This window comes from Saccostrea echinata, unplaced genomic scaffold, assembly GCF_033153115.1.
Source record: "Saccostrea echinata isolate AGI-Se365-2 ecotype Australia unplaced genomic scaffold, CSIRO_AGI_Sech_v1 ptg000013l, whole genome shotgun sequence".
NCBI lineage: Eukaryota > Metazoa > Mollusca > Bivalvia > Ostreida > Ostreidae > Saccostrea > Saccostrea echinata.
Window position 1 is genome coordinate 2,437,813 of NW_026889762.1, and position 72,089 is coordinate 2,509,901.

The following is a 72,089-nucleotide window of genomic DNA, read 5'->3' on the forward strand; positions in this document are numbered from 1 at the left end:
GTGTCAAAATGCTCCAATACAAATGCAATTACTATTATTATAATTATTTCTTTATGTGTTTCTTAAATCTTAGAGTAGAGATAATTCAATATCAATAAGATCTCTATAAATGGAGAATCTTTGACTGGGAAAACAATCAGTCTTTTTTGAGAAGTTTGTTATACAATATAAACTTAATAGAATTCTTTTTCTTCTGTGAAAAAAAGATAAAAACTAGAAAAAGTTCTCAGAATTTTCTTGGGAGAAAGTTGAGACTAAAATATTATGGTTACCAAAGCTTTTCTTGTAGTCTTAGAACATGTCCATTCCCCGCACCTTTTGTGTATTTGTTTAGAGATATGGAGTATGGGCCACTGCAGAACTCTGCCAATCAGAATTCAAACTGACCACTACCCAAAAGAACTCCTGGCAATTAGGGTCCTTTGCAGGCTTTAAAAAAGTAATGCAATGTTGCCTCAATTCATGTTATTCACATGTGTATTGAGTTCTGCATGATGACTGAATATTTCAAATATGCTTTATTTTTGCACTTTCAAAAAGAAGAAATCGGTATCAGAACCCTTAGACGGAGCCATCAGTTGATTCAGTCTGAGGCTGCTTTGCAATATCTGATTGTTTGTGACCACTCTCAAATCATTTGAAATGTATGAATACACTGTAGTGATGTTTATCTATTGAACAGGTATACAGAAAGCAGTGGAGGACAGGTCAAATATCCAACCTAAAACAAATGAATATCAGATAATCTGTCTTAACATATTTTCTAACTTAAAAGCTTGACTGCACAAAGAATATCTTGCTTTATTATATTTTTAAAATCTTCACATTTTAGATTAAAAGAAAATCTTTTAAAGTAAGACACTTATACAAGGAAAACAAGATGTGTTTGAGAAATACAATTGCTTCAGTGTGGCCCCATTATAATGGGTTATATCTGACAGGATGTTGTCTAAATGACCTTGCGTTAGGGACATGAAACAACCTCCCTCTGGTGTGTTTGAGAAACATAACTGTCCTGAGCATGGCCCACTGTAATGACAGAAATTTGCTATTAACCTTGTACAAATGATCTTGTGTCATGATACACTCTCTGATCATAATCCATACCCTTTTTTAGCTTTTAATATTTGTTTATAACAAAGATATGGACTCAGACAAAAATTTCACACTGCCATTTGTATTGACTTTGACTTTGTGAAAATGACATTGGGCCTACATCATGACACATAAACTGATTGTAATATACCTTTGTGTCCACAGTGAGTTTCCAATGTTTGTTTATTACAAAATTATGCCTTCTGACAAAATGTTGATACTTCCATTTGCTGTGACTTTGACCTTTTGAAAATGACTTACTTTGGCCAAAATTATGATACACATTCTGATCATCCTTTGTGTCAGATGGGAAGTCTCCAAGTTGTTTATTTTAAAAGATTGGACCAAGGTATTTGTTCAGACAAACAAAGAGATAGGCTGAAAACACTATATGGACAGATCTAAGAGATTGGGAGCATACACATTAAGTGATGTAAGGAGATATAACACAAGAATCAATTAATAAAAAAAGAACAAAAAAAACATAGAAATGCTATTGAAGGGTACCTTTTATGATCATAGTGTCATGCTCAAAAGTTTCTTAGAGCAGAAGGTCCACAGCAGTCCCTATGCAGTCATAGGTAGATCCTGGGCAGCAGACACACCAGGAATTTTCAATTCCATGCAAACAGATATTGGTACATAGGTTTAAGGTTACAGCCTTCAGCAATAGTCAAGACAGTCATTAGGATTTATTCACTGTCAATGCTGGTGGCCCACATTATAGTCTTCTTTTTCTGTGATATAATGTCAATATTATGGAAAATCAGAAATTCATCAGCACTTGGAGATGAAACCAGTGGTACCTTTATCCACTATGATATTAATTTACATAATCATATCTTTTAGTTATCAATTCAATCAATTTTAAAATATAAACCTATGTATTAAAAATAAAATTACATGCATCTCATTGAAACTTGATTTTGATATAATTTACCTTCAAGTTTGTTGTTTCTTTGTTGGTTGATTGACTGAGTTAATTTACAAAGGAAGAGTAGCCCAGGCTCAGCTTCATACAGTAGAGTATTAGTTAGGAACAAAAAAATCTTCTATGTTGATGACTGTAGAAATAAAACCATTCAATTTTTATTGTGACTTAAATATACTGCATGAAAAAAGGCATACTGGTTAAACAGGATGCAAAAAGAAATGATCATGGAATTTCTTATATGAAATATATGGAGATAACGAACAGTATTCAGACTCAAAAGTCCATCAAATAATACAAAATAGGAGCAGAGCAAACACGGACCTCCAAACATCAGAGGTGGGATCAGGTGCCATGGAGGAGTGACCATCCCCGTGTGCTCCTTGTCATGATCGGGAAATAGCGGAAAAATCCGTCGACAATTCAGTGTGTAAATAATGGCCTAACAATTAGTATGAAAAACGTCAGTCAGCATTTGACTCAATGATATGTTGTATTTGCTGACAAAGTCATTGTATCGACCATAGAACTTACGAAATGATGACTTTAAACGAGACAGCTGATATTCTTGTTTCATCAACTTGTTTGTCAATATTTTACCTCGTTTTAGAAATTGTTCATACGCAGAGCATGCTCTTGCGTATAGAATCAACTGAGAGATATATACACTGTATGCAGGTGATGAATGAAGGTATATTGCTGCATAAGTAAGTGAAGTTGACGATTGAAAAGTTAAAGTCATCACGTTTATCATAAAGCTTGGTTGTTAGATTACCATTAACGTCTTTTTCAAGTAAAATATCCAAATATGAAACAGATGTGTCAGACTCTGTGGTATCTTTTACATTAATTATATCTTGTATAATTCTACTGTATAATTGTATCTTTTATATTAATTACTCCAGATGAGAAAAGTACATGTATTATAGGTTATATATGCAAAATTATTTATAATACATAATGCACAAAATATGTTAATTTTATAGATATATCAGTACAAAGTAATGATCAGAGTAGCTCTATTTAAGCAATACATTTTCTTATGAAGAGATATATATATTATAAACCTGTCTGTACAGTGTGCACAAAATAGCATTGCAGTTTCTGAAAAATGATTCATACTTATACCAAAAAAATGAAAGCGAAAATGAAATTATGATGTGATTGCTGAAAATGGCAGAAATTGAAAAGGTTGACAAAATTAAGAATTTTGGATTTAAAAAAGAAATTACATTTAGTTGTACTTCTCTTAATAGACATAGTAGGGTTTTCTGTGTAAATATATGTCATTCCACACATTCAGAATCAAAACAAATGTAAATCGCTAGGTCACATGTAAACAAAAATAAGTCAAACTTACCAGAGATCCGTGTCTATAGCCAGTACAGACCTATCCATTAAATAATCCAGTGAAATAACATCACCACTGATACCGGATTCAGAACTTTCATGAAGGAATACTGTTGAAAATCAGTTTTGGTATTGAAATCCATAGCGCTTGAGCACTTGTATGCACCTGACGTCATGTATATTGTTTTAGCATACATTGAATTATTTATGAGTTTATCTTAGCACAATCCTTACGCTAGTCATTTTGATACCAGATTAGCTCTTAAAATTTGGTTGTTTGTATATACATGGAATCTGCCTGGGTGTAAAAGACAAGGACAGGGCTGGGCTACACTCAGGAATGTACATAGATCTCATTCGGTTTTTTTCCACAAAGGCTAAGAATAGATATTTGTGAAGTTTATACCTTGCCAGGATTAGAATTGGGGCTGTATAACATACCAGAGCCCATGACCAAGGAAGATTTCGACATCTTGACTACTACTTAGGATGGAATTGTAAACAGCTCCCATGTGTTTAGACAGGAGGTCACCAGTGAAATTTGTTTATTACGTGCGAAGATGTCCAGATTAGAGGTTAAAGTGAATTGCATCCAGGACAGAGTGAGAGGAACCTACAAGATGGAGACAGATACAAGAGATCAGAAAAAGAAGACAAGAGAGAGAGAGATCCATGCTTTATATGTAAAGAGTTGGGTCATTGGGCCCCAGACTGTCCCAGAAAAAAAAACAGGATTTGTGATACATTAGTGTGGCAAATTTGGACATTGGGCTAATTAGTGCACAGATGACAGTATGGAATTAGTCAAAGATGTAGAAAAACTGGAGAATAAGGCTCAAGAAAACAAGACCAGCCATCAGGAACACAAGACTATTCACTAAGATAAAAATCTGATTCCGGTTAACAACAAGAGGAACTTCCTACTACCCAGACAGAGAAGAAGCAGGCACTGAAACTCCAGAAGAAAAAGTAATTATGTACATTTTTTTTGCTTTGAATAAATAATTTCAAAAGTTTCAGTGTTATTGTTTTTTGTCGGTTTTCAGAAAATAGAGAGAGAGGCTGGCTGTATGAATGTCACATGACGTCACAATGCATAGGTAGCTGTGATTTGAATCGGTGCCAAGTTTTTGTGTGTGTTGCCTGTGTATACATGTACTGACTCAGGGATTTTCTAGAGCGTACTTAAGACGTATAAACGTAGATCAAACGTCTTGTTTAATACTAGATTCACCTCCAAAGTGCTAGGTTGACCACCCTATCTCCCCCAAATGTACTAGGTTGACCAACCCATATCCCCTAGGGTTCAAAAGTGCACGCAGTTGACCTACCCATCCAGGATCTTGGGGGGACAAAAGTGCACTCAGCTGACCCACCTATCCAGGCTTCTTATACTACTGTAATGTTCCAATATTGCGTGCATATGGTGTTTATGATTCCCAACCCATTTGATACTCAAGAGCATGCTCTGAATACGATCAATTTATGACCCGAGACAAGCTACTGATAAATATGTTGATGTTACAATGATTTCAAGAGCCCCGTTGAGAGGCAGCTTTTTGCAAAGTCTATAGTTGTTAAAATGACAGTTTTTGTAAATACAACCTATCGTTGCAGGGTCGCATTTTCTCTGTTATGTTACATACAATTTGTTAGGTCATTGCGTTTTCACTATAGTCCAGTCAATGAACGACAAGACCCGAAACAAATTGCAAAAGAAGATATCAATGCATTCAAAGTTTCATTTATGTACTGTCATTAATCTTTAAAAATTCGCCATTGTTCAGTTACTGTATAGTAATTTTCTGCGAATTATTTAATTTTTTGTTCAACGAAATTCATTATAACGAAATGAGCCTTCCATACGCAATACGGACGTCATGATAACAACCAACATAACGACGGAAGAAAATGCCAATTAACTGCTAATATTACATAAGTATTCTGACTTAATTCAATGATTCTATCATTTTTATTAAGGTATTATTCCGATTCACTTTATTTTGGTATGCAGCTATTAAGAGTATCAGAGAAAATAACATTCAGTATGTTTCAACGTAATCGTAGCAGAATGCATTTTGTTAAATATATAATGCTCATAATCAATATATCTCTTAGAATCATGGTTTTACAAACAAAATCAAAGCTTAAGAAACGTATTTTGCTCATACATGTATGTCGCTGATTATTATCGGCCGCAGCAACGGCTAATCTATTTGTGGTTGTGTTAAAATGTGCACGTGAGGAAATGAGACGTCTTTTTTTTCATTGCTTTGATGTAATAAATCCTTATTGATAACGTACATAGAAGTTACGAATTTATTTTTAAATGTTATGGTTGTTATAATGTTTCAATTTGTTTTTCAACTCTTGTCAGTTATTTATTAATTTATTCACTTTACAAAAAGTTGTTTCATGAACTGCTCCCCAACATGGACGTGAGTAAAATATGAAAAACAAAACGTATTGAGTTTCCGGATATGGATTACAGTGCCTAAATTAATTGGAATAAGAACGGAATTTTGTTTTCATTACACTGAGTTGCAATTGACACATTGATTTTTTCCCCGCACTTTACATACATATCTATCACAACACTAGTCAGTATTATCACGTGACAGATCCATGGTATCAACACGTGATGTTTGTACGTCCTTTTTGTCAGTATTCAGACATCCATAATCAATTATTTTAGATATTTGTTGCAATTCCTTGAATCAATTAATTTGATGATAATACATTCATATCCTTTATCTCAGTCCGATTGTTATGAGTTTATTTAATTCTTTGGATAAATATTTAACAATTTATCACTAAAAATTAAAATTAAAAAAAATGCACAGAAAAGAAAAAAGTGTAAAAATGTATCATATACTTTTCTACCTGGATTTTTTCCCCTTGGACTCCTTCTTGATGAAATACTTCAAAAATGAAAAATATATTTTTGCGGCCGATTTGATGCTTTGCATCAATTAACTTGTTTACATTTTTATTGATGTGTTTACCTTGACTCTGTCCAAAATAAAAAAAAAATATACGACATCCCAGTACAATCATATTGTTTGATAAATGATCAGAATTCATACAACCGAGCAGTTTCAATAATAGATACATTTTTACTTAACAGTACATCCAATATCTCATCGTGGAATATGAATGGAATATCTGTGGTGAAATTAGCCAGGATATATATGTTAACAAGATAGAGTACTTAAAATTACATGTAATACCAAATTTAATCTGCAAGTTTACTGTAATTTAATTAATTTGATGAGTTTACATCTTTAGCTAAAAGAAACTATATTATTCAGAAAAATAGTAGTACCAAACTTTATTCTATCTTTCCTTTCATTTAGGACCACTGTACATGTAGATGAAAGATTTGAACATGGAACAGATTATTTCAAGTTCATGTGTGTTTTGCTCAAAACCATTTGACAATGGAACAGAACTGACAGTGACAATGAAAAGGGGTGTGATGCAATCAATAAATCTAGTACGATTCTCAATGCAGGTATAATTACACATCCTGGTCAGAAAGTTCATAAGAACTGTGGGCGAGATTTCTGCAGACACAAAGAAATACGTCGCTATGAAAGTGCATTTACAAGTGTCCTTGATGACAAAACATTATCTCTGCGTTCAGAAACAAATGCCCTTTCTGTTAAGGACGATTATCTTTTTATCCTTTTTGTTCACAGCTAGTCAAAACTGACGGAAACAAGCGAAGTCTGGACTGCTTTCCTGTACGTACCTTTTGATTTCCGGCGTACGATAGCATCAATGCTCTGAAAGAGGGGATGATTGGGTCAACGAAGTAAGAAAGCGAATAGAGTTTGGAAGGGATCTCCGAGCTGTCGATGCTGTGTGCCATCAAGTATGCAGTGTTAATTTCAGAACTGGAAAGAAAATTCCTAATCAACTGCAGTCAGAGCCAAATTTGAAAAACCAGAGATTGAGTGTGGAAAGACCAGAAAATCTAAATCAGACGACAGCATTCTTGAAAGTAGTGGAATATTTAGAAAACAATGATGATGAACAAATCACAATATCATACCATGTAATCAAGATGAAGGAATACTGTATTGATGAGCCATATAGTTCCGTTTACATGAAGAAAAAAATGTTGGAGTATTTTGGTAAGTCCATTGTTATAGCAGAAATAAATGGAAAACAGAATTGTGACATTTAGATCAACAGCGTCGGAAATTCTTCATAACTTCTACAGTCAACCAAAGGAGGAAGGCCTTAGGGCGAGACAGATTAGGATCATCAAAACGGCCGGAAAACTTCTTCGCAGTGACATAAAGACTGTTAAAACAAATAGATCTACTTATCCAGATCCACTTTCACTGTCATCAGATGAAGCTTATCTAGAATTTTTACCGGAGTCACTTAAATGTTTTCTGACAACACTACTGGGAGATAGAAAAATCTGCAACAAAGTTTCGTCCATTGGACGGACGATCATGCAAGCAGTAAGACCCTGGGTACTGATGGCACCATTATAGATTGGTTTAGGTGTGCAGCTTCATCATTATTTTGCATCTAAATTTCTGATAGATATACTTAACAATTTTGGCTTTTAAGATTGTTTGGTGTTGGAAAGGACAAGTCTAAAAAAAGCAATGCTCGATTCACATTTTAAAGAATGTGCACATTGTTTTAACATTGCTTCAACGAAAGAGCAGATAAGGGTACTTGGTGAAAAGGCTATCGGGTTCCTTTATGGTGGAATTCCCTATGAAGGATTAGATCTGCTAAGATTCCGCAGATTTTATACAAAAGTTATGTCCAGTTCGACGTTTGTCGAAGTACATACACTACCTCCAACTGCAGATTCTGCGATGTTTCACTCTTTCAGAACATTCTATCAAGCAAAGCAGTGGATGGGAGAGGACGGGCTCGATTTGAGAGATTGGGGCTGGGCAGTAGAAAATGAGGAGTTTGTGCCAGTTACAAGAAATCTCCACCCTGCACCAGAAGAACTTCTGAAAACCATCTACTGCAAATGTAAATCTGCGTGTGATACTAAGCGTTGTACATGCAAAAAGTATGGTTTGGAATGTTCTGTGACCTGTACTGAGTGTCACGGTACAACATGTTGCAACTCTTCTGGACAACAAAGTGAATGTGAAGTTCACTTGCAAGACGATGAGCAAAAACTTTAAAGAAAGCTTGATTATAAAACATTGATTTTTATAGCGATTTACGGATTGTTTACTATGTAAAACTTCTAAATTTCACTGTATTTAGGCGTGTTTAATTTAATGTCATTTTCAACTTGATAATTATGATTGAAGTACTTATGTATCTTATTATGTTGTATTATACTTGTATAACTGTATTAAATAATTTTGAACCTAAAATCACAAGATTTTATTTATGGAGTGCAAAAAGGTCACGAAATATCAATGATCTAAATTATTTAGATTTTAATAAAAATGAAGTTGTAATAAATTTTAATTAATGTCTGTAAGATAGTAAACCTACATCATGTTTTGTTTCATCACATTAGATCAGGTCCAAAAAGCACAACTCATATATGTCCATCATTCATGTGACATTTTCTCACAATCTTGACATCATAGCTAATATTTTAAGATTCATAAAAATCACTTTCCCCTTGATATACAAATGGCGACTTTTTCCCCTGCAATAACCACTTAATATGTTAAATAAATATAGAGTTAAATATTCTTTTGCAGTTTGTTTTGCGTTTTGCGAATTCTGTCGTTCATTGACTGGACTACAGTAAAACTCGGTTATAGCGAAGTTCTGGGGACCTGCGAATTTACTTTGATATATCCGTAATTCGATATATCCGTATAACGAACTCCTTAATGTATATAAATAGCATATTCGCAATATGGATTTTTTCATTCAAGTATGATTACCAAATGTATTTAGGAGAGTATAAAATACAAAATTTACCTTAAGGGTTCAAAAGTTTTTTGGATAATTCAGATTCAAATATAAATACATGTACATACTTAATGTCAGTTCAATATTCTAAAAATTTTGATCTTTCAAAATTCGCTATAAAAGATGTATATTTCGTTATCTTTAACTTCTAGGGGACAAAGAATCAATTCGGTATAACCGTAAATTCGCTATATCTGAGTCCGTTATATCGGTAAAGGTTTACAAGGAATTGTTTAGGATTTCGCCGGGGATTGCAAAAAACTTCGCTATATCCATAAATTCACTTTATCCGTGTTCGTAGTAAACGTGTTTTACTGTACTAGTTTTGACTACTGGGAAATCCGCCTTCATCCTCACAGCGAGTGTGACCCCTCTACAGGCGATGTTTACTTCCCCTAGGCACCTGATCCCACCTATGGTGTTTCCAGGGGTCCGTGGTTTTGCCCTGTTCACGATTTGTTTTGTTACCGGGATTTATGTTATTTATCTTCACTCTACACACATCAATACTTTTCTTTCTTTTGTTACAATAGGTTAGGACAAACCTCTTGAACAGCAAAAATATCATAAATGGATTTTATGACAGAAAGAACTTTAAGTACATGCCCCAAGCAGGTTGTGTACATTAAGCCTTTATATTTTTCTCAATAATTTCAAAATAAGGTTCATTGCAAGGTGTTAGAATTACACTCTCGGTCACAAATATAGGGGAAAAAAACACAGAAATGTATACTGTCACACCTTAAAACGTTGAGAATGTGAGAGTAGAGCAGATGGACTGTAAGTCCTTTGTTTATCAACTACACGAATTTCCGTTTATAATTCTTTAAAACACCTCAAGTTTTACTTGTCGAAAAACTAGTTTTGTTCCGTCTTCCAAATCTCCATATTTCATCCGCCATGTTGACACTTGCATGTGATTTAATACTATCCAGTTAGATAATTGTTTTACAAAAATTGGTCACATTCCCATCCGGATTTATAGTGCTCTAATACATACACAAACACATTTATTCAACATTGTAAAGAGTTGTTTTAAAGAAACTCAAAGTATCCTTGCCTGAAGGTGAGTTAAGTTTGTTCAAGAATGAGTGAAAATTTGATGGCATCTTTCAAAAATATTCTTCTTAGGAAACACTGTTTAAACTTTTGTGAAAGCTTCATTACATAGTGTACATTCAAGATTGTCTAAATCATAACACAAAGGCGATAGGGTGGGACCGCAATAGGCGATTAAAGTTTTACATGGCATTAAGATGGGATACATTCATTAAGAAGATGAAATATGGAAGTAACGAACGGTAATCAAGATCAAAATTCCATTGAAACAATACAAATCGGGAGAAAAGCAAACACAGACCTCTAAAATCATCAGACGTAGGATCAGTGCCCGGAGCCATAAAACTTAGACGAGCCCACTTTTGATCTCAGTCTCACTTTTCCACTATTAATTCCTTTGTTAAAAGTGAGACTGAGATCAAAAGTGAGCTCGTCTAAGTTTTATGGCCCCGGAGTCAGGTGCCATGGAGGAATGAACATCCCCTGTCGACCAGTCACACCCGCCGTGTAATCATTGTCATAATCGTGCAAACTCAAAAAAATCTGTAGACAATTCAATGTTTAAAAAATGGCCTAACAATTAGTATGAAAAACGTCAATCAGCATTGGACTTAATGATAGATTGAATTTACTGACAAGGTCATTGAATCGACCATAGAACTTGCAAAATGATGACTTTAAACGAGTGTTGATAATCTTGTTTCATCAACTTGTTTGTCAATAGCTTGCCTCGTTTTAGAAATTGTTCGTACGTGGAGCATGCTCTTGCATATCGAATCAGCTGGGAGATATAAGCCCAATATGCAGGTGATTAGGGTATATTGCTAAATAAGTAAGGATAGTTGACGATAGAAAAGTTGAAGTCATCACTTTTATCATAAAGTTTTGTTGTTAGGTTACCATTAACTTCCTTTTTCTAGTAAAATATACAAATATAAAGCAGATGTGTCAGACTCTGTGGTATTTTTTCTTCTCAAGTTCACCGGGAAAGATCGAGCCGACATATGAATGGAAATAACTAATATAAATTGATAATATTGATAATACGTCGTCGATACATCGAATGTTGAGTTGAAGGCCACCTTCTTTTCAAGAAGGTTGGCAAGAAAAGTTGCAACATGCGTAAGCTTCATTAAATAGTGTAGAATTAAGATTGTTCTTTCAAAACGCTACGTCACCTAAAGTTTTTATTCGATTTCTGTAAGACATGTGCACATATAGACTATACTAAGATATATAATTCTAATGATCGGTTTTTGATTTCCATGAACATTTTTGGCATGGTTAATAAAAAATGGAAATTTCTGTGAAATTCATTCAAAACGCTTATCCTTCATTTTTCGTTCGATTTCAATACGTAGACAATTTGGCTATATTAGGATATTAATTCTATATGTGTTTTCATTTCTATATGTCAAAGAACGATGTTGCCATAGTTACTAAAAATAGAAATTTCTATGAAATTCAGTAAAAATGCTACCCCTCCAACAGTTTTGATCCGATTTCAGTTGGTACACAAGTACACCATTCTAAGATGCATACGGTTTTTGATTCCAATGAACAGTATTGCCATGGTTACTACAATTGAAAGCATTCTCCTGCAGATTTGGACTGATTTTAACAGATGATGCTGCCATGTTTGCGAAAGTCACAAATTTCTTTTAATTTTTTTCAAAACATTACTCACAAAGATACCTCTTTATTTATTAAAGTACACATCAGTAGAGCTAGTCCCGTTAGAGACTTCTGCTTAATTATATATAAAGTGTTCTATTAGGCAAGTATCCCTGTGGTCATATAACCCCTCTCATTTTATAATTGTTCAAATATCTTCAATATGGTTGAAATTTCAACTCTTATATATATATTCTTTCTGCACATGACACCTTGCACTGAGCGAAAGGTTGCTGAATATTGTTTTCAATCCCCAATTGTCCCCAAGGGAAAGAAAGTAAAAATTCTGAAACCTTTTGTGGCACATCTACACGACACCAGCAATTTTCGTCCAAAAGATGATTTAGTTTTTCCACAAAATGTAAATAGAAACTCGAGAACCAGAGATATCATCCAATAGATGATTTGGCTATTGCATAAATTGTCAGAGGTGTTCTGGGAACAATTTTTTTTTAAATGCTGTTGTTCGACCCCCATTTGGCCCACAGGGAAAAATGAAAATTTCGAAATCTTATTACACATCTAAAGGACACCACGAACCACCTTCCTAAAGATAACTAGGCTACTGCATAAAATGCAAGAGGATTTCAGAGAACCAGGTTTCTGTACGAAAACACTTTTTGGCCCCCGAGGTAAAATTGAGGATCCCAAACCTTTTTACACATCTACAGGACATGACCTATCATATTCAAAAATATCAAGTGGTTACCACTTATAATAAAAGAGTAGTTTGAGGAAGAACATTGTGTGACAGACAGACGGACGGACAAGGGTAACAATAATATACGCGAATTTTCTTTAGAAAATGCACGTATAATAAGTTTTTTGTCTGCAATGAATTCCAAATATCTTCTAAAAACTATGGTGTATTTATTGCATGGGTGTACCATTGATTAAAGCACATTTGTGTGCTTTACTGTATACAAGTCATCATTTTCGGATGCTATGGTCAGGATCGGATGTGTTACAACCACAAAAAAAGGTTATCTTTGAAATATATGATCTGATCTACATTAATCACACCCTGACCACATCTTGCAGAATTTGAAATGTAGGAACAAAAAAAATGTTTCAAACTTTCAATATATTATTATTTAAATATGATTTTAGAGTTTTCATAGGTTTTTTTTTTTTCATAAATTACCTGCCAGTCGCCTGCAAATTCACCTTTACAATTTTTTTAACAGTATAATTGTTTTTGAACTCTAATTCTGTCAGTTGTTACATGTTTTAAAACTCAGTACTTAATTTGCTGGTTTTATGAACTTTTTGAAAAAAATGCACTGTTTAACAGTCAAATAAAAGATGTTCGAACGTTTATAGGCCTCTACTTGTAAATTTACCAAACAAGATTGATTTACTATCAAACCAAACTGACAGGTTTAGTTTCTTCAAGATCCATCTCTCAATCTCCAACCACAGTTCTTTTACACAAAAGCATTGAACAAGAGGAAGATCACTAGTTTCTATAATATAATATCATTTTCATAGAAGGAACATAATTGTGAATCTAGAATTTCAATTTGTGAAGATAACATTTAGGAGGAATTATTTTATGTAAAATTTGAAATTGTAACCATTGGAATTTTGATTCTTGAGTTGATTTAAATGGTAGTGCAATTATTTTATCACAGGATGCCTCATAAAATTGTTCTCCCCATTTTCTTCATTTTTATAACTGGTTATACATATATCACTCTTTTTATTATTAATGAGAAGATTATAGATGTCTTTACATCCCTCTTAAAAGACACGTATGATTTAAAAGACACAGAGATATTGGAGATACGGAGAATGAATTCTGTATCATATTGTAGAAATACTGTAGATAGCTCCGGAAATGCTGTAGATTACTGAGAGATGGAAGTTTCATACGAACAGGGGTTTTGAAAACCAGAAGTGTGAAAACGTTAAAGGTGGAATAAGTAGCGCTCTGAGCGCAATTACATGATTAAAACATATGAATTTGTACATCGATTTTCTCACAAAATTAACAGTTTTACGTCCATTAGATAATTATATTTTTTCTACATTCTCCGAATAACTTCCAATAAACAATGGACGTCAGATACATACCAAAGAGAAGGTCATTTGCTCGTTAAACTCGTTTCAAATACCGGGAAAATGTTAATGATATGTTGACACGTATAAAAAAAAAAGGATAAAAATTGCCGAATTGCTTTTGAAATTGTCAAGACTATTAAAGTTCTTGTATTCTTTCCTAAAAATGGACACGGCAATTTCTCCTGGAAAATATTCAGGTCATGTCTAAAATGCGTCAGTGCGTACTGGCTAAATCAATAAAAAGAGAAATACGTACAAGTATGACTTTGAGAGCTCCTTAACTCAAAAACAGGATGTTGTATCTCTCCTAAAGGCTAATATCTCTAAAAATGGCCCTGTGCAACAAATCAATATATCGTTTAGGTTCTTTGACCAACATATGCATGCTTCATTGTACTTAAGTCAGTAAAGATGTATACTATGAGTCTTGGAGAGGTTCATGTAATGTACATGTATGAGAGATTAAGCGATAAATATATTGTAAGTCGCAATGTACTTACAGTTTTATAGCAGTAATTTTCACATGCATATAAAGTCTTTGCCATAACTAGAAAAAAGAAATCCCTCAAATTCTCTGAAACACTATAATGACTGGTTTTCATGGGAGGGATTAATTCTGGTTGTTTTCGCGTTATAGAAACACCTGCGTATTTACGCCAACTGTGAAAAGTGTGATTTTAAATAGAAATTTCTGTTTGCCAGAAAGCACAGAAAGATTTTTTTTTATCTTTTGATTAGTCATTTTTCCAAATTATTTTAATCCATTCTGATACAAAGGGTTTTGGCTTTCCTCGCTGATATAAACTTAATAAATGAGGTTTTCCGCCTTTCAAATTTTTTTTGAAATTCCTGAAGACATAAATTCCACTCAGCTGACCTGTACGTATTTTTATGATGCATTTTTTTTTTTTTTTTTTTTTTTTTTTTTTTGCGTAGAACCGAGTTATTAATTGTGACAAGATTGCTGGTACTGAAAACAAGATACGAGAATTGAAATGTTTCTTCTGCTGTGATGACCAAGAAATCGGCAATCAGAAGTTAGAAGGTTATTCCCTATTCCCTATTGACTATTCGAATGGCGAACCGGATGCTGCTACCGGTTCCCTATTCAAATTACCGTAAGTGTCCTAATAATTTTTTTTTCAAAAAACTTGAATAACTCATTATAATACATGTTAAAGAAGCAAATCAAAGACATCACTTAAAAAGGGAGAATGAGGACCCCAAACCAATGTAGCTAGCCTGACCAAAATGATGACAATGGATAGAAAAGGTAAACCTTGAACCAGGAGCTGGTTAACACCCTGGATCCCATATTTAGACCTTCATCGTTTTACAGGGGAGGGGTCTGGGAGGGACCCCTTGACTGTCAAAAGGAATTGAGTTTACAAGAGCGGTAACCCATTTAGCTAGCCCGGTCAAAATTGGAAAAATCCCGTATAATACAGTTATAAGAGTCCATAGTTCTAGGGGCTGGCTAACACCCTGGATCCCATATTTAGACCTTCATCTTTTTACAGGGGAGGGGTCTGGGAAGGACCCCTTGACTGTCAAAAGGAATTGAGTTTACAAGAGCGGTAACCCATTTAGCTAGCCCGGTCAAAATTGGAAAAATCCCGTATAATACAGTTATAAGAGTCCATAGTTCTAGGGGCTGGCTAACACCCTGGATCCCATATTTTGACCTTCATCTTTTTACAGGGGAGGGGTCTGGGAAGGACCCCTTGACTGTCAAAAGGAATTGAGTTTACAAGAGCGGTAACCCATTTAGCTAGCCCGGTCAAAATTGGAAAAATCCCGTATAATACAGTTATAAGAGTCCATAGTTCTAGGGGCTGGCTAACACCCTGGATCCCATATTTTGACCTTCATCTTTTTACAGGGGAGGGGTCTGGGAAGGACCCCTTGACTGTCAAAAGGAATTGAGTTTACAAGAGCGGTAACCCATTTAGCTAGCCCGGTCAAAATTGGAAAAATCCCGTATAATACAGTTATAAGAGTCCATAGTTCTAGGGGCTGGCTAACACCCTGGATCCCATATTTTGACCTTCATCTTTTTACAGGGGAGGGGTCTGGGAAGGACCCCTTGACTGTCAAAAGGAATTGAGTTTACAAGAGCGGTAACCCATTTAGCTAGCCCGGTCAAAATTGGAAAAATCCCGTATAATACAGTTATAAGAGTCCATAGTTCTAGGGGCTGGCTAACACCCTGGATCCCATATTTTGACCTTCATCTTTTTACAGGGGAGGGGTCTGGGAAGGACCCCTTGACTGTCAAAAGGAATTGAGTTTACAAGAGCGGTAACCCATTTAGCTAGCCCGGTCAAAATTGGAAAAATCCCGTATAATACAGTTATAAGAGTCCATAGTTCTAGGGGCTGGCTAACACCCTGGATCCCATATTTTGACCTTCATCTTTTTACAGGGGAGGGGTCTGGGAAGGACCCCTTGACTGTCAAAAGGAATTGAGTTTACAAGAGCGGTAACCCATTTAGCTAGCCCGGTCAAAATTGGAAAAATCCCGTATAATACAGTTATAAGAGTCCATAGTTCTAGGGGCTGGCTAACACCCTGGATCCCATATTTTGACCTTCATCTTTTTACAGGGGAGGGGTCTGGGAAGGACCCCTTGACTGTCAAAAGGAATTGAGTTTACAAGAGCGGTAACCCATTTAGCTAGCCCGGTCAAAATTGGAAAAATCCCGTATAATACAGTTATAAGAGTCCATAGTTCTAGGGGCTGGCTAACACCCTGGATCCCATATTTTGACCTTCATCTTTTTACAGGGGAGGGGTCTGGGAAGGACCCCTTGACTGTCAAAAGGAATTGAGTTTACAAGAGCGGTAACCCATTTAGCTAGCCCGGTCAAAATTGGAAAAATCCCGTATAATACTTTCTTAGTTTAAGTTTTTGAATAAACATCGGGTTCGGAAAGACTGAAATCAATATACACGTGGGCATTATAAACAGAAGCCTCCTTGCATCCTTCTAATTACGCTTCATGAATTTTGAATTTGCGATAAATATGCAACCTGTAAATTGTTACAGACGTATTCTCTTTCGTCTATGTATTTAAAGAAACACTGCACAAACAAAGACAATGACAGAAAACAGAAACTTCATTTTTGAGTAGCACTATCTGCGTGGTCAATGAATGAACTCCTGTGACCCCGTCTCAACCGAAAGAACTACGCACGCTAACCCCCGATTTTCGCCTATACTTTACACCCATTTAAATTAATATTAATGACAATTATGTCCTTAAAAAAATTTCCAATGCAAAAATTAATTTAATAGTAATTGATCAATAGATTTAACACCAGTGCCAAATAGTTTATCACTGTTAATGACAGGGCTTTTTAGAGGTTTCTTTTTTTTTTTTGGGGGGGGGGGGTAAACAATGATATCCATTGAGGCTCTAAACCTCACCGGGCTTTTAAATACTCATGGATATGGATAAATGTCCTTTTAATCTTTCCGTGTATTATGTTTAACTCACGTAAAATCAAACATATGAGGTTGATAAAACACCATTTTTAGATGTACACGTTTTTGAAATTGGTGATAACGTGAACAAATTTGCAATAAACATATGTTCCCCGTGAAACAACAAAGAATATGGTATTTTTGTTTTTCGGGAAAGGGGGAATGTCCTTTCAAAATATTTTCCTTTTAATTTCTATGGATTTCTAATGTGAAAAAAAGTTTTACTAAAATTATAAACTTCTTTCTGTATTACATGTAAGTGTCGAAATAAATTGTGATTTGTAAAAATTCATACAAATATTTACGTAAGTATGAAAAATCATTCACGTATGTTTACTTCTGAAAATGGACTTGTAGGTATGCGGCAGAACAATATTTTCGTTCGCAGTTCTTTGAATATTCCCGCAACTTTCTATTTTAAAATAAATTCAGAAGGAAAAAAAATCCGAATTGCCTTGAAGACCTATCCATTTGATGTCCATTAAATGTACGTAATTACAAATTTGGGTTGTATGGGTTATTTAAAGTGAAGATTCCAAATTTAAGGCAAATCCTGCAATTTCCAAAAAAAAGGGGGGGGGGGGCAAAAATATTTTTGAAGCGTAGTAGATCATATCCAATATTTTTTTATTTAAATAGACAAGTGTATTATTCAATACTGTGTATTATTCAATACAAGATGTTCCTTTGATATCTAATATTTTAACTCGACAAAGCTTATAAACCTTTTTAAACGCATGTTTTTTCTTATACGATGACAGATATTTAACATGATCATATTCGAAAAAATGCACAGAACTTCTAGGCCATTAAATTCCCTCCAAGAATTTTCTTACGTCATGCTCTCAAAATCGTTGTGAAATATAATCAAAAAATTAAACAAGTCTAATTATTTTCCAGTTTATTTCTACTTATATTAAGCGACAATGCCTTACTTTAGCGCATCATTGCAGTTTTATTAAATGCGTTATTAATTATAAATTATCTTCATTTCTTAAAAAAGACTTATAACATATATCTATCTGTATCATTTAATCAAGTAGTGTGTAACAAGTAATTAATTTCAATACTTTTATCAATTATTACATTTCAGATAAAGAAAATCATTATTAATAAGTGAAGTCAGTGCATTTTGTTCAAAATTTTAACCAAAAATTCCATTCCAAAAATGCCCATTTCAAAACATTACTATAATAATTCATATAATTATCAAGTCTTGAGGATGGGATGGGGTAGCATGAGGGGTGTATGGTGATTTACTTATAAGATAGACAACGCAGAGTGTAAAATATATTATACTTATTACTTACTTATATGTACTAAGAACATATTGTGATGATGTGTTAAAACGTAAGACGTTATGGGTTGTAAAGGTAAAGAAGGCGTTGATTTATGAGTTTTGCGTGTGTGTGTTTTGGGGGGGGGGGGGTCATAAATCTAGTTGACTTCATTTTGTAACTTCATCTTTTTCCAGAAATCGTTCTCTGCAAGTATTTTAATTGACTGATGTAATCTGATGGCTAGAATCTAACTGTACGTGAAAATTGTAGTCCCCGGCGTAGAAGTCCTCAATATTCCTGAACCCGATGTTTAAAGATTCTCAAGATTTGAGTGGCGGATCTCACAAATTCAAATTCCAAATCACCAATCATGTTGAGCCCGAAGTTTATTGACGCAATATACAAATAAGAGGTCCGTGGGCTAAATCGTTTACCCGAGTTATTTGGTTAGTGAAAAGCAGAAATCAGTTTAGCATTGAAAAGTTTAAATCTAAAAGAGGCCTCACCCAACCCCAAATGGAGAGAGGGATAAGATCTGAACAAATCTACACTAACTGAAGATATTTCCATATTTATATGACTATAATTATGGCTTTAAAAGATTTCTTATAAATTTGTCTTATATATTCCATGTGAAACACTGATCTTTTATTGTGGCCCCGTCCTATCCCCTGGTGTCATCATTTGAAGAAGCTTGAATCTAAACTACCTGAAGATGCTTAAATATTAATATGACCAATCATTCCTTTATTTGTTGTTCTTGAGGAGAAGATATTTAAGGATTTTTCTTGTATATTCCTATTTAAAACTTAGATCGCTTAACATGGCCCCACCCTAGCCCTAAGGGCCATGATTTGAAAAATCTTGAATCTACACTACCTGAGGATGCTTCCTTATAAATATTACTAATCATGGCTTTGCTTTTCTTGACAAAAGAATTTTATCAAGCCTATATGTAATGAGGCTTTCACATATGTTTCTTTTTTTTTGTCCCAGTGGTTTTTGAGAAGAAGAAAAATTTAAATGATGCCATTAAATTTTAACTGTTTCTCCCCTTGAAAGTGAGCGTGACACTTCCTGTGAACAAAATTAAATCCCCTTCAACCAAGAATGCTTTCTGGAAAGTTTGGTTGAAAATAGTTCAATGTTTCTTGAGATGAATTCGAAAATGTCGATATAGCTACACACTAAGACGGACGACGGACACTCTTCGATCAGAAAAAAACTCACTTGAGCCGTCGGCTCAGGTCAGCTTAAAAGTAAGGGGCAAATCGAAAAAGCTACAAATGGTACACTTAACGTTTTTCCCACAGAGTTAGAAGTTGACTACAACGCTATATATTAGGAATGACAATTTGTAACCGGTTACTCGATGGGAACGATGGTAATCGGCTAGAAAATCTGTGATCGGTTAGTCCAAAAAAATGGGAATTTAAGCATAATTTCCTATATTCAATTAAAATTATTTAAAGTTCTGAAATGTAAGCATGTTCACACATCTATTAAAGCTGATTCGGGGATAATTAAGGTTCTCCGAATTGACATCGAGGGGTAATCTGCCAGTTTGTGAGATGTTAACTGTGAACTGATTATAATGAGTATCTTACCACTTCTATCATTTGCAGTTACCTATCAAATTATATTGTAAATTAAGCATTTAGCACCGACTCAGTTCTGATTATCCATATATCATTATTTTTTGTCTGTTAAAATTGAAATAAAATATATAATAACACCCTTTTAGTATTCTTGTTTATTTCAATAGAGTCTGCATGTTAAAATAGAATTTTTGATACGATTAACCGATTAATCGGTCGGGAGTCCAACGTTAACCTATTCGTAATTCTGTATTCCATTGTATGGTGTACAATGGAATATTGTACACCATACAATGGTGTACAATTGTCGACTTGTCAGATGTTATTGTTGTCTTGTCAGATAATTATGTCGACTTGTCAGAGTTTTAGGTCACCTGAGTCACTCAGGTGACCTATTGCTATCAGTTTACGTCCGTCGGCGTGCGTCGTGCGTTAACATTTGAACATTTTTAGCTTCTTCTCTGAAACCGCTTAACCAATTTCAACTAAATTTGGCATATAGCATCTATGGGTGAAGGGGATCAAAAATTGAGAATTTCATGGTCCCTGCGCCCCTGCGGCCTGAGGGGTGAGGCTAAAACCACCAAAATTAATGCGATCTTTAAAAATCTTCTTCTTTACTCCTGGACATCAAGCAGTCAAACTGTTGGCATGATTGTAATAAACATTTAGCCCTCTACCAAAATTTAGAAATTCTTGGCCCCAGGGTCAGGGGTTCTGGTGCTAGGGCGGGGCTTTATAGATCATATAGTGAAAGTGTATTATTCCTTTGAAAATCTTCTTCTCTGCCCCTGGGTATTAGATAAAGTAACTAAGTACAGAGTTATGATGAGCAAGAGTGCCTCTTCCAAAATTGTGAATTTCATGGCCTTAGTCAGGGATTCAGGTGTTAGGGAGGGGCTCTATTGACTATATAGTGAAAAAGCATTAATCCTTTGAAAATCTTTTTCTCTGCTCCTGGGTATTAAATAAACTAACTAAGAACAAAGTTATGATGAGCATGGCTGCCTTTTCAGAAATTTTGAATTTCATGACCCCTGGGTCAGGGGTTCAGGTGTTAGGGCGGGGCTCTATTGATTATATAGTAAAATTGCATTTATTCTTTGAAAATCTTCTCTGCTCCTGGATATTAAATAAACTAGGTACACAGATATGATGAGCATGGTTGCCTCTTCCAAAATTGTGAATTTCATGGCCCCTGGGTCAGGGGTTCTGGTGTTAGGGCAGGGCTCTATTGATTATATGGGGAAAATGCATAAATTCTTTCAAAATCTTCTCTGCTCCTGGGTATTATTCAAATAAAGGAAGTGCATGGTTATGATAAGGAAGAATGCCTCTTCCAAAATTGTGAAATTCATTGCCCCTGGGTCAAGGGTTCTGGTAAAGAGGGGGGGGGTGACTCTATTGATTATATGGTGAAAATGCATGATTTCTTTCAAAATATTTTTTCTACTACTGGTTCTAAAGCAAAGAAACAAGTGTATAGTTATGATGAACAAGGGTGCTTCTTCCAGAATTGTGAGTTCATGACCCCTGGGTCAGATGTTCTGGTGTAAGGGTGGGGCTTTATTTATTTAATAATATACTGGAAATGCATTTCTTTGAAAATCTTCTATGCTTCTGGGCATATTCGAGGCAAACAGAGTAAACGTTTTAACATGCAAAGGTATTTTTACCAGAATATTGAACACCTGAACCATTTAGTCAAGTGTTCTGGACATGGCCAAGGCTCTCTTATCTTGTATTCTGCTAAGCAAAGTTATTCCCCTTTGCCATTCACCTTTGATAATTAATCACTGTAAACAATGTATTTGAAAGGTCAATAAAATACGAGAATTATGCAAGAATATTTATTGTATAATACTAAAAGTACTTTCATAGTTTTAATGATCAGGTAGACTTGGAAGTAATAGATGAATAAAAATGAGACAAAAATAACTTATCTTTTTAAATGTTCTTCAAAGGCCAAGAGAGGCCAATGTGAGAAGTACATGTAATAATATGGGATTAAAAATAGACATTTTGTTAATAGTGTGCATGGTAATAGTGATAAATTGAGAACAGATAGATACTAGACCAATTATGTTGTTGATGCTAATCATACTATTTTTCTTGCTTTTGGGCAACAAAGCTTCATTTATCAGTTTATGGATCCTCTAAATTGTTGTATTGTACTCAGGTGACCGTAAAGGCCCTTCGGCCTCTTGTTTTGTGTACTTGTCACTTATTCACGAGTTCAAAAATTCAACATAAAAAATGTGTCCATGCCCAGATTAGGCCATCAGTTGACAACATATTTTTCTGACAAGTCAACATAAGTCTCTGAAAAGTCAACATAAAGATCTGACAAGTCAATATAAAGATCTGACAAGTCGATATATTATTGACAAGTCAACAAAATTTTCTGACAAGTCGACAACATAATATTCTATAAATCAATATCATTATCTGACAAGTCGACATAACATCTGACAAGCCGACCTGTCAGAAAATTATGTCGACTTGTCAGATAATGATGTCGACTTGTCAGAATATTATGTAGACTTATCAGATATTATATAGACTTGTCAGATATTATGATGAAAAGTAGATGTCAGTTAGTGGCCTTAACATGCTGTAATAACTAGATAAGCTGTCAAACTGTTAGCATGATTGTAATAAGCATTGAGTCCTCTACCTTAATGAAATTCATGGCCCCATGTTAGGAGTCTGGTGCTAGGGTTGGCTATGTTGAATTTAAACGTATAATGAAAATGCTTTTAAAATCTTCTCCTCTGCTCCTGGGTATTAAGCAAACAAACCAAATGCATATTTATGATAAGCAAAGGTGACTCTTCCAAATTTGTGAATTTTATTGCCCTTGGGCCAGGGGTTCTGGTGTAAGGGTGGGGCTCTATTGTTTTATAGTGAAAATGCATTAATTAATTCTGTGAAACTTCTATGCTTCTGGGTATTATGGCGATGTATGCCGATGATCTAAGTACATAGTTATAAAGAACAAGGGTGCTTCTTCCAGAATTGTGAATTTCAAGGGGTCAGAGGTACCTGGGGTTGGTTGGTTAATGATTAATGAATTAATGCTTTGAAATCTGCTCCTTGGTATTAATCAAACATTAATGATGAGCAAGGGTGCCTTTTCATAATTGTGAAATATGTGGCCCCTGCAGGGTCAGAGGTTCCTTTGGGGTGGGACACTACTTTTTATAATACAAATGCATTTTCTCTTTCTTCCTCTGCTCTGCCTCTGGGTATTACGTAATAAAACTAAGCATGTTAAGTGTATAGTTATGATGAGCAATGGTGCCTCTTTCAAAATTGTGAATTTCATGGCCTCTGGTTTAAAACAAGAAACAAATTCCATTGTTTGAAGGTTGATACATGATACTCAGGTGACTTATTAGGTCCCTCCCAGACCCCTCCCCTGTAAAAAGATGAAGGTCAAAATATGGGATCCAGGGTGTTAGCCAGCCCCTAGAACTATGGACTCTTATAACTGTATTATACGGGATTTTTCCAATTTTGACCGGGCTAGCTAAATGGGTTACCGCTCTTGTAAACTCAATTCCTTTTGACAGTCAAGGGGTCCCTCCCAGAACCCTCCCCTGTAAAAAGATGAAGGTCAAAATATGGGATCCAGGGTGTTAACCAGCTCCTGGTTCAAGGTTTACCTTTTCTATCCATTGTCATCATTTTGGTCAGGCTAGCTACATTGGTTTGGGGTCCTCATTCTTCCTTTTTAAGTGATGTCTTTGATTTGCATCTTTAACATGTATTATAATGAGTTATTCAAGTATTTTGAAAAAAAAAATTATTAGGACACTTACGGTAATTTGAATAGGGAACCGGTAGCAGCATCCGGTTCGCCATTCGAATAGTCAATAGGGAATAGGGAATAGCCTTCTAACTTCTGATTGCCCAAGAAATCATGCTTACAGGTGACTATAATGTAGATAGATGTCAAGATGTTCAAATAGTCCCTTAATCTCTTTTTCCTCTGTAATACAAAAATTAGCACAAAATTAATGACCTCTCCTAACAGAATAACTATACCCCACTTACTCCTCGTAATGATAAATTTTATTTCAGACTGATTAAATGTATCAACTTCAGGTATCACAATACCTAGATCTGATCTCAGCCTGTGTAATCTGCTCAAATTTTTCGGAATGCAGCTAAGGTAGAGGAAATATACTTACATGTAAATACTTCTATATGTGTGAAACTGTGACTTATGGAACTTCAGTAATGCAGGAGAACTTCATTGATATTGAGAAAACACAACATGTGTATCTACATGTACACAACTTGTGCTATCCAGATTTTTTATTTAACTTGCTTCCAAAAATAATGTATTTCTATTCTTACATTTGTCCAAATTTGCTCATATCAATACATTTCAGATAAAGATATACGTCTAATATTGAATATTTATTACATATTTTTATACATTTTTAATAGATTTTATAAAGAGAGCCTTGGCTTTTACAGACTCAAACCAAATCAGACCACTCTGTAAATAACTGAAGACAATTTCGAATACAAAGATAGTTCCTCGTTTTGTAATAACGTTCAGTCAGATGCCGCTAAGACATGAAATAGAAGAAAAAAAACTATGTGGAATGGGAATATGTGATAAAAAAGGCTATTGACACAATATTTAGGAATCTCTGTCCTCAGTCTTTAAGTGGATAAACAATTCGCAAACTTGGTCTGCGTAAAGACAAAAAGACATTGGCGAGCATTTTATACACCTTTTTACTGGACATTCGGACAATAGCAAGTTTATTGTCCACAAAGACATCAATTATTTCCCTCGGCTGCGCCTAGTTGATGTCTTTAGGGACAATAAATTTCCTATTGTCCGAATAGTCATTAAATAGGTGTTTTATTATACCTAAGCAGACGTTGCTTGTTTCACGTCATGATTCGAAAAAAAACCATAAGTGTTCCAAAGTGGAATGCGAGGGAAATGGGATGCTGCGGAGAATAGTTCGATGACTATTTCAATATGGGTAAATAGCATAAAAACTATTCCACGGTAGGGGCTGTTTAGAAAAAATAGCAAGTTTATTCGTCATATCTTTATATAGAAGAAAATACAGAGGTATAATAATAGCGGATATCCAATCAAAAACCTATTATGATCAGGTTAAGGTCCCCTTACTTAATATAAATCATAATATCTATTAATTTTTTTCTGGAAAAGGGGGCAAATATCATCATATCCTTCGAAAAAATTATTAGTAAACGACCATTGAATTACATTTGTCTATACCTTTAAGTATCACAATTATGAGACAAGATAAGGGAAATGTTTCCTTTTTAGGCATATTTCAATTCCTTTGATAATTATGAACATCAAAGGTATATGATTTTGTTACGTGAAGTTCTTCAAATGATCACTTCTTTCATAACACATAAATCTCCCGTTTACATATTACTCGGTTATCTTCATGTGGCAATAACTCTAAATAAGAACACAATACTTTAGTTCCCAGTTTATTAACAGAACTTATCATAGTTCATTCAATACAGAAAATTTACAATGAATCTCTAGAAAGTGAATAATCAAAAAAAAAAAAAAGCTTACAATATATCTTTTTCAAATTTTGTCCCGATTCCTTTAAGTACTTAGATAGAACTTAGTGCAAACAAATTGCAAAGATTATAACTGATTATATTTTTTTTTATCAGAATAGTTTATCAGAGAGTTGTGTTCTAAGAACATCTGTCTCGTCAACAAAAGGCTTTTTCGAGTTTAAACTTACGAAAAAAGGAAATAATTACTTTTTGTTCTTCAGAAAGTAACCACCTAAAACAATCGAAAGGGAACATCTACAACATATATAATTTTTAAATGTAACTGAATTTCTTTACCAGGAAAAAAAAATGCCAACATGATGTGTTTTAAAAACTTCAGTAGAATCGTTATACAGTGTCTTGCTAAGTATTCAACGAATAAAAAAACAATAAATAAATAAATTCAGAAATATGTAAATCAAATGCAAACCACCGGCACCAACATACATATAAATAATCAGATTTTTTTTAATGATCATGAAATTTTCAAAGGAAAATAATTTGTATATAGAAGATAAAGATGTCCCTTGACACGTTGAATCATCATCAATAATGTCCTCAGATCAGAACCAGTTTGTATATAGAATAAGTAATTCCCCTAGACACATTTAATCATTATCAATGTCCCCCTCACATTAGTCACAGTATGTATACAGAATAAGTAATGTCCCGAGAAACTTTACCCCTCGCATCTGTCCCAGTTTGTATACAGAAAAAGTGATATCACTAGACACGTTTGACCATCATCAATGTCCCCCTCACATCTCTCCCATCTACAATCAGGGGAAACCAAGGCTGACTCCAGATAGTAGAACCCCAGGGTCCGTTGAAGTAGGCATCGTGGCAATAGTTAAACCACCATCCCCCTCGATTTCTTACAGCACAGCTACCAACCGGGTTTCTATCATTGTCTCTATCAGGGGTAGTAAAGAACATCCCAGATAGAGTGTCACCGCTACTAACGTTTAACATCCTATCACCTATAGAATTGAAGAAAAAAAAGTAATGATACACTCTTAAGCATTTCAAAGGAAAATAACGCTAAAAAGTCCCATTAAGGGGTTTTAACTTGAAGTATCTGGATGAAAATCAGAGAATAACCTTTTTTTCATTTCTTATTTGCGACTGTTAATGGTGATCTAAGGTCGCGAACGAAGTTTTACTGGCGACATGTAGGCGAAGCCGGTCAAATGGATGTGAAACAGGAGAGGAGAAAAATGCGATGGACCAGACCGGGATTCGAACCCAGGACCTGAATCTCCAGTCAGGTGCTCTACCAACTCAACTTTCTGGCCAACGGCGATCAAGCCCGTCTGACCGCCACATTCCTTCCTCCTTAAAGGTCCTCAGCCCTGAAGACACCAACCTAGTTTTCAAGGGCAAGACAGGGCACCAAATGTTACTGGCGAGGGAGAAAAATCCTACGGACCAGACCGGGGTTCGAACCTGGGAACCCTGAATCTCCAATTAGGTGCTCTACCAACTGAGCTATCTGGCCACTGGCGATCGAACCTGCTTGACTGCAAGAATATGTTTGCGATCCTTAATCAACGTTAACGATCGTAAAGAACAAATGCGAAGATAGTTATTCCAATTCTATTGCAATCTATGCATTTTGTTGGATGTTTACGCCTTATTTTGTTGAGATTTGTAATGTGAAATACACAAAAGGTTTATGCTTTGTGTCGTTCTATTATGACGTCACAATAAAAAGTTCCCACTTTCATCAATGTTTATTTAACTGCTTCAAACATCAGAAAATTAGCCAATCAAACTGCAAATCAAAACACGAAATTTTCTTAGTTTGTTTTATACATATGCATGTCTTTCCCACGCTCTAACGTGTTTGTTATGTACTCATGTCACCTGTAACGTACCTAATGTCCCTATGGCAGGTCCATCCATAAAGAGTTGATAATTCTCCGCTTCATCGGAAACAGAAAATCGACCATACAACTCAAATAAAGTCGTGCCATCCACTTGAGTTATGGAAACATAGAGAGATGAGTCATTTCCCTTTGTTAATTGGTGGATCACATCATTTCCTGTTTAAAAGTATATCAACAATTCAATCAATAAGGGAATAACAATACAATTTCTATTTCCAGCATAAGTAAAATATAAGGAAGAAACAAATTACATTTTAAGCTATCTAGTGCATTCTTCATATATTTCTATGTTAATACAATGACCTTGTCAGCAAATACAATCTATCGTAAAGTCGTTGACTGACGTTTTTCATACAATCTGTTAGGACATTATTTTCACACTGAATTGTCTACGGATTTTTCCGTTTGCCCGATCATGACAAGGAGCACACGGCAGGTGTGACCGGTCGACAGGGGATGCTCACTCCTCTATAGCACCTGACCCTACCTCTGATGTTCATAGAGGTCCGTGTTTTTCCTCCTCCCAAGTTTGTATTGTTTCAATGGGCTTTTGAGTTTGATTACTGTTCGTTATCTTAATATTTCGTATATATATTAGGTATTTGTGGACTATTTTGACAATGTCTTATATACATGTAGGTAGAAAAAAGACATAATCGCGTGTTCTTCCTCTCATCAGTAAGGTACGAGTATTTACAAAGGTTTCAAAACGAAATTAAGAATAAGGAGAAGCTCCAACAAATACATATGATCAATACCTGACTGATTATACAAATTTATGATTGTATACCTGACATAACACGAACGTATGATCGTAAATCAATACTTGACATATCATAAAAGTATGAAGTAAATCGATATACGGTACCAATTGTGATGCACCAGATGCACATTTCGACAAATTACGTCTCTTCAGTGATGCTCAAGCCGAAACCTTGGAAATCCAAAATATTTAAATAAAAAGACTTGGAAGAGCTGAAAAAAGGTGCCAAAGACTGGAGCCTAATACGTCGAAGGATCAGAGCTATGCATGAGGGAGATAATCCTTAATTTTGAAATAAATTTCTAAATATTACCACAGCAATTAAATATAAACTAAGTAAATACCTGACATGTAATAAACGTATGATCTTAAGTCAAAACATGATATATCATAAACGTATGATCATAAGTCAATACCTGACATATCATAAATGTATGAACGTAAGTCAAAATCTGGTATTTCATAAATATTATCATAAGTCAATACCCGACATATCACACGCATACGCAGGAATGTATGATCGTAGGTCAAACCTTGCTGATTTTATTTGTACGATTACATTTTCTCGTAGCTCAGTTAGAAATGCAGAAAACCAAAGATAAGGAGTATGGCGACACTTTGGAATTATTTACCTTCACTAAGACTCTCGTAACATTTTTTTTAAAACTCAAGATAGTGAATAATAATACAGGGCAGGGTGTGCAAAGTAACATAATTCTCTCGATACTAAAATTTAATTTGCTTTGAGCAAGAGAAGCAGGATCAACATCTTCCAACACATATTCTTCAATACTAGACATGTACAAAACTTCAGTATTCACAAAGTTAAATTATTCATTTGGTAATTTGATATTCAACAGGTCAAAACGTTGCGAAAATCATTTGCTATGATAGATCACCTGTAAGAATAACAGTTTTTAAAGATAACAGACGCATGCTCCTTGCACCTGATAACCTTCCTTTTGATATAAAATTATGTATACAAAGTCCCATTGTAGAACAACAGATAAACATGAGGTGACTATATACATAGTAAAAGAAGTGAGCGTCCTCATCACTCTAAAGATATTCCAGAAATTGTAATCAACTTCACTTACGAAAGCGGCTCATCATTTTGTATATGCAAACCTTCAATTAATGTAATTATATAAAGTTGTTGGTTAGATACTTACCATTAAAAGTAAAAGGCTCGCGTTGAAAGTTAATTTTGTCGCATAGTTTGCATGTACTTATTACTAAGAGCATTCATCCTTTATCTTCTAATGAATCACACAACAAATAATTATTCTAATAAATATTTTGCAGTCGTTTCTTCCATGCAAAATTTTACTTGTCCCGAAAAAGGTCTTTAGTCAAATTCAGCAACGTATAAATGATCGGATTTTAAGTTTTACAATTTACCGATCCAGACTTCCTGATCCGGTACACCAAAACCATTCTTATAATCCGTCCAGATCCTGTCAAAGCCCACAGAACCATCCACTCGTTTTTGGATTACCTTAAAATGATTATCAATCTTTATAATAATAATCATTCAGAAAGATTAAATCAATCAAGCAGCAGCAACAGCAACAATAATAACAAAAACAACTATTATTATTATTATTATTAGTGTCTTCCGTCTCCAACGGAAGAAACTTCTATTATTCTTATGTTTCTTTTTCACTTTTATTATAAAGGTCTTCCGTCTTCACGGAAGACCTTATAGTGATTCTATTGTTTGTTATTAAGGTCTTTCGTTTTCACGGAAGAACTTATAGTGATTCTACTGTTTCTTATTAAGGTCTTTCGTTTTCACGGAAGACCTTATAGTGATTCTATCGTTTCTTATTAAGGGTTTTCCATCTCCAACGGAAGGGCCTGCTATTATTTTATTGTTTCTTTTTCACTTTTATTATTATTAGGGTCTTGCGTCTTCAGCCGAAGACCCTTCTATTATTCTTATGTTTCTTTTTTCAACTTTCTTATTATTAGGATCTTCCGTCTCCACGGAAGGCCTTATAATGATTCTATTGTTTCTTCTTATTAAGGTCTTCTGTCTTCACGGTAGACCTTTTAGTGATTCTACTGTTTCTTATTATTAAGGTCTTCCGTCTTCAGCGGAAGACCTTCTTGTTATTCTTAGGTTTCTTTTTCAATTTTATTATTATTATTGTTTTTTTTTCTTACCGATTTTGTGCACGCGATTTCTCGAAAACGGCTCGATGGATGTCCATGAATCTTTTAGGACATATGTAACATCAGTTGAACCTTATGCTTTTTTTCTGTTTTGATGACGTCACTTCCGGTCCCGAGATATTGCCGATTTAATGGTTTTCGAAGGGTCGGGCTGTCCCCAGATTTTCCCATATACGGCTTTAATTAGAAACATGAAACTTTCAGGTATGGTAGACCTATCTCTGTAGATATGCGGAAGGCGTTTCATTTTTATCGGAAGTGCCGCGCGTCGGCGCTCGCTATGGCCCGAAAAAAGTCCTATCGGGAATTTAAATTTTCTAACACTTTTTCTATAATATCTTTTTACCTGTAAATGTTTTGTTAAAACATATAGAACAAAAGTTGTGTAGAATGTTACGATCTTTCAAAGGATACCAATAATAAGGGCCTGGCCCCTAACATTAGGGAGCTAGAGGGGCCAAAAGTGTTTTCCTGATATCTCAAAAAGTATTGAGAATTTGTATAGCATCAAAGAAGCAAAGTTGTTCAAAATGATAAGTAGCAGCTAAGGAGACCATTAAAAGTCGTCAAAATGACGTCACTTCCGGTCACACCGAGAGTAATGGTAAATGGCTCATTTTTGCACATATGACCGTAGAAGTCTCTCGATCTCAATCTCATCTCCTTCAAATTTAGACGGAAGACTTATTTGTTGCTTTGCAACAAGCTCGTCTAGTTATTATTATTTTCTATTTTTCATTTTTATTTTTTTTTTTTTTGACCTTTTCAAATTGCGATATCTCAAAAACTACTCAATGATTTTCACCCAAATTTTCAGGAATTATGTATTATCTTATGCCATTTTAAAATCTTGAAAATTACTTCCGGTCAGGAATTATTACGATTTTTCACTTTTTCCACTAAAAATCTAGTCCGTGAATGTTCTCAGAAACTGTTTAAGGTAGAAGTCTGAAACTTTCAGGTATGATAGAATGTGATTTGTAGATGTCTGATGAAAACATTTCGTGTTTCGTCGCCACTTCCGGTCGTCAAAAGAGGTGATTTGAAACGGTAATTTTTAAAACTATTTTGTTTTCAATATTTTTTAATGATATTAATAGGTTAAATAGAGAGTCTTATCAGAATGCTAATTATGTAATTTGTTTAAAAATTAATTAACCCGTACTCTAGATATTTATTACTTGCTACTTTGATGCGATGGTCTTTGATAGCGTAATGGTTAGCGTGTTGAATTTTCATGCGGTCGACTCGGATTCAATCCCCAGAATGTCCGATTTTTTTCCAACTGTTGTTTGGGCTCAAATGTAAGATTTCATCTTTGAAGGGGGGGGGGGGGGGGGGCTATGTCGTTCGACTTCATAGCAATGGTGTTTGACTTCACAAAAGCAGTGTGCCTTTTTACTCCTTCATAAAGAGTTTGCAGTTGAATTTTGCACTTATTAATGTGCATACATTCAATTGTGATATGACAAAACAAGGTAAATGTAAATGTGGCTAGGTACTTATGCAATGGAATCACAATCTGGAGATTCGTCAAATTATATTTTGAAAGTAGAATTTATTATTTTCTCATCTTGATTGAATAACAAATAGCAATTTTAAATAAGAGGGGAAAAACTTAAATGACATTTAGTTCAGAGCAAGATCCGTCATAATTAAAAGCTCAAAGCAACTTAGCACATAAAGGTAGGTTAATTATTGATAATCAGTGTATTAACACAATAAAAAATGCTTTCACGTACTACATCAGCAAATTGTCAATCAATTTGTTATGCCTGTGTGGTGCTGACTCGGGGGATGGGGGGGGGGATTAACCAAATGCATGAAATCAGGTAAAATAAAACAAATCAGTGTAGATAGTCCTTAAATGAAAAAAAATCTTATTTATCATAATTTTATATTTTGTACAATCAAGTGTGAGAATCTCAAATTTAAAAAAAAAATTCACACAAAGATGATGTGTACGTAGGTCCCCCCCCCCCCTTCCATAAAATGATGTCTCGTATTTTTTTCTGTTCCAGTTTGCAATATTTTCAAAATATAAACGTTTAATTATATTTTATGTATGAAGGTGTTTTATAGGGAATGCACAACATAACATGTTGTTTAATGAGGAATCAACTTCTCCAAAGACAGAAAAGGGACGGAAGACCTTCTTGCTGTCATGGCAACAAGGTTTCTAGTTATTAAGGTCTTTTGTCTTCAGCGGAAGACCTTCTTATTATTATGTTATTTCTTTTTCACTATTATTATTATTATTTTTCCTACCGATTTTGTGCAGACGATTTCCGGACAATGTCTCGATGGATTTTCATGAAACTTTCAGAAATGATGATATATGAAATGAGCTTGAACCTTTTTTTCGTAATTTTGCCGACGTCACTTTCGGTCGCGAGTTATGGCTGATTTACTGATTTTAAAATGCAATTTTGTTCAGGCGCTTTCTCAAAAATGGTTAAAGATTTAGTAATGAAACTTTCAGGGATGATAGTTCGTGACTCTTAAATTTGGTATACGGGTTTCATTTTTTCAGGCACCACTTGTTGTCCACTGGAAGTAGTTTTAAAATATCGAATTTTTAATTTTTTCATTTTTTAACAAATGTATGTGTTCATATAGAGTGTTGACGAATGTTTAAAGTCATATTATTTCAACCGAAAGTACGGCTTACCGAAACCGGAAGTAGCCTAAAATTGAGTATTTTTCATAGAAACTTTCAGGGATAATTCATACATGCTAAATGTGCAATATACATGTGTTCTTAGCACTTCCGGTCACAACCGGATGTGACTTTAGAAGAACTAGAAGTAATTTGAAAATAAAAGAATTCGTGTCTGATTTGTTTCTAAATATATTTCAAAGGGTTTTAGGTGACATTTCCCTCAAGAATTATAATTGCTTTTTCACCTTTCAAAGACCCTCATATATCAGAAATCAAACGGAAGACCAACTCGTTGCTTTGCAACGAGATTGCATCTAGTTAAGGTCTTTCGTCTTCAGCGGAAGACCTTCTTGTTATTCTTAGGTTTCTTTTTCACTTTTATTAAGGTCTTCCGTCTCAACGGAAGACCTTCTTATTATTCTGTTGTTTCTTTTCAACTTTTTTTATTATTATTATTCTAACCGATTTTGTCCACGCGATTTCTCGTAAATGCATGGATGGATTTTCATGAAACTTTTAGCAATGATGGCAAGTTACATGAACTTAAGGCATCCTTTTTTTATTTTGATGATGTCACTTCCGGTCGCGAGTTATTCCCGATTTCCTTTATTTATATTGAAATTTTGTCCGGGTCTCTCCTCTAAAATGGTTAAAGATAGAGTCATGAAACTTTCTGGGATAATAGATCATGATCTGTAAATTTGTCTCCGGTGTTTTGTTTTTTCCGGCGTCTCTTCCGTTGTCCACCGGAAGTAGTTTAAAAATATGCAATTTTTAAATTTTTCCATTTTTGAATGTTTATAACATTAACATATACAGTGTTTCAAGTCATTTCATTCCCACCGGAAGTTGTAATTCTAAACCGGAAGTTGTCCAAAAATGAGTATTTTTCATCCAAACTTTCAGGAAATATTTGTACACACTCATTGTGGAGTTTTAAGTTGTTTTGAGCACTTCTCTTGTCATATCGGAAGTAAATTTAAAAGAACCGGAAATGGGATGAAATTAAAAGATATCATTCTTTCATGTGTTTCTAAACCTATTTTAAATAATTCAATCGCCTATTTTATTCAAATATACTTGTTCTTCCTTCTTTGTTTGTGTAAATCTATCAAGCAGTCAACGTCGTAAATTGGACGGAACACCTATTCGTTGCTTTGCAACGAGCTTTGCTCTAGTTATTATTAATTTTTTTTTTCTTACCGATTTTGTGCACGCGATTTCTCGAAAACGGCTCGATGGATTTCCGTGAAACTTTCAGGACTTATGTATCATCACTTGATCCTTGTGCGTTTTTTTCTGTTTTGATGACGTCTCTTCCGGTCCGGAGATATTGTCGATTTAATGATTTTTGAAGGGTCAGGCTGTCCCCAGATTTTCCCATATACGGCTTTAGTTAGAAACATGAAACTTTCAGGTATGGTAGACCTATGTCTGTAGATATGCATAACGCATTTCATTTTTACCGGAAATGCCGCACGTCGGCGCTCGCTATGGCCCGAAAAATGTCCTATCTGGAATTTTAAATTTCTTAGCACATTTTCTATACTATTTTTTTTTACCTGTAAATGTTTTGTTAAAACATATAGAACAAAAGTTGTGTAGAATGTTACGATCTTTCAAAGCATACCAACAATAAGGGCCTGGCCCCTAACATTAGAGAGCTAGAGGGGCCAAAAGTGTTTTCCTGATATCTCAAAAAGTATCGAGAATTTGTATAGCTTCATAGAAAAAAAGTTGTTCAAAATGATAAGTAGCAGCTAAGGTGACCATTAAAAGTCGTCAAAATGACGTCACTTCCGGTCACACCAAGAGTAATGGTAAATGGCTCATTTTTGCACATATGACCATAGAAGTCTCTCGGTCTCAATCTCATCTCCTTGAGATTTAGACGGAAGACTTATTTGTTGCTTTGCAACAAGCTCGTCTAGTTAAGGTCTTCCGTCTCCACGGAAGACCTAATCGTGATTCTATTGTTTCTTATTATTATTATTAGGTCTTCCGTTCACAACGGAAGACCTATAGTGATTCTATTGTTTCTTCTTCTTCTTCTTATTATTATTATTATTCTTTTTTTTTCAGACAAAATTTTGTGCACGCGATTTCTCGAAAACTATTCAATGAATTTCCTTGAAATTTTCAGGGATAAAAGGTCTTTATATGAATTTTATATAAAATTCCTTTTTTTTGTAAATTCGGTTCCAGTGCCAAGTTATGGACAATTTTCTGATTTTAAAATGAAATTTTGTCCGCGAGTGTTCTCAAGAATGGCTTAAGATATTAACTCGAGACGTGTAAGAGATGATAGAACAAGATTTTTAGATTGGAGAAGGCACCTTTTCGTTCGTGGTCGGTACTTCCGGTCGCTTACGGAAGTGATCAAAGAAATCGTTAAATTTCAACTTTCCTTTTTTAGATCAATTCTTACATCACATTATAACATCTATTTTGTAGTTTTGAAATATGTTGGTCCCACCGGAAACAAAAACGTCAACTTCCGGTTATAAGAGAAAAACTACATAATTTGAGTATTTTTCTTTTCCATTAATATCTTTTGTAGATAAAGTATTTGGAGTGAATTTTAAATATGTTATTCAGACAGCAAATGACTAGAGTAACCTCAAATATCTTTCAAAAATTCGCTTCCGGTCGCGTGTTTTTCTGTCCTAAATATGAGAAGTTGTCTGAGCAAGATCTCGGAAACGGTAAGAGATTAAGACACCAGACTTATATGAGCAACAGACCTTAAGGTGTAGCCAAAACCACTTGGGTTCAGAGCGTCAGCCGTCACTTTCGGTCGTCACAGGAAGTGATCAAAGAAATCGAAAATTTCAACTTTTCTCTTTTTATTTAAAAATTGTATCACTTTATTGCATCTTTTTCGCAGATTCGCAAGATGTTGGTCCCACAGGAAACAAAAACGACAACTTCCGGTTATAAGAGAAAAACTACAAGATTTGAGTATTTTACATTTCTATAAATATTCTTTATAGATAATGCATTTGAAATGAATTTTAAATATGTTATTCAGACTGCAAATGTCTAGAGTAACCTCAAATATCTTTCAAAAATTAACTTCCGGTCGCGTGTTTTTCTGTCCTCAAAATGAAAAATTGTCTGAGCGAGATCTCAAAAACAGGTAAAAGATTAAAACACCAAATTTTTATGAGTAGCAGACTTTGAGGAGTAGGCAAACCCATTTTGGTTAAACGCGTCAGTCGTAACTTCCGGTCGTCACAGGAAGTGATCAAAAAAATCAAAAATTTTAACTTTTCTTTTTTAAATTAAAGTTTGCATCCCTTTATTGCATCTCTTTCGCTGTTTTGAAATATGTTAGATTCCACCGGAAACAAAAACGTCAACTTCCGGTTTTAGGTGATAAACTACGTTATTTCGATATTTAACTATCTCATAAGTATTGCTTATCGATAAAGTACTTGAAATGTTTTTATGCATTTTGTAGATACTGCAGATGTATAGAGAAACGTCAGAGATTTTTTATAAAATTCACTTCCGGTCGCGTGTTTACCTGTCCTCTGAATTAGAATTTGTTCTCACAATATTACTCAGCAACAGTAAACGACTGAAGTCTAAAACTTTCAGGACTGATAGTCAGTCATCAGTTTATTTGAATGGCGAGGAAATCTTGTATCGCCGTTACTTCCGGTCGTGACAGGAAGTGATGCAAAAAAAGTAAATGGTTAATGGTTAGCACGTTGGATTTTCACGCTGACAACCAGGGTTAAATCTCCAGAGTGTCTGAATTTCTTTTATCACCTTTTCAGCTTGAATTTACGTTTTTATTTTCAAAATCGGACGGAAGACCTCTCATTGCTCGCATTGAGTTTCTAGTTATTATTATTACTCTTTTTTTTTAGACAAAATTTTGTGCACGCGATTTCTCGAACACTATTCAATAAATTTCTTGAAATTTTCAGAGATAAAAGGTCTTTATATGAATTTCAAATACAATTCAGTTTTTTGGAAAATTCGGTTCCAGTGCCAAGTTATGGACAATTTTCTGATTTTAAAATGAAATTTTGTCCTCGAAGGATTTGAGGAACGGCTAAAGATATGAACTGAAGACTTATTAGAGATGATAGAACATGACTTCTAAATGTTCAAAATTCCTTTGTTTTTCGTCAGCAGTACTTTCGGTTGCTACCGGAAGCGAATTAAAAAAAGTCGAATTTTTCACCTTTTTTGTTTTTCAACATTTTTCTATGATATTAATAGGGTTAATAGAAACTTTTTTCAAAGTGCTAAATATATAATTTGTTTTAAAATTGATGAACCCAAAATCTAGAGAATTATTATTATTCTTTTTTTCAGACAAAATTTTGTGCACTCGATTTCTCGAACACTGTTCAATGAATTCCTTAGAAATATTTAGGGATAAAAGGTCTTCATATGAATTTTACATAACCTTTTATTTTTGCTTAACGTCCCCAATAAGTAGTTGAAGTACCGGCCCCAAAATATTTCATTTGCAAATATCTCGGAAACGAAAAAGAATTTCTAAATAGTTGTTGAACAAAAAGTATTCAAAATCATGAGAGCGTTAAAGTGGTATGAAGAAAAATGAGCTGGTTCCTCGAAAAAAAAAAAGGCCAAGAGGGGCCAAAAGACTTTAATCAATAACTCTTTAACGATCAATATTTTGTAATACATTGCTATAGCAAAATGTTTATCTCACCAATTTACAACTATATATTATGATATTCAGATCATATGTTACATGATAAGGGGCCATAAGGGGCAGAATGCAAAATCTTTGATGCTTTACCTCTCAAAAGTGAGAAATGTTTTGTTGAGCGATATCGATCAAAAGATATTCAAAATAACTAAACAATATGCAACTTACAATTTTTTGCTAAACGTCCCAATTAAGGAGTTGAAGGGCTGACCCCTAAATACTTCTTTTGCGATTATCTCGAAAACGAAAAAGAATTTCTGAATACCGTAAATCACTTTTTTTCCGAGATCTTAATTTTCGCGTAATTATGCAAGTCTGTCTGCTAGCGAAAATTTTATTCTCGCGTATAATTGTATTGTTAAAGATTATGTACAACAAAAAGCAGACCTCGCGAAAATTTTGTCTCGCTCATAAATATCAAATAGCCATCTCAAGAAAATAAGGTGTCCCGAAAATAATGTGATCTACAGTAGTCGTTGAACAAAAAGTGTTTAAAATCATGAGAGCTTTAATGCGATATCAAGAAAAAAAAAGTCTGATCCCTTAAATTAGGGGCCGGCCGAAAGTATTCAATCAATTACTCTTTAATGATCAATATTTTGTAATATATTACTGAAGCGAAATAGTGCATCTTCACACTCTTTTACTATATAACATGATGGTGACATCATATGTTATGCAATAAGGGATCATTAGGGGCCTGATTGCATAATCTTTGGCGCAATATATAATCATTTAGGACTTGAAGGGCCTGCCCATAATATTTCTTTTGCATATATCTCGGAAACGAAAAAGAACTTCTGAATAGTTGTTGAACAAAGAGTGTTCAAAGTCATGAGAGCTTTAAGATGATATCAAGAAAAAGGGACTCATTTCTGACATGAGGGGCCAAGACGGGCCAAAAGTCTTTAATCTATAACCCTTTAATGATCAATATATTGATACACATTACTGAAGCAAAATTGTTTGTCTTAACAATTTATTCATATCATTGTATTTGAACGAAAATCTAAGTCAAATTCTTATCTCATCAAAAATCGGACGGAAGACCCACTCGTTGCTCGCAACGAGATCGCATCTAGTTATTATTAAGGTCTTTCGTCTCAACGGAAGACCTTCTTATTATTCTGTTGTTTCTTTTCAACTTTTTTATAAAGGTCTTCCGTCCCAACGGAAGACCTTCTACTGATTCTGATGGTTAAGATTATTATTCTTTTTTTTTTCTTCTTTTTCCTAGACGCCAACTTTGAGACCTCATATCTCGCTCATTTTTCAACGGATTTTGCTCAAATTTGCAGAGTTTATAGACGTTACAAAACTCAATCAGAATGCTGTCAAACAATTCAAAAAGTCACTTCCACTTTTGAGTTATTCCCCTTTAAATGAAAATTTAGGTGCCTTTTTTCCAGACAAAGGCTCCGAGACTACAAAAGCTGGAGCAGAAATTCTACCGAATTTAAATAATAGAAGGATTGAAGTTGTGCACATCGGTTTTTGTTTTTCGATTTCTGTATTCAAAATGGCGCTATATAAGGGTTAAAAATTAGAACGCCTAAAAGAGCGAAAATTAGACATATTTTCCTTTGTATCTTTAAAACTAAGAATATTTTGATAAAACATGTAGAATAAAAGTTGTGCACAATTTTAAGGCCTTTCATTTGACACCCCTAAAAAGGGGTTGGCCCCTAAAATTAGGGATCTGGAGCCCTTTAAAGTTTTTGCTTTATAACTCAAAAACGGTAAATATTTCGAAATGGCTGCTGTTAAAAAAGTTGTTCTTTGACGTCTTATTGATCTCATGAAAATGTTATTTTGTTCGAGTCTTGTGTTTTTAATGAGCCAGAAGCTTGACCCATATACAGGTAACTGTTTTCATTCAGCAAGTAAACGAGAGCTCTTCATGCGTGTAACTAAAACAAACTTACTATAAATAATAAACCTGGCTATATAAGATGCTAATATTCTTTAGAATAAGGGTCTTGAAGTGTTTTGTGCTTTATTTTCAAGTTATTTACTGACAACTTTCCCTTTAATTTCATTTTTTTTCAAATTCGGTCTACTAAAAAAGGAAAAAAGATGACCTTTTCTTCTATCATATAAAAAACAAACAATATAGTGAGAAAATAAAACATAACTGAAGCATACACTATTCACAGCCATTAAGTGCACGCCTTTTACATTCACCTTGTGTGTTTACAATTATGTAACACCTCCCTCGATAGCGCGTGTCAAAGGAGGTCACCGGGGATCAATCGGTGTGTGAACCAGCGACCTACGGTCATACACAAAACAAACCATAGAATGGCCATTCCAAATTCATTTTGTAAACTAAGTCATGAGCGGATAAATATGTTGAATCTTTCAGATTATTTTATAATATCTTTGATTAAATCGCTAGGGCATTTCATTTAATATTTTATTCGCTGAATTACAAGAAAGTTGCATAATTATTTTTATAAACAATTCATTTCTCGATATCGAGGTAATTGTCTGTTTTATTTCAAATAATATTCAAAATATGTTACATTTAGTTAAATAATTCCTACAAGTGATGGAACTTTTGAAACTTAAAATATACATGTATGTAATCTAATATACGTTCTTTCGTCGACGCCCTTTAAATGTACAACTCTATATATATATATATATATATATATATATATATATATATATATATATATATATATATATATATATATATATATATATATATATATATATATATATATATATATATATAAAGATACCGTCCATCCACCGTCCAGTGTCTCCATGTCGCAGTAAACTTGAACAGGATTGGATATATTCCCATTAAGATAAATGTTGTACACACCAGAATTGTTTTGATCACTTTCCCGAATATCCTTACAATCCACAGGAAGAACTGAAGCAGAACAAAGAAATGAATACAGAGATTGTATGCTGAAATAAAAAGACATCTTTAATTGACAGGATAAAGATCCGTGTAGATCGACATGCAGATTATAAGTAGGAGTGTCATAAAAAGGTTAAGTGCAATTATACCGAGGTTGAATTTTGTATCATATTCTAAATATTTTTGCAAATATTTTTTAATGTCCTGATGCTAAATGAACTGAATTTTTGCTGATAATGTTTAATTTTTTTTTCCTTGCCTAAGACCACAATGTCAAATTTATGGATGGGGTTTATTTAATTTTTGTACATCGATTGACTAATACTTATCACGATATAATTATTGATGATATCAGTTGGCAAGTTTGCACCTATTATTTGCTCTAATTGTCAAATAAAGAAACAATGATTAACATTTTTTTTTATTTCAAGGTCTTATTAAGGAAAGATTTTGAGGTCTTATTAAGGACAGATTTTCTTCAGCTTCACCGTTCACGGTAGCTCAGTCGGTAAGGCGCTCGCTTCTTGATCGGGGGGTCGTGAGTTCGAATCTCGGCCGCGACTGACCTAAGTCGATAAAAAATGGGTACAAATGTTCCTTCGCCATGCGCTCGGCACTTTGAAGTGAAAGTTGCGGGTCCTTCGGATGAGACCTTAAAAACCGAGGCCCCGTGTCTCGACAGGCGTTGGCACGATAAAGATCCCTCAATGCTCAATGGCCTGAGTGCCGAGTAAAGGTCAAAATTTGAAGCCCTTCACAGGCATATGGTGACGTCTCTTTATGAGTGAAAAATTCTCGAATGGGACGTAAAACAACATACAGTCAATCAATCAATCGATCTTCAGCTTCAAGTTATTTAAAAGCCACCATTTTCAAGTAGTTTAAATACTACATTGAAATGAAGGAGCTACATTGTCATTAAAATACACTTTTTACGATATTATTAAAATAAAAAAGAAAATTCTTCATTTTTTCATAATAGTACTCTAAGAAGCAGGTAAATTGTAAGAAGAGTAATTTCTATGCGTCAAAATAATGTACGTGCAATCATTCTAAAATATGACACAATATAAGTGTAACAGGGATGTGGAATCAAACAAAAACTCCTGTCAGAGTTCAAAATTATTCATTGCAAACAGTGGAGTGAAATATGAAGATAACGAACAATAATCAAGTTAAAAAGTTGATTGAAGCAAAACAAACTGGGGGCAAGGCAAACAAGACCTATGAAAACATCAGAGGTAGGATCAGGATCCATGGAGGAGTAAGCGTCTCCTGTCGACAGGTCACACCCGCCGTGTGAGTTATACGAATAGAACATAGTGGAATCATAGCCCATTCTAAGAGAACAGGCTTTCCCACAAATATGTTTAATATAAGTATGACTATGAATGGTGATGACAACAGACTCAGAGAAGAAAACAAAGAGTGATCGGAATAAGAGGGAGAGCTTTAAAGAAAACCAATCGAACAAAAACCTTTCAAATCAAGAACCAATAAAAACCAAAATAACAATTGTCCACTTCAATACACCGGATCAATACCCTTGGTTATATAAAAAATTGATTTTGTATATAATTTTTTTCTTCCTAAAATTTAACAAAATGTACAGTAAGGGAAAACGAAAGAGTGGACCTAGGTTTTGAATATCAAATTTAAGGGGAGACAGGACACATGCCACTTGACGCAATTGACTATTTCATAGTCACCGTAAATGTAGGTGCTAAACATTATTCAAATCATCAATATATGTGTAATTTTTGTACAACTTGTTAAGCTTCAACATTTAATGTTAAAATACTTAAGAGTTTTAAACGATCATGTAAATATTTTTAAAAAATGTGAAATTGATTGATCCACCCCTGTATTTCTTTACGCGGAAATCTTACAGGTCAGTGACGTCATATATGATCTCTACGTGCTGTGAGATCAAGTACAGGTTGATTACCTGCTCAGTCGTATTACATAAAAACAGGTCACAGTCAATGCATGGTGATGGATTTTTTAAAGCTGGAATTGCAATAATAAATTTTGCGTGTTTGGTAGCGAGATTTTCTGAATTTATATTCCATATTGCTTGTTTAAGTTATCGTGTGACGTCACAGTTGTTTTTCCCTTACTCGGAAAATGTGAACATGAATCATCTTTACCACGATTATGTCTTGTTCAAGGATGTCCTGTGCGATATTGGGGTACGCTTCACCTTTCGATATTGATACAATTAATAATTACGATGAAGGACTTCAGTTCTATCATAATTTTTAAAATATTTATTGAGAGATTTTTTTTCCCAAGTGAATTTTTTGTCGTGGAAGCTGTCTTGAAAAGTGCATAATTTATCCAAACCATATACATTATGAAATATGAAAAAGTGCTTTAAGAATTCTAAACTTTTTTATATTCTGAAATACTTGAAAAGATACACGTTCTCATACGTATTTTTTTTTTTTTTTTTTTTTTTTTTTTTTTGCTCAAAAATTCCCCTTATGGACTCAATAATGGACCCGTAAACATGAAGACCAAAGGAACCAAAACGCCATACAAACACTGTACGGAACGATATTTGTATGGCGATATCTCTTAAAGAAGTCAAGAAATCTGATGACAGAACTGTTTTAAGATATGTAGGACATATTAAATTAGAAATATACAATATGTGACAAAAATTGATTGACTAGATTTTTTTCAGCTCATTGTCCTGTTCCTCTTTAAATAAATTAAAATATATATTCTGACCAAGTTCTATAAATTTATTTTATATACAAAACCTAACACTAATACATTTGTCCGACATAAAATAAAATGCCATAAACTAGGCCGATGCGTTTTCACTTAATAGCAATTTTTGAAACCATAAATGAAAGTTATAAGCAGATTGACTAGTGATATATTTATTTTTCAAGCAGTATAGAGACTCTCAAATACTTACAAATACGTGGATAATTTTTAGGGAGAGAAAGGGAAGGAAGAGGGGACTCTGTAAAAATTTCTTTGAAACCCCATTTGTGGTCAAACATCTCAAAAGAGTAAGGAATGCCTTTTTCAAATCAAAACAATACAACATTCAATTGTTGTTATTTCTCATCACGAATTAGTAATCAGGAAGATATAGGGATAAACATAAATGTAGGTTAAAGAAATATCCAACCGAGGAAGAAAAAAAAAATAACAGACGGTCAAACTTATTAACACTGCTAAGTTGTCAAAGAAACTATTTTTACAGTAATCAATATTGATGGTTAATGATTGTTTGATAGAACCGTGTTCTACTGTAAGCAATAATTATCCCCGTTATAAACGTTGACATAGCCGAACCTGTAATCTCGTGTACTGGATTGGTCTTTATAAAAGTCTCTCCATTCTTGCAATTATGGCTTTCACATACATAGATTATTAAGATTAACGGTAAAAGGATATGTTCTTGCAAAGCAAAAAAAAAAATAATAATAATAATAAAAAAAAAAAAAAAAAAAAAAAAAAAAAAAAAAAAAAAAACAGTAAAAACAAACAGAAAAAAAACCCAAACAAACAAAAAGCAAGCAAACAAACTAATAAACAGATAAAACTTTATTTTCATATTATGAATATGCAATCCTTTTGGACGTAAGTATTAATCTTTAGGAGCCCTGCTCTATTTTAAATGATAAACAAATTACCTTGACAATTTTCCCCGAAAGAACCAATGGTACAGTTGCAGGTGTATCCTCGTGCACTGGACTGGTCTGCCACACAAGTTCCTCCGTTCTGACAATCATTATTGTCACACACATTTACTGTAGATACAATATTGAAATCTAAGAAATTCCCAGTAATTATCAATGGTTCAAAAGAAAGTGGCTCCCATTAGCCATGTACCTCAGATCAGTTGACTCGACACTTATTTAGTGTTTCGGCGGTATGATACAAGGTTTAATATTGATTAGATGCAAATCCACCATCATCACAAGCCTAACTGCACATCTGTTGTACAGATTATTACATTAGCGAGGAGGGGAGCATACTACCTGCATTCTTACTGTGTTTATATGACATAATAAGTATTGTCATTATGTTGTCAATTTATGCATTAAATGGTATATTTGTCATAACCCACCCCTTTGAAACTGGAAATAATCGCAATATGACCTCACTCAGAAAGGTATCAATCTATTCGATGTTACATTGAAGACTTCCCGGGGTCAGCCCACCCTTCTAGAATTTGAAATGAAAATCATTTTATCCCGCCCCATGTTCTCAATTTCTACATGTCAAGAAAAAATAGGGTATGTGTATAATATGATCAAGCCATGATGTGTGTGGGGGGAGGGGGGGGGGAGAGTAGCCTGGTCAAAAATGTTTTTAAAAAATCCTAAAATTTGTGGATTTTAAACAACCTCCCATTTAAAATCAATTCTTATTCCAAAATACGAATTGGCCTTTGCAATTTTTTTTCATCGTCATATTATTTTTAACTCAATTTGGTCCAAAGGGTGCAAAAGGAATATTTCGAAACCTTATTGCACATCTACAGGATATTCCCAATTATGTTCCAAAAGATGCTTTGACTACTGCAAAAATGTAGGAGGAGGTCAGGGAACCAGGTCTCTGTATAGAAAACATCGTTTCTTGACACCCAATTGGCCCCAGAGGAAATTACAAAACCGTATTGCATATCTGACACTCCCAATCATAAATCTAAAATATAAATGGGCTACTGCGAAAAATGTATAAAAAGAGAGAGAGAGAGAGATCAGAGAGCCAGGTTTTGTAGAAAACATCTTTTTTTTTTTTTTTACCCTAATCGCCCACAGGGTGAAAACCGATACAAATCCTTATTGCACACCTACAGGACACCCCCAATCATATTCCAAAAGATGAGATGGCTGCTGTTAAAGGTGTAGGAGTAGTTTGTGGAAGAAGCTGGTGTGACAGACAGAGGGAACGGACGGACGGTACAGGATAACAACAATATACTTGAATTTTCTTAGAAAGGCGGGTATAACAACAAACAAACAAGTAAGTAAACAATCAGATAAAATGTGATTTTCGATACGCATCCTTTTGGCCTAAATATTAATCCCTAGGAGCCCTGCTGTATTTTAAGTAATTAACAAATTACCTTGACAATTTTCCCCGAAAGAACCAATGGTACAGTTGCAAGTGTATCCTCGTGCACTGAACTGGTCTGCCACACAAGTTCCTCCGTTCTGACAATCATTACTGTCACACACATTTACTGTAGATACAATATTGAAATCTAAGAAATTTCCAGTAATTATCAATGGTTCAAAAGAAAGTGGCTCACATTAGCCACGTACCTCAGATCAGTTGACTCGATATTTATTTAGTGTTTCGGCGGTATGATACAAGGTTTAATATTAATTAGATGCAAATCCACCATCATCACAAGCCTAACTGCACATCTGTTGTACAGATTGTTACATTAGCGAGGAGGGGAGCATACTACCTGCATTCTTACTGTGTTTATATGACACATTAGGTATCGTTATTATGTTGTCAATTTATGCATTAAATGGTATGTATGTCAATACCCAAGGAGGTCATTTCTACCCCTTTGAAACTGGATATGATCGCAATATGACCTGCGTCAAAAAGGTGTAAATCTATTCGACGTTACATTGACAACTTCCCGTGGCAAGCCCGTTTAAGTTTTTAATTCTCTTGAAAATTTTCGTTAATTAATGATACTTTGGCTCGTCCCTTACAGTTTTCAGGTACATTAGAATACAGTTAGTTTATTTCTGTAACAAAATGTAAATAAAGTTGTTCTAAGCTCTTGCGCCAAAGCGATGTGCAACATTGAAAGAAATTATAATTGACCGTCTCGTGATCAGTCTGGACATAGAATATGGCACCAAAGTGTTGATATTTAGTAGTGCTATCCCTTTTTGCAAATTGTCTGTATTTATGTGCAAATTCTATACATATTGAATTCAAAACCTAGCTGTAAATTTGATGACATGTTTTGAACGCAATTTAAAACTTCGGGCATACTTAATATAGCTGCGTTCGAGTGGAGATAATACTGTCAACAAAATAAAGGTTAACATGTAAGTACATGTATTCTTTTAATCGTGAAAGTTACATACAAATTAAATTAATTTCTATAACAATTCCTGATAGGATTCATACTGCAATAAAAATATAAACATGATTCAAATATCCATTATTGATATCCAAACATTTGGATCCTCAGAAATAGTCCTATAGTGTTGTATAAACTAGACACATTACCTTCGCAATTATTCCCGAAATAACCAGGGAAACAGTTGCACTTGTAACCTCTTTTAATGCAATGATCTGCCTCACAGTTTCCATTCTGACAATCATGTCTGTCACATACATTAACTATAAAAAAAAATAAATCTGAGAAATTTGTTGTGTATTAAAATGGCTCCTTTTTGAAGCATTCATATATATATATATATATATATATATATATATATATATATATATATATATATATATATATATATATATATATATATATATATATATATATATATATATATATATATATATATATATATATATATATATATATATATATATATGTATGTATGTATGTATGTATGTATGTATGTATGTGTTGAAATATATAATTAGGTGCACACCTCTTATTATTTGGAATCGGTAGGGGAAGAAGATAGTGCAGAAAAAAAATATTATAAGCTCCTTAACTTGCAGTCTTGAATTTAAAAAAAATGTGATAATATACTAAACTGAGCCTCATACTTTTTGATGAGGAATATGTTCCCTTCCAAATAGCTTGGCAAACGTAATTTATCAAACAGTTTAGCTGAATTATTTTTTGTATTATAACACCAGTGAAAAATCTGGAATTCCCCTACTTTCACTTTCATGTTCAGAGATTAACACAGACAAACCCATTTTGCAGCAAAATGAATCTTACATGCCACTTTTGAGATTTTAACCAAGGAAAGACAAGTTAATGTGCTTTGATTTGAGAGGTCTCTCACTGCTGAATGAAAATTAGGGACATTGCTATGTGAAGAAACGTTTACACTGTCGCCTATGGGAAAAGAATTAGTGACTGTATCAAATTCATTTTATCTGATAATTCATTAAGATTGAATATCCATGGTTCTCCATCATTTCACATTTTACTGTGGCACTAGTGCTTATATTCGCAGTCACTTCGCGACCGAATTCGCAAAGAAACCACTTATAATAAATTGAAAAACAAACAACTCTTCTGAATCACTAGTTAAATACACAAATGGTTTTGATTACTTGTCATCACTTGGCATTACCATTCAATTATGCGAAAAATGCACCGAGGTCTAGAAGATAATTGATTGTGGAAGCAAAACAATGGATCCTAGTCAGAGTAAATTAGTTAAGCATTATAAATTGAAAAACGGTACATATTGTGGAGATTTATTTTGAGATTTATAGATTTATACATTTTTCTTTCTGATCGGCGACGATCTTACTGTGACGCTAGTATTTAACTGTGGCGGAACTATGGCGCTGATTTATTAACTGTGGCGCTAAGAAATTTAACTGTGACGGGACCGTGGCGGTCCCGTCACAGTTAAATTCCTTAGCGCCATTCAATAAACGACCCATGGAGAATCTTGAATATCTGGAGAGGGAAGCTAGGTAGGTTTTTGTAATACATCGTCAATTCCAAAAAAATTGATTTTGTATTTTTTTTAATATTTCAATTATGATGCTTCTTGGGATTTTAATGAGTGTACAATAATCATGATAAAAGGAAAAACATAGCTTTTCATATTTGAAGGAATAGAAGATGGTTACCTTCACATATTTCCCCTGCAAACCCTTTGGGACATGTACATGTGTATTTAGGTCCTTTGCGTGACTTGAATGTTCCTGTGCGTGACTTCGATGTTCCTGTACGAGATCTAGATTCATCACAAGTCCCGCCATTAAGACATGGATTGGGATTGCAGTTATCGCCTGAAATCAATAGAATCAAATGGTCATCGTTTACTACATTTTTTAACCGAGTAATACGTGATTAACTGAACATATTTCGACATACTGCGGATTTTTTTTTTTGGTTTCCACTCTGTGCCCTTAGTTCATTAACTCTTTATCCCTTACACTGTCTGTGACGTAAAAGTAGCACTACATCAATCACTACGTGATGACGTAATATTTTTCCTCACAACACATGATTACAAACAGAAAAAAAACTGATTTTATAAAGTGGAGATGAAGATGCGTATGTGGCATATTTCTTCGTAAAATAGGTTATGTTTATTTTTAGTATTTTGTGCAACCTTGCTTTAGGAACTGTTAATGATGATTTGATCCCATTAACCCTGTTTAAAACATTTTTTGTGTGTATTTTTTTTAAGGCAATACAGCTTTTTACTTTATTAAGTTAAAGGGTTTAGTTAAAGCTAATTCTAAGGCATTATTTACAAATTCTTTTTAGGTTTTCTTAGATATCATTTCTGTGAGGGACAACTACATCTGTAGCTCTCCCCTCCATTTATTTCGTCAGTCACATACACATCCATGTAATCAAAACTTGCAAAATCTTTTTTTTTTTTCTAATATAAAGGGAGCGTTTTCGCTTTTAAATATTTTTGTGTTCAAGGAATTTTGAAGAAAAAAAAGAAGTTTGCATATCTGAGTTCGTAATTTACTTTTTTTGTATTTATTCATGTGAAATGATTAAAAATGTTGATTTCTCAAACTTTTCTATTGGATAATACTCAGCTAGATTAAGGAATCCCATAGGAAATATGCCTTACATAATTTGCAAAAGTGTATACAGTGTTGATATTTCTTTCTTTTTTTTAAACAATATGATTTTTTTATTCTGAATAATTTTATCAAAAGGAGTCAAATCAATTTATCTGACACCTTCCTAGCAATACCTTCACATCTACATTTCCACTACTATAAAACAAAGCAGCACAATACTCTTTTAAAAAAAAGAAGAAGAAGCCGTAAAATAAAGGATAAAAAACACTATTTTCCTCAAAGATGCACTTGGCACAAAGAACGTACAAATACAGTTATTGTTTTTTCTGGACATAACATTAAAAATATGACAATATGATCGATAACTAAACAGTCTAACAACTTGTGGGACGAAGTTGTCTAAGCATTTTTTTTAAAATTTTTATTATTATTATTATTATTATTATTAAGGTCTTCCGTCTTCAGCGGAAGACCTTCTTGTTATTCTTAGGTTTTCTTTTCCACTATTTTTAAAGTCTTCCGTCTTCAGCGGAAGACCTTCTTGTTATTCTTAAGTTTCTTTTCCACAGTTTTTATTATTTTTTTTTCTTACCGATTTTGTGCACGCACGTTCTTGTAAAGGGCTTGTCCGATTTTCATGAAACTATCAGGTATGATAGAACATCAAAAAATCTAGACATATATTATTTTGTTTTCATAACATCACTTTTCGGTTCGGAGATTTCCGCATTTTAGTGAATTTTAAAGGGTTAGTTTGTCCCCGAGTTTTCTCAAAAATGGCTTAAGGTAGAAACTTGAGATTTTCAGCGATGATAGGGCAATATATGTAGATGTGTCAAACGTATTTCATTTTCACCGTAAGTGCTGCACGCAGACGCTCGCTATGGTCGAAAAAATAACATATCGAGAATTTCCAAATTTCTAACACTTTTTCAACAATATCTCTTTACCTGTAAACATTTTGTTAAAACATGTAGAACAAAAGTAGTGCAGAATTACAAGATCTTTCAAATGATAACACTTTTTCAACAATATCTCTTTACCTGTAAACATTTTGTTAAAACATGTAGAACAAAAGTAGTGCAGAATTACAAGATCTTTCAAATGATATCATGAAAATGGGGCGCGCTCCTATAATAAGGGATCTAGAGGGGCCGAAATGACTCAAAATGGATTTTTAATACATCGAAGAAGGAAAGTTTTTCCAAATGTCAAGTAGCACCTAGTTAGATCGTCAAAATACGTCGAATGACGTCACTTCCGGCCAAACAGGAAGTAGTCACAAATTGCTTATTTTCACAGATATTGACATGAAATTGAATTATACATGTCACAGAGGACGTCCGACCGTAGATCCGATCAAGTAACATCACTTTTGACCACTTCCGGTTAAACCGAAAGTAGCCAGAAATGACTTATTTTTGCAGATATTAGCATAAAATTAAATGATTTACTTCACCCAAGACTTCCAACCTAATCTTTTGTTGATTGGCGTCACTTTACGTCAAACCGGAAGTAGTCATAAATTGCTTTATTTCACGAAAATCAGCCTAGATTTCAATCTGAATGATATACTAAATACGGATCGACACCATTTTCGGTTTAGAGGCCTTCTTTTTAACGCATGGTTTACCTTCCTTTACCCATCTTACAAGCAAGGATACTGAAAATCGGACGGAAAACCTACTTGTTGCTTTGCAACGAGCTTTGCTCTAGTTATTATTATTATTGGGGGTTTTTTCTTACCGATTTTGTGAACGCGAGTTCTCGGAAACGGCTCACTTGATTTTCAAAAAATCTAGATATATATTTATTTGTTTTGATGAAGTCACTTCCGGTTCCCAGCTTTCTACGATTTAGTGATCTCTGAGGGATCACTTTGTCCGGCAGTTTTTTCATAAGCTCTTCCAGAGAGGAACATGAAAATTTTCAGCAATGATAGAGCATTATGTGTAGATGTGACATACATATTCCTTTTTCCCCGGAAGTGGCGCAGGTCGGCGGTCGCTATGGTCCGATAAAAGTCCTATCGGGTATTTTAAAATTTCCAAGACTTTTTCTACAAGATCTCTTTACCTGTAAATATTTTGTTACACCATATAGAACAAAAGTTGTGCAGAATGTCAGGATCCTTCAAAGGATATCAACAAAAAGGGCCTGACCCCTTAAATTAGGGAGCTAATGGGGCCGAAATTTTTTTCCTGATAACTCAAAAAGTATTGACAATTTGTAAAACATCAAAGAAGAAAAGTTCTTCAGAATAACAGATAGCAGCTAAGGAGATCATTAAAAGTCGTCGAGAAGACGTCACTTCCGGTCACAACGGAAGTAGTCGTAAATGGCTCATTTTTGCACACATGACCGGAGATGTCTCTCGATCTCATCTGCTTGAAAATTAGACGGAAGATTTATTTGTTGCTTTGCAACAAGCTCGTCTAGTTATTATCAATGTTTTCTGTCTTCACGGAAGACCTCATAGTGATTCTACTGTTTCTTATTATTATTATTATTATTATTATTATTATTATTATTATTTTAGACCAATTTTGCCCAAGCAATATCTCGAGAACTATTCACTGGTTTTTCGTCAATCTTTCAGGGATAACACGCCATCTACATGTAATGGCAATGTTACATTTAAAAGAATTTTGGAAAAATTCGCTTCCGGTTCCAAGTTTCTTGTTAGAGATGATAGAACATGACTTCTAGATATGCAAATCAACCTTTTTCTTCGTCATCAGTATTTCCGATCGCTACCGGAAAGCGAATTAAAAAAAAGTCGCATTTTTCAACTTTTTTTGTTTTTCAATATTTTTCTATGATATTGGTAGGGTTTATAGAGACTCTTTTCAAAATCATAAATATATAATTTGTTGTAAAATTGATAAATTCAAACTCTAGATATTCGTCATATTACACTTTGAAGGGGGGAGGGGATCCCAATAGCGTAATGGTTAGCAGTTAATGGCTAAAGGATGGAGAATCGGATGGAAGACCTCTCGTTGCTCGCAACGAGATCACATGTAGTTATTTTTTTTTTATTATTATCATTTGATTTGAGGAACCCTTGGAAGATGTCTAAAGCATTCCGATCAGTTGCTGAGCGGATCAAAGCTCGCAGTACATTTCAAGTGTCCAATGGAAATATAAGCATTTTTTAAAATAAAGATTACATTCTTTCCAAGGATGGGCCATTTTTCTTAATACTTAGATTAAATCGGATAAATGTTATGTGATTAAAAACTACATGTTGAGGACGATTAGATTTTTTTTAATTAGACTTGTCACGTGATTTTAGCAATTTTATTCTCAGTGTTCAGGTCATCGATGAATTCAAATATTGCAAGGGTATAACCAATTTAGAAATCTAAGTTTAATTCATAAATATTTTTAACACCCTTTGTAGTTTGTGAAAAGTGCTGCGAACCTATATAGATTATACTATCTAATTGCTAAATTAATATTTGTTAGACCGCATGTTGAACATTTTCCTTGTCAATTGCATTAAATATAGATATAATTAATTCATAAATCATAAAGCACGCGTCACATCTAAGTTGGTGACCTCTTACATATCTTCAAATAATATTTCATTCGATTAAAAAATACATTTTTCATTGTATAAAATATTACTTAATCCGCCTCTCACTGCGTACAAACTGCATCAAATTTTACGATATGGCGTCACATTGGCAAATGCATTGCGATCAGCAACTTGTTTATATCTTGCTATGTGGGATTTAATGAACGAAAAACTGCATGCATGGTAAGTTTTGATGTAGGTTAAAGCTCTTCGAAAGTTAAAAATCTCATATCATTTCATTATGATTCAATTTAAAGAATTTTTTATTTTCGTTTGGTGTCATAGTAAATATATCCCGTATGAATAGGCTCCGCCCCGTTTTTGTAGCCTTAACTGTGCAGCGCTGCTTTGATTTTTTCTTTGGCAGGCGTTCTTTCAAAGAGTGAGTAAGCCATATTAATGATACATGTACAGTACCAACCAGACCCAACCTAACATATAGCAGTCCAGGGGACTTCTTGCTGGGACTGCTCTGGGACTTCTAAAGCAGTCCCAGAGCAGTCCCACAGCGGTCCCAGGGCAGTCCCACAGCGGTCCCAGCAGTCCCAGCGGTCCCGGAAAGCAGTCCCATTAGGCTGGGTATGTAAAAACGCGACTCTTTGTTGGAATCCTTGTAATGAACGTGTAATAATTTTCTGCAGACTTGCAGAGTTTCTAAATATGCCATATATTTTTGTGATTTCTGATCAGTGATCAGATATATCCGTTAAAATTCTTGACTTCCCGTTCCGAATTGCCTCTCCTTTAAGTTGTGTTTGTACAAAGAGACTATTTTTAAATAGGTCTCTGCAAGGAGGATGAATTTTTTTAATTTGAAAATTTAAGCAAGATGCAATATATTCAATACCATATTGTAATTATTACATTCGGAAAGTTAGTACACGTGTCAATATTGTTCAACAGATTGAAAGAAAAAGTAGTCAGTTATAGGATTTCCTTCAAGAGCCTCACAGGAATAGAGATTGTTTTCTGTACTGTCGGATATTAGGTCCACACTTTGTATGGAGCATTGTTTTGGACATAAAAACACATCATGGAAAAGTATGTCCTAAACTGATATACTTCTTCATGTCTTTAAAAGCATTGCTTTTACATGTAAGTCTATTTTTTAAAAAATACTTATCAGACCTGTTGAATAGTCAGTAGTCAGAATATATACTATTCATGTGACTCTGTGAAATTGATTCTAAAAGTTTGTTTTGCATCAGTTTTGACAGTATATCATATATCCAGACACATGCACTTATTTATGTAATAAAAAAAATTACCCTATAGTATAATAAAATTTTACATGACTCATGTCATAATTTCGAGGTTTCTAACTCCAAATCCAATACATTGAGTAAACCCTCCCAAAATTGCAGCTTTTTATATATTTAAATAGCACTTTCAGAGGAAATGCAAAAGGAAAATGTTTGCTACCATTTTCTTCTTCAATAATTTATCTGCAAAATCCGAATATGATACACTTTTCTTTTTGTCTTTTTTCTGCATCAACTGTGTCAACTTATATTGCTGGGCAACTGGAAAAAAAATATTTACACTAAAATTGCCCATGCATCAATACTTATAATAAGTAGGCCGGGCCAGGGTTGAACATTCACAAATTATACATCAAATATACGGATATAACGAACAGTATTCAAGCTCGAAAGTCCATTAAACAATACAAATCAGGAGCAAAGCATACATGGACCTCTAAAATATAAGAGGTGGGATCAGGTGCCATGGAGGAGTGAGCATCCCCTGCCGACCGGTCACACATAACTCTTCCTAATTGTCTTGATTTGGCCTTGCATGCAGATACCGGTAAAAAAAAACTTGTTAAAATTTTAGATATATTTCATGTACTAAATTTGCTTGAACCCATAATGAGTTTGATGGAGAATCATGCAACCACTGTACAGTAGGTACAGTGTATATATGGTCTCCCTAGGGACTACTGAGTAAATGTATTTTTTTTTTTTTTTTTTTTTTTTTTTTTTTTGAAATTTATTATCTTTGTGACTTTAGAGATAAAGTGGGACACATATTTCTTAATGTGCGATTATTTTTATAACTAGGCAGCACAGTGTAATAAGTAAACAGTAGGCAGTACATGTATTATACTTTTTTTTGTGAAAATTAAAATTCTCCATGGAAATTTTTGTATTACATTATTTGTACCATAAACTAGTGCATAATTTAAGGAAGATAATCAAGATGTGTATATAGGAAGTAACAGGAATTAATGGAAAGCTACAAGTATTGTGTATTTATTGTTAATTAAATTATTATAAATTAAATATTTTACTTATTGTAGGTGTCATATCCTTTACTAGTTTCCCACAGATGTTCTGAGATGCAATTTAATACAGACCTTACTTATGCACAAAAGAATCAAGTAAGTTTGTTATTAGCCCATGCATTTGTATCTTTGTGCTGTTCCTCTTTTTTTATTTCAAGTTTCTTGCTTATAAGCACTTGAGTTTTTCGTTCTTAACATCATTTGTCAATGAATTTAATACAAGTTCTTGAATTGTTTACACAGGGGGGTCAATGAAAAGAATAAGAAAACTCAAGATTCATAATGGTGTGGATATAAGTTATAGGTTCAAATGGACTGCAGATATGAACACGAGTCTTCCCATTATTACAAAAGAAAAAAAAGAGAGAAGAAAGTCTGTTAGATATCCAGGAACTTGATTAGATAATAATGTGCATGGTAGGCCTGAGTATCGCAAGCTACATGATATAATACATATCACGATACGGTCATGCGATACAACATGTATCATGATACAGCTGTCAACAATTGAATTAACCGTTATCTTAACAAATTATTCTTTGCTAACCTCCACAGTTATAGAAAATATTAAAAAAGAATATCTAAAGGTGGATTTATAATCTTGACATATAATCAGCCATTTTAAAACATTAAAATTGGTTAGATTGTATGTAGAAGTTTCAAACAAAACAATGAAAATTATCTTGTACTGTATCACGATACATGCATAGCGATTCGATACTCGTATCGTAAACCCTTGCGATCAATACGATCGATGTATTGCTGTATCGTTACACCTCTAACACTGCATGAACATGTCATTTAAATGCTTTGATGACAATGATCATTTCAAGGCATCTTTGTTTATTAAATGAATATACAGTTTCTAAAGCAGGTCCTTTCTCATAATTTTATAAGCAGTTCTTGGTTTCAATTTGATATGTACATAACAAAAATTTATTGCTGTATTGCATTTGCAATACTTAACTTGCTTTGATTTGTATCATTTATATTCTTGCTAATTTATTTAGGTAGGGCCAGTAGGCCTGTGAAGAGATTTGTTATGTGCCTGATATTCGGTCAGGTTTCTTAGTAATGGATAAGCAAATTAGACCATGCAACCAGAAATATGTTTTAAAAAGATAGAGATATGTCCATAGGACATGAATGTCTCACCCAAGGTTCATTAGTAATGCAACATGAAAATTTGTATCAGTGTATGAAGTTTGATGAAAATATCTTGAATAGTTTCTTTAAAATTTGGTTTTATACATAATAAATGTTAAAGTCAAAAGTGATTGGGAAGGTAAAGTTAGAAAAAATTGGAAAAATTTGATAAATTCTCACCAAATAATGTATCAGTGCAGAAGCTTACATAAAAATATCTAGAATAGTTTCTGTGAAACTGAGCTAAACTCAAATTTTAGAAAAGTGAGGTAAAGGTCAAAAAATGTTGATGAAGTTGAAAGCTCTCCAAAATATGTATCTGCACATGAAGTTTGATAAATATCTTTAAAAATAGCTTAATTTCTTTTTTTGAAATTTGGAAGAGAGGGCAATGTTTTCAGAGAGGGTAAGGCTTGTCATCCTTGGCAACAGAGAAAAGATTTATAAGTATTGTTTTGTAATTTGTTACTGTTATTATAATTTTCTTCTAATTAAGGTCTTCCGTTCCAACGGAAGACCTTCTACTGATTCTGATGGTTAAGATTCTTCTTCTTTTTTTTTCTTCTTTTTCCTAGACGCAAACTTTGAGAGCTCATATCTCGCTCATTTCTCAACGGATTTTGCTCAAATTTGCAGGGTTTATAGACGTTACAAAACTCTATCAGAATGCTGTCAAACAGTTCAAAAAATCACTTCCACTTTTGAGTTATTTCCCTTTAAATGAAAATTTAGGAGGGTTCAATTCCAGACAAAGGCTCCGAGACTACAAAATCTGGAGCAGAAATTCTACCGAATTTAAATAATAGAAGGATTGAAGTTGTGCACATCGGTTTTTGTTTTTCGATTTCTGTATTCAAAATGGCGCTTTATAGGGGTCAAAAATTATAACGCCTAAAAGAGCAAACATCTAGACATATTTTCCTTTGTATCCTTAAAACTAAAAATATTTTGATAAGACATGTAGAATAAAAGTTGTGCACAATTTTAAGGCCTTTCATTTGACACCACTAGAAAGGGGCTGGCCCCTCAAATTAGGGATCTGGAGTCCTTTAAAGTTTTTGCTTTATAACTCAAAAACGGTAAATATTTCGAAATGGCTGTCGTAAAAAAAGTTGTTCTTTAACATCTTATTGATCTTATGAAAATGTTATTTTGTTCGAGTCATGTGTTTTAAATGCGCCAGAAGCTTGTCCCATTTACAGGTAACTGTTTTCATTCAGCAAGTAAACGAGAGCTCTTCATGCGTGTAACTAAAATAAACTTACTATAAATAATAAACCTGGCCACATTAGATGCTAATATTCCTCAGAATAAGGTTCTTGAAGTGTTTTGTGCTTTATTTCTACGTTATTTTTTGACAACTTTTCCTTTTATTTCTTTTTTTTTCAAAGTCGAATAAACCAGTCTACTAAGCAAAGGGAAAAAAGATAACCTTTTCTTCTTATCATATAAAAACAAACAATATAGTGAGAAAATAAAACATAACTTTGAAGCATAGACTATTCACAGCAATTAAGTGCACGCCTTTTACATTCACCTTGTGTGTTACAATTATGTAACACCTCCCTTGATAGCGCGTGGCAAAGGAGGTCACCGGGGATCAATCGGCGTGTGATCCAGCGACCTAGTCATACACAAAACAAATCATGGAATGGCCATTCCAAATTCATTTTGTAAACTAAGTTATGAGTGGATAAATATGTTGAATCTTTCAGATTATTTCATAATATCTTTGATTAAATTGCTGGTGCATTTCATTTAATATTTCATTCGCTGAATTACAGGAAAGTTGCATAATTATTTTTATAAACAATTTATTTTTCGATATCGAGGTAATTGTCTGTTTTATTTAAAAGAAAATTCAAAATATGTTACCTTAATTAATTCCTACTAGTAATGGAACTTTTGAAACTTAAATGTACATGTACATAATCTAATATAGTTATTACGTTCTTTTGTCGACGCCCTTAAAATGTACAACTGTATATATACCATGTATACAAAGCGCCCCAAGTATACGCATATCGAGCGTATGGAAATACAAAATCCCACATTCACACGCGCCTCCAAATTATGTAGAATGAGACATGCGTAACTGAATTTGAATATTACAAATTTATTAGACACCTAACATTGAACAAATTATTCTTTTCTACTAAACTTATTGTATGCGAACAGAATGATAAACATGTAATTATTTATAGGTTCCCATTATTTTTTCTGAAAATCAGAACACATTTATCAGCTCTCTTAAGGTTTTACGGACACATACAATGTACACGCATGCAAGTACAGAACATGCACGTTTTATAAGTGCATATGCAAGAGCGCCCCAAAAATATGCATATTGAGCGTTTGAAATACAGAAAAATTCTAAATCCCAAATCTTTTTTTCCCATTATCTTTGCAATAGAATATCGGTTAAACTGAAATGATTTTATTGATTTACAGCATATATTAAGTATATGTTGGTAAACTTTTCCCGAGCACCATGAGATTTGGTGCCGAGAGGAGCGAGGGACCAAATCGAATGGCGAGGGAAAAGTTCAACAACATACTTAGTACATGTTTCACACGAGAAATTAAACCCTTTGTGTCTCTATCTATTTCATTACAAATCTTCCTGTGTTTCTTGTTATTTAATCAGGATAACGATGATTTGATCCGGACTGTTGCCATTTTGTACAGGCCCAGATGTGATAATTATACCCTCGGGGGGTATATCTACCTGTCTGCAACAGGTCAAGTGACGGTCTACAGTGAGTAGTTTCAAACAAAATAAGGTTCATTTCTGTAGATTCAAGATATCTGTATGAAGATATTCATGTCATTTTTAATGGAATCTTGTGCACATTAGTAAAGATTTATTTTTAGAGGCAACATGGATAGATTGTTCTTAAAAAGCTCAGAAACAGAAAAAAAAGGGAGAAAAAAAATCTGTATATTCGGTTGGATTGTCTCGGCTTACAACAATTACAGGGAAAGTTTATACACAAATTGAGCAATATAGGACTTCCCTGTGTATTTGAACATTGTAAGAAATCTAATTTTGACTTCTTGCTGTGTCCCCTTAATATGTTAATTATAATCGAAGATAAGATGATGCCTAGACATTTCTTGCACTTTTTGATGAGATATAATTCTCGGTACATGTATATCCTATATATTCAAACAATTACTAAACCTTTTTTAAAATTCTGTTTTAATTTTGGTTTTGATTTTTTTTTTTTTAAATTAAATGTTTAATGTTTTAATTTTCACTAAAGTTGGTTAATTCAGAAAGAAAGACAAGGGAAGAGAAAAGATTTTTTCCTTTATTAAATCTGTAGGTTTTATTGGCTATTTAGCAACTCAAGTCCAATATCCATTGTTCAGTGACCTTGCCCTGTGTCCATGATTGTAACCTATCATTGATAATGATAAGTGTAATAATTATGCACACAATGGCATGGTCATCCAACCATGAAGCTTGGCGTGGAGTGTACCAAGTGATTTGGTAGCAGCAAAAACCCTTTGTTCGAGGTGTGAAACATGTAGTAAAGTGAATTATAGGTCAGCTAAGTTGATCATGAGTTGTTTTTATTACGGGTAGTCCTCCTGGCCAGTCATCGTCACGGTTTGTAACATCGTAATTGCAACGGTAAATACTAAGATGTCAATCTATATATTTTCCATAAGAAATGAGTTACCGGGAGATGTCTCGTTTTCTCTGATCATATATTAATTGACAGCGTTTATGAACAGCTGTTAAAACACAGGCCTTTATAAACTGGTAAATCACAAAAAGGAAAAATCCGAGACATAAAAAACAGAAAATATAAATGTCTCTGGAAATAACATTGCCTTTAGATAACAAAAATAAATTAATGTCCGCCGATTTTTGAATTAATCTGAACATTCATTGATGTGTACCTGTACACGCAGTGTGTCAAATTTTTTTAAAGCCTTCGTCCAAACGAACAATATAATATATCTTGAATGAATTAACTAACCCCTTCAGGACACACACATTTGCCTTCACCTGAAATCTAATCAAAATCAGATCTTTTTTACGGCCCGAAATTCTGATAGTCGCTGCATTTCTAATCTGATTGACTATACATTTCCCTTTAACAAATATTCTTTAATTTTCTTCGGGACCCCTGCATCACTAGTCAGGTGCTGTACCGACTGAGTTATCCAGGCCGATATCCACGACCCAAACCACTACAGTTTTATTAACTAATATCTTCATTTTCCTTTCTTTAAATCTTTTTTATTATTTTTTTTTTTTAATAAATTTTGTAACTTAATTATAAGAAATCCATGCAGGTGTTCCACGTGTCAATTATTGTGATAGAAGTACTTACCATGTGACCTGATCATAATGCATTCATATTAGTCAACTCTGTGATGCATGGTATGTATTTATAAAACCTTTCAAAATCTTTCCTCTTGACCACATCTTTAAGTGTATTAAAACGTCAAACGACTTCATGTCAATTTTGAATATCGCCACCGCACGTGCATTCTGAACTTTGATTACCAATTTCATTATTTTCATCAATAATACATACTATTTTAGACTGTCATTTTCGGATTTTTAAAAACTAAGCTTCACACAAAAAATCACGGACTTCTTGTTAAGTTATAATGCAAACAAATGACTGAAGCATTTTGAACACAAGAAGGGTGGGTGGGGTGCATAACTACATGTATAAAATAAGAAAAGCAAAGGCAGTTCCAGGGCTGGCGCGCCGAGCGCACGCCCCCCCCCCCCCCTCCGTTTGAATTTTTTGTATGTAGAACTTATATGTCCATTATCCTAAAATCAAGGAAAAAACATCTCTTATTTGTACAATTTGTCAACTTCTGGGGGCTTCGCCCCTGGAAGGTCTGGATCCCCACCAGGGCTTCAATGCAGCCCCCGACCCCTCCCCTGCCTTTTACTTTGCCCCCCGTTATGAAATTCCTAGATCCGTCACTGCAAGGGGCGTAATAAGCAAGAATAATATAGCTTTGAAGGGATGTGATCTTCGGTATTGGTACTTTTACCTATGATATATAGACAAAGACCTCTAGATCAACGGGACAGAAATAAAGCTTGAGCGGCAGCTCTGCTTTAAAACATGTGTCTACTTTTCGGTACAATCATAGAAAATTATAAGTATTTAGCAAATCCTTGCTACAAAGCACAAACACCATAATATTAAACCTGACATGTCACTAAAATTATTCCATCAATAATCCACGAATATACATTAAAAGGATTATAAATAGTTGTAGAAATTAAAAAGCAATTTGGAATTTAAAAAAAAAACACTGTCGGCGAGTTTCTTATTGCTGCTATTGCGTTGAACATGCCATTTGATTGACAATCTCTCTATTAGCTGCAATAATGTAGCCCTCTCCGATTTTTTTTAATCTGATATTTTCAGGAGAGGGCTACAATTCCACTGCATCTCCGTAATGGTGAAAATATATTTTTTAGATGCGGGCGACTGCAGGCAAAATAAATTGGTTTTGCATTCAACTTACTTCCAATGAGACGGAATTTTTATTCACTATCAACATCATAGCCCTTTATACGCGAAAACCAAGTAAAATAAATCTGCGTGTTTACCGGTCGTTCTCCTCAGCAGCCATGACAGTTCTCGCGTGATGTACTGAGACTTGCGTTTGAAATTTAGAATCACTTGATAAAGTAAATATCGGTGTTGATAAATGTTTGTGTTGTATGATATCACTAAACATCGATAAACAAAAGCATTCCATGGGATATTTTTTTCATAAACAGTGATATTTATGCTTAAAACAGGGGAATTCCTAAACGATCCGCTCCCCTACATCCCGAATTTTCATTGGTTGTCCCAAAATAAAATCGATCAAGGTCAGTAAACATGGCGGATAAATTCAAGTTGTGATATTGACATATACGAAAAATAACCGATATACGGATTATTCTGTATATTTTTGGATCAATTCATGTCTTTCATAACTAAATTTTATGAGTTCAGGTAAGATATGTGAATAAAATACCCACTTACTGATAATTTGAGCCGAAATCTGTGCGGTAGTGAATCACTCCCGCACTTGCACCATTACGGAGATTCTAAGGAGTTTTAGCCCTCTCCCTCCCCCCCCCCAAAAAAAAAAATCGGAGAGGGCTACATTATTGCAGCTATCTCTCTATATATACCAGGACAGACATCTCTACATGTTACTTTTCAGGGACCTAGCATCGTTTTTGAAAGGGGCAGCCAGAGAAAAAAAATAACTTACTTGAAAAGACTTCAGAACCAAAACGGAAAAAAAAATGCCCAAAATTCTCTTTCCTGGCGGAAGGGGGTGGGGGCAACGGGACTATACTGCAACAAAAAGTGGGGGCCAAAGGGACTTTCAATGAACATTACTGAAGTAAAAAGTTAGCTCTGAAAAAAAGGGGGGCTGATGCTACGTGCCTGCTCTTATAGCTCATGCTTTATTTGATCTGCAATATCGTACGTTACTTGATTGAATACCTCGGAGTCTCTCTTATCCTTTCGACAGCATTTTAGTTTGACCAACTATACAAAATTTAGCCTTTTGAACAGTTGGCATTAAGACTTTCATACTTCACATCCGAAATTCTTTGTGACAAGACCTTTCCTTGGGAATAAATATTTTTGACCTTGTGACCTTCATTTAGAAGTTTGACCCACTTTTTAAAAAAATCAACCTTGGCAATAGCTTTTGAACGGTTGGGACTAGCGTTTTTACATTCACATGTGTATTCCTTGCGACAACGCCGTTCATTGGATATCATCAATTTTTACTATTTGACCTTGACCTTGGAGTTTGACGTACTTTAAAAAAAATTAAAAGTTTTGACTTTTTACCTTTGACCTTAGAGTTTGGCCTACCTTTGAAACATTTTAATCTCATTCATAACTTCTCAACGGTTGGTGTTAGGGTTTTCATATTTTTACATGTGTGTTTCTTGTGACAAGACCCTCCCTTGAGTACCGACAGTTTTGACTTTTGTCCTTGACTTTGGGGTTTGACCTACTTTTGAAAAAAAAACGTTGACCTTTGCCATAACGTTTGAATAATGAATGCTAGGGCTTTCATATTTCAATGTCTATTTCTTCTGACAAGGCATTCCCTTGGACACAATTAATCTATCCTTGACCTTAACATTTGACTTGAGTATAAAAAAAAAGATTAATCTTTGCCATACTTTTCAATAGTTTGTCCAAGTGGTTTCATATTTCACAGTTATATCCCTGAGACGAGATCTTTCTTTGAGTAACATAATTTTTTATCTCTTGACTTTGACCTTGGAGTTGGATACGGATTTGAGAAACTTAAACCTTTGCCATAAGCTGCAATACCGGGGCATCAGTGTTTCACAAACACGTCTTGTTCAATATCCAAACTGGAAAAAAATATTCACAATGAATCCTTAAATCATTGTGTGGAACCTGATAAATTATTTGACTCGATCTAAGGTCTGAAAGAACATGGCTGAACTTATCCAGTCAAATAACTCACAGATTGGGATTTTTCTTAATCAGGGTGTGTTATGGTCTTGATGAAAGGTCATTTGGTTGAGTTTGGATGAGAAACTATAAATTCGTTACTGTCTTTTTCTAGTGAAACATTGTTGGTATCATGCAGAGTGTGACATGGCCTAAACTCAAGTTCAAGGTCACTAAGGACAAGATATTTTGACTGGATGTATGAACCGTATGAACATGTGTGAATTTGAGAAGTCAGTAATACACAGATGGGGTTTGCTCATAACCAGAGTGTGTCATGGCTTTCGCAAGGTCATTTGGACAAGTTCAAGATACCCTTACAAGATTGCTTACAACCTTATAATATGGCATGACCTTGACTCAAGGTAACTTCTTCCTGCCTGCAGCTCCAACGGAAGACCTCTCGTTGCTTTGCAACGAGCTCGGCTCTAGTTGTTGTATGTTCTTCTAGAACTGCATTTTATTATTGTTGGTCTTTGAGGAATATCTTGTGAAAACTGCATTGAAATTCTAACCTAAAAAGAAATCCATGGTAAACCCAGACTCTTGCCAGTAAGGATACATTGTAAATCAGAACCTAATAGTGCCATCTTCGGAACATCAATTTTGTCCGTAATACTGCACTGTTCCCTGTGATGTTTTACGTATAGAATTTTGAGATAATATTTGAAACAGAATGTCAATAATATCATGTAAAACAAGGGAACTCCATTCAGTGATTTACTTTGAAATATATTACTCTATAATAGATTTCTAAATCAGAAAGAATTCATCCCATTTATCTGTCAGCTACAAGGGCTGTGTATTCAAATTCAAATTTACACATGATATGATACAATATCTTTAAGCGGTGTGCAATGTACATGTGTACATGTATAGAGATTAATCTTGTGAATCTTTTAATACATATATTTACAAGGACTGATTATTTTAAAATTTATCATGTAGTTCGTATCTCACTGTCATTACAAAAAAGACTTCAGACTTTAAAATACATGTATGTAAAACCAGTGTCTAAAATCACAGCTTTCTGTGAGTAACATTATTTTTTTTTTCAAATGAGCATCTGTCAATTAGCTGAATGTTTTTTTTAATCATTATAGGTCATAGGTGTATTTCAGAACAGTCAAAAATGTTTTTTCTCAAAATTTCTCTTGATCAATATATTGAGATTAAGAATTAAGTAAAAAAAAATACCAGATCAGCATCGGAAAAGTGTCCACATTATATGTATTTATTTTTATAGAGTGTATCCTCATGTGTATTGTGCATTGATGGTTCAATTGTTTGTTTGCTTGTTTTTTTTTTTTTTTGTTTGTTTGTTTTTTTTTTTTGTTTTTTTTTTTTGTTTTTTTTTTGTTTTTTTTTTTTGTTTTTTGTTTTTTTTTTTGTTTTTTTTTTTTTTTTTTGGGGGGGGGGGTCATGGCTAGAGCATAACAAGAGAACTACCTTGAAAAGGGAATACTAATCTGACAAATTTATGTTTAGTAAATGCAGTTGTCAACACATATATAATGTAACACTCTAAACCTGGTATAGGGCCACAAAGAGGGGTTTTTATTTTATTTACTTGATGTGAGAGACAGGGGTCTGAGAGACTCAAAGAAAGCAATTTGACTAAGGTGAGCATTGTGAATATTAGGTGTCCATCAATATTATAAAAAAAAATATTATGCCAGTATCAACTTTAAAAAAATAAATATTGAAATTTAGAGTTCATCAAGATTGCATATTTGTCTTAATTTTATCAGCAAAATGTTTCATTAACACTGTTTTGCAATATTATAGATGACAATCTTGGGTTTGTTTTTGAAATTATGGTCAAAGTTTTAAAATTCTAGCATTACTAGGTATATAATTAAATATGTACTATCTGGTATATAATTATGTTGATTTTGTTTTCTTGGTGAAATTGTAATTTGGAAAACATGGACAAAATAAAGTAAAAAAATAAAAAAAATGTTTGTAAATCATTAAATCCCCTAATAATTATTCTTAATGAATTTGTACCTATTGAAATAGAGCTAGGATGTAATGGAATTTGAAAATGTGTGTATGACAAAATATATGAACTAAAACAAGCTCATTCACATTGATTTTACAATGTCTATTTTTTGTGATTCACTGTTGGTAATGACAAATCTGGAAGTTATCAATACTTGAAATACCACATTTATTTAATTACAAATGGGGAAAAAATCATTCAGAAACTTTAATTTGATGTTGCACAATTTTCATTGCCTTGAAGCAAAGATTTGTCAATGCAGAATTTGTTATAACAACACACTATAAAACAAATGTTCAATAATAATTATTACTTATAGTCACTACAATTTATTACACGCACCTCCACTTTCTATTATGTTTATATAATTTAAAAAAAAAATCAAAAGTAATTCTCTTTTACTTTTTTTAAAATAAACTTAATATAGAGCTGTTTTATTACTTTGCCTGTAGTTTTAAGTTTCTTCATTTCAGACCTTTATGTGCTTCCATAAAAAGAAGTGGTCTGGAAAAAAAAAATTGTGCTAAAAATAGATCACGTGCTACTGTCCATGAACTACTTTCATGGTTCTTTACACTCATTTTGAAGACAACAGTGCCTTGTTTGGAACTGGAAATTACCATTTAACAGTGCAAAATTTAGACATTTTCTCAACAAATGGTTGTAGAGAGAACATTAAGGCACATTTTACCTTTTTTTTTTTTTTTTTTTTTTTTTTTTTTTTTTTTTTTTTTTGATTTTTTAAAGCTTTATTGAAGTGTGTAGCTGCACAGTTCTAGAGTGCATATCAAAAGCATTTTTCTGCAAATGTGTAGATTATTTACGCAAAAAATGCATTCAGTTATGCATATTTATTGTTTCTTCATCCAAAGGACATAAAATTTGATCAAATTAAAGTGTACTTTTGTCATTTGAAGAAATGTTTACTTTTTGTTTTCATTGCACCTAAGGTGGCCGGACACCCCCCTTAATGAATTCAACGAGAAAAACAAACAACAGAATTTTAATATAAATAAAGGACATGGCTCAAAGTGGAGGCGTAAACAGAAAGAAATATTCTTGATATTTTTCTTGCATGAGTTATATGTTCAAGAATCACAATCATCTACAAATACAATTTTCTATTTACAAAACTTTGGCTATAAAACGCTTTAAAAAGATGAACCAAACATGTCCATGCTAACCGATAAAAAACTCAGTACTGGTTTCTACAGCGAGCTAGCATTTACTATGGGCATTTACCCGTGACGATACAAATCCACGTGGCTTGTTATGATCCTAATCAGGTCATAATTTAATCGCATGTAAATGAAGTCAGCGAAGAGATCACAATACTTTTAATTAGAAAACATAGAGCACAAGTTTGTTCAACAAAGATATTTTCACTCAACCCTTATACATATAATATATACATTATATTACGAAATCGACTCTGAACAAACCTGTGCTCGGTGTTTACGAAAGCTTCGAAGTGTGCACCTGTCATTGACTTCTTTTGATATTCATGAAAATTATGGGACCCCACCTTCAAAACACAGCTTCGTATGTTGTCTATATCTATTGTTTGTCATTTCAGATGTTGACGTAAACATGAAAAAATCAGTTAATAATATAATTTAATTCTTAAGGTGTTTAATAAATGTTCAGAATTTGACGAGTAACCGGGGACCACAGATAAGGCCTTATTGAGACTTGTTCTTTTCAATATCTGATTTCGTGACTGTGTCTGGTACCCCTATACCATCGATATATTAATACATCATTTAAAGAAGAAAAAAATCTCTGAAATATTTCTTACTTTTAATTATTGTTAGTGTTTGTAAAAGTTCTACTTCATCTTTCACCGAAAATCATAGATTCGAAATAAGAACAGACAAATGACAAGGTTTCCACATGTTTTCAAGAAAACGGATGATCTAATTTAAATTTTGTTTCCTTATTTCACTATACAGATTAAACAACTCTGAAAATTAAACCCCTCACCGATTAGATCTGTGAATGGTAGTGTCTTGTATTTTCAATTTCAATTTTTGCACTATTAGATATTAAATTTATTTCATATTTTGTTGCAAAAGTATTTGTTTATCAAAAAGGAGAAAATATTTCATACAAATTGGTTTCCTTGAAGGCAACCATTCTGATGTTGGCGAGTTCCGCAGATTCGCCTATTACCTGTGATATTGCTCATAATACAACATTACACAATCATTCACTGTTATGACATCAAAACTTAATGCGTTATCAGAGCACAAAATCTCAAAGAAAAAAATGAAATGTAAGTTAAACATGAGGTGATTATGTGATTTTGAGGTAAAAGATTATTCGTTAAAATGCGTCATGGCGGGGCAACAGTATATGCGTTACACTGTAAAGTGCTTGACTGTGGAGAAGGGGGTTAAAGTGGTCTGTCTAAACGGAAATTTTCTATTTTTTTTCTCTCTTTAATTATAAGGTAATCAGTACGAACTTTGCTGAATAGACAAAAACAGTGAAGAAATACCTGTACATTGTCCAGCAATTCTTCTTACGAATTAAATTTTTCAATATTTTAAAAATACCGACGCATAGCTGACCTCTCTTTGTTTTTCAAAAATCTTACTCGATTTACAATGCTTTTCTGATCTCCTTGTCAGGGACTCAGCTCGAAGACTTGCAGCATACACTACCAAGAAGGCAAAAACAATCTAAAAATTTAGAACAGCATTCATTTAACAATAAATTAACATTGTTGGATCAATTTAAAATCTGATTGTTAAAAGAATAAGTGTATTTCTTGCACATTATGTAGCGCTCTTCATGAACTTTGTTGACGTTACAGGTCCGTGTGAAATACACACCAATACCGAACAAAATTGTAGCAAAAAATCCTAAATTGTTTAATTCAGTTTCTGATTTGTGCCTAAATCTTTGCGGGAGAAAACCACAGCCTTACTTTTGACATTCCGTAGAACCCGAGGACCTATAGTCATCCCCTCCCCTTCACATCCTCCCAATTCCACCCCCACCCCCCCCAAAAAAAAAGAACTGCAAAATCACAAGTAGAAATCGCTGCATTCTATGAACGAACAAATATTTAAAATATTACGAAAAATGTACATTTTCTCAGTAGGTTTCCCTCACATCTAGCATAATTTAACCTTTTATTATTCTTTCTAATCTTTTACCATGTCTTGCTTAAAAAAAATTATAATCTGCTTTCAAATAATCATGTAATTTGGCCAGAAACATGAGATGCAGGCTTATAAACAAAATTACATTTTCAGTGTGTTAGACATCAAGAAGCAAATGAGTTTTATTTGATATATTTTTTTCGTAAATAGAAGTGAAGGTCCGATAACTGATGTCCATGACCAATATTTTATAGCTTCAATTATGTTATTAAACAAAATCTTGATGGATTTATTTAATTAGAAATTGTTAGCTTCAAACATTCCTTTATTTAAAATAATAATAATAATAATAATAATATCTGAAACAAAGCATGTCTACACGTTCTAATGATGTAATCAAGGTGAAATACATGTGTGAGTACAAGAAGCTGTCATACTGTCGTATTTTTTTTCAAACACATCGTGTATCCATATAATTTCTTTTTTTTTAATTTCAAAAAAGACTGATTTGTTGGTAGGCTTTACTTCCATCACATTGCGTGATTTAACGAATTCGAAACTGTATCAAGAAGTTTTGATTTATTTTCATTACAATATAAAAAAAAAGTTTACTGTAAATCACTTTTTATTCGTGAGAGCGTTATTTTTTTACGTAATTATGTATGACCAAATCCTCGTGAAAACGTCGTCTTTGCGTATATTTGTTTTTTTCCTATTTAAGATTATATACGTACATTAATATTCAGAATTCTTTAAAATTTTGTCCAGTTAACAAAGGTCAAATACACATTTCGCTAAAATAATTTGTCGCAAAACTAATATTACATATCTAAGTCGTATAGCATATCTAAGTAATATAACATATCTATGTAATATAACATATTTAAATTATATAACATATCTATGTAATATAACATATCTAAGTAATATAGCATAACTACGTAAATTCACCTACCTTTGATGTTTGCATGTTGGCTGTACGTCGGAGAACAGACTGTCGTAAGAGGATGTGAGGTCTCTATTTAAACACAATTGATTTGTATAAAAATAGCGGCAAATTTAATGATTGGCTATACATTTTTTTGATTGACAGCTTCCAGCTAAAAAGTCAGCCATTCTATTTCTACAATTTATGTATGCTAGCTAACACTATATTCAATCCAATCTCTTGTGCAGTTTGCACACATGATTCAACATGTTTGGCAATATTTTCAAAAAAAAAACTTATTTTTTCTTTGAAAGCTGGAGTTCATTACTAACTAATTTATAATTCAAATTGTAGATTTAATTGAATAATTACTCCTTATTACGAAAGATTTTGATAATTTTGCTCATTGAAATTGAATTCAAAATGCCACAAGATTCTAAATAGTCTGTAAATTCTCATGGATATGGATAATGACCTCGAAATCATTCTGTATGTTTGACGTTTGTAAAAGGTAATGTATTAGATTCATACAGTACAATTTTATGTTGTCGTCTTATTTGGAATTGTAAAATTGATAAAAAATTTTGTTTGTTTGGTTGGTTGGTTGGTTCATTTTTTTTCTTCTTTTTTTTTTAAGTGGGGGTGTTTTTTTTTTTTTTTTTTTTTTTTTTTTTTTTTTTTTTATGTATCATGGTCTGTAAAAACAACAACCCCTCGAAACTTCAAAAGTTTTGCTGCTTAAGGTATGTCACTCGTGCAATTAGTTATATCAAGGATTTTTTGAGAAGTTTATTTTTGATAAATACTCATATAGCATGACTCGCAAATAAAATTGGGGGTCAGTGTGCATCTTATTGAGCAACGGTACAATGAACTTGACCTTTTTGCACCTAAATTGTAACTCTTAGGTTAATCACTTTAACCTTTATCATATTTCACCAAATGTAATCGTGGCAATAAATATATTATTTTACGTACAATAGCTTGAATAACATTTATCATTGGACAAATTATGCAAATTAATGCGCATAAATTTTTGAGTGATCTTTTTGCACTAAAAAAGTATCATATTTTGGGTATCAAAAATCTAAATAGGCAATTAAGTTTTTTTCTTGTATCAAGCTTTTAATGAATTTAGTGCTGATCTGTTGGAAATATCGTGTAATTTAAAATAATGAAAGAAAAAGATGGGATCATTGATGTCAATTTTGAGGTATTGGTCAAAATATGAAATTTTCAGGCCAAAAGGTGTGTAAATTTTATCATGACTTTTTCAATATATCTTCATTTCTTGGCAAAATCTGTTGAGTGAATGTGTAAAGTTTGTTCAAAAAATATTCATTGAAACCTATATATTTAATATTCCTAGCATATCATAACGGGAAAAAAATGCTCCGAGTAAAAATATGTAGAGTTAAAATTCAGTTCCAAGATATTAAATTTAACAAATATGTAGATTTGAAAAATTTTCTTCTTAATATCCTTCCACGACAAGAAATAGTTCCCCATAAATCTTGCTCCTTTATGATTTTGTGACCAGTTTTTAAATTGATTGATTGATTGATATTGTTTAACGCCGAGTCGGCAATATTTCAGTCATATATCGGCGGTGTTTTTAAATTGAAATTTGTATAATATGCATTGTTTAATTCAAATATCTTTTAAAAAATTGAATTGTTATAAATAGCTTTGAAATGGAGAGGTTATGACGGAACTTTT

At 33.6% G+C, this 72,089-nt stretch overlaps 1 protein-coding gene across 1 annotated transcript; it reads right to left on the reverse strand.

Moving 5' to 3' along the window:
• Positions 1-26,032: 26,032 nt before the first annotated feature.
• Positions 26,033-44,867, reverse strand: LOC133186345 (fibroleukin-like). The gene is made up of 5 exons (XM_061321598.1): positions 44,763-44,867; positions 40,979-41,115; positions 30,097-30,193; positions 27,921-28,088; positions 26,033-27,023 (listed from the first exon to the last, which is right to left on the reverse strand). Exons 2-5 carry the CDS (start codon positions 41,003-41,005, stop codon positions 26,770-26,772), a joined length of 546 nt encoding a protein of 181 aa, XP_061177582.1. The 5' UTR covers positions 41,006-41,115; positions 44,763-44,867; the 3' UTR covers positions 26,033-26,769.
• Positions 44,868-72,089: the final 27,222 nt, after the last annotated feature.

Excerpts from the sequence above, each read along its gene's own strand:
- LOC133186345 (XM_061321598.1), bottom strand. The coding sequence starts at position 41,005 with ATGGAGACACTGGACGGTGGATGGACG. Across the intron at positions 28,089-30,096 it reads GGATCAGGAAGTCTGGATCG|GAAATGATGTGATCCACCAA; the intron begins GTAAATTGTAAA and ends ACTTTTAAACAG. Across the intron at positions 27,024-27,920 it reads ACCTGCCATAGGGACATTAG|GTGATAGGATGTTAAACGTT; the intron begins GTACGTTACAGG and ends TCAATTCTATAG.